The sequence below is a fragment of the Dama dama genome, chromosome 10 (genome assembly GCF_033118175.1).
Source record: "Dama dama isolate Ldn47 chromosome 10, ASM3311817v1, whole genome shotgun sequence".
NCBI lineage: Eukaryota > Metazoa > Chordata > Mammalia > Artiodactyla > Cervidae > Dama > Dama dama.
Window position 1 is genome coordinate 5,105,928 of NC_083690.1, and position 69,916 is coordinate 5,175,843.

At 52.8% G+C, this 69,916-nt stretch overlaps 3 protein-coding genes across 5 annotated transcripts in view; all 3 read right to left on the reverse strand.

Moving 5' to 3' along the window:
• Positions 1-19,076: 19,076 nt before the first annotated feature.
• Positions 19,077-54,115, reverse strand: LOC133064003 (sarcalumenin). The gene is made up of 6 exons (XM_061153946.1): positions 54,068-54,115; positions 28,380-28,481; positions 27,162-27,257; positions 23,409-23,525; positions 21,532-21,765; positions 19,077-20,020 (listed from the first exon to the last, which is right to left on the reverse strand). Exons 2-6 carry the CDS (start codon positions 28,414-28,416, stop codon positions 19,209-19,211), a joined length of 1,296 nt encoding a protein of 431 aa, XP_061009929.1. The 5' UTR covers positions 28,417-28,481; positions 54,068-54,115; the 3' UTR covers positions 19,077-19,208.
• SRL (sarcalumenin) lies at positions 28,464-38,452 on the reverse strand. The gene is made up of 5 exons (XM_061153887.1): positions 38,446-38,452; positions 31,885-31,966; positions 31,497-31,617; positions 30,168-31,340; positions 28,464-28,481 (listed from the first exon to the last, which is right to left on the reverse strand). The coding sequence occupies exons 1-5, from the start codon at positions 38,450-38,452 to the stop codon at positions 28,464-28,466; spliced, it is 1,401 nt and encodes a 466-aa protein (XP_061009870.1).
• Positions 54,116-64,816: 10,701 nt separating the features above from the next.
• TFAP4 (transcription factor AP-4) overlaps positions 64,817-69,916 on the reverse strand; it is an 11,963-nt gene continuing 6,863 nt past the window's right edge. For 2 of the 3 annotated variants that reach the window (XM_061152734.1, XM_061152736.1), the window contains exons 2-7: positions 68,847-69,012; positions 68,643-68,741; positions 68,065-68,235; positions 67,434-67,574; positions 66,636-66,791; positions 64,817-65,809 (exon numbers count right to left, since the gene is read on the reverse strand). In XM_061152734.1, coding sequence (XP_061008717.1) covers positions 65,624-65,809; positions 66,636-66,791; positions 67,434-67,574; positions 68,065-68,235; positions 68,643-68,741; positions 68,847-69,012 — 919 coding nt within the window. In that variant the 3' untranslated portion in view covers positions 64,817-65,623. The remainder of the gene's footprint in view (positions 65,810-66,635; positions 66,792-67,433; positions 67,575-68,064; positions 68,236-68,642; positions 68,742-68,846; positions 69,013-69,916) is intronic. The other variant, XM_061152735.1, reaches the window with a different exon arrangement.

A 69,916-nucleotide genomic window follows, 5' to 3' on the forward strand; every position in this document is an offset into this window, starting at 1 on the left:
CCATATTCCCCAAAGCACCCGGGACAGGGCCAAGCACACAATGCTGCTGCTGCTGCTAAGTCGTATCAGTCGTGTCTGACTCTGTGCGACCCCAGAGATGGCAGCCCACCAGGCTCCCCCATCCCTGGGATTCTCCAGGCAAGAACACTGGAGTGGGTTGCCATTTCCTTCTCCAAAGCACACAATGGTGCTGCTAAGTCACTTCAGTCGTGTCCGACTCTGTGCGACCCCACAGACGGCAGCCCACCAGGCTCCCCAGTCCCTGGGATTCTCCAGGCAAGAACACTGGAGTGGGTTGCCATTTCCTTCTCCAATGCATGAAAGTGAAAAGTGAAAGTGAAGTCGCTCAGTTGTGTCCGACTCTTCTCGACCCCATGGACTGCAGCCCACCAGGCTCCTCTGTCCATGGGATTTTCCAGGCAAGAGTACTGGAGTGGGGGTGGGGTGCCATCGCCTTCTCCAAAAGCACAGAATAAACACTCACAAATATTTTTGGCTTAAGACATTTTCTTTCAGCTCCAGTGACCAGCAGGGCCAATGAAGGAAACTGAAACCCAGCCGGCCACAGGCACCCAGAGAGCCCCTCCCAGGAGACTCCGGTCTCACAGCCTCCTGGGGTTAACGAAATGCCAGGAGACACAGGAGAAGCGAGTTTGATCCCTAGGTCGGGAAGATCCCATGGAGGAGAAAATGGCAACCTGCTCCAGGATGCTTGCCTGGGAAATCCCGTGAACAGAGGATCCTGGCAGGCTGCAGTCCATGGGGTTGCAAAGATTCCACATGCAAGATGGGGATACCCATTTCTGCAGCCTGACCTTTCACTAACACTGGCCAGTCGCATTTTCAAGCACGAGTGGACTACCACTGCTCTCAATCACAATCAGTTGTGTTTTTTTATTTGAATGTTTACTTATACCTGGAATGTGCAAACAAAGGAAGTGAGACTAAAGAGGATGAGAGAGCTCACACAACATACTACCTGTATTTCGTTCAACAGCAGATTTATTCCGGATACCCACCATGTCCAAAAACTGATCTAAGACCCTGGAGACAGAGAATCAGATCAGAGTGGCTCCAACCCTTGAACTTGAATCCAGGTCTCCCCTGAGCACAGAGGTTGTGGCAGTCTTTGACAGTTTGGAGACCAGGAGACTGAATTTTTTCAGGTTGTTAAAATGAGTGGGGGCAAACCCAGGTCTGCTCTGGGGAGGCAGTGGGTGGGGTCCCTTCTGCACTCGACCCACCCCTGGGATTCTGGCCCGCCTTCTGTACCTCACCCTCAACCCCCATTATGGGCAGTGATGTCACTGTCTAAATAATCACTGTGCAACAATCTTGGCAAATTTCATCCAGAGCCCTCAAGCACAAATTAAAAAGTAAATCCATAGCATTTGAACAGAACTTTGGGATTCCTGGTGGGAATCCTGGTGGGATTCCCTGGTGGGAATTCCCTGGTGACTCAGATAGTAAAGAGTCTGCCTGCAGTGTGGGACACCTGAGTTCGATCCTTGGGTCAGGAAGATCCCCTGTAGAAGAAAATGGCAACCCACTCCAGTATTCTTGCCTGGAAAATCCCATGGACGGAGGAGGAACCTGGCGGGCTATAGTCCATACTGTGGCGGGCTATAGTCCATAGTGTCGCAAAAGAGTCAGACACAACTGACCGACTTCACTTTTACTTTCACTTACAGTTTACAAGGCACTGTCCTGTTCATTGTCCCATCTGACCCTCCCAGGAGCCCTAGGAAGTGGGTGGGGTAAAGATTATTATCTCTACCTTTTTTTTTTTTTTTAGTCACTAAGTCCTGTCCCACTCTTTTTCAACCCCATCAACTGTAGCCCACCAGACTCCTCTGTTCATGGGATTTTTCAGGCAAGAATACTGCAGTGGGTTGCCATTTCTTTCTCCAGGGGATCTTCCCAACCCAGGGATTGAACCTGCGTCTCCTGCATTGCAGGCGGATTCTTTACCAATGAGCCACCATCTCCACTTCACAGATGAGGAAACTGAGGCTCCGAGAGTTGAGGTGATTCACCCAAGGTCAACTAGTTTAGAAGCCAAAAATCTATGTTTCTTCCCTTTCTACCATCTTGTCTCTAGTCTTTGGGCCTAAATGGGAACTCAGAGGGAGACTAGCTGAGCTCTTCCCAGCTGGCCTTAGTGGCTGCTCTTTTGAGAATTTTGTTATTGAAAGAATGAAAGAAAAGTAAGGATCAGGAGTAAGAGGAAGATACAAGGATGACTGATAGTCCAGTAACTATCAAAACTCTCCAAACTTGAGAGTTTTCAAGGAACTCACATATCTCATTTGGTTCAAAGAACAATCCCATAAGGTTAATAAAGCAAATATAGTGGTGGCTCAGACAGTAAAGAATCCTCAGACACGAATGAGCGGCGAACACACTGATTGATTCTAAGAAGGCTGGCTCCGAATCAACCCCTAACTCTTCTGATTCCCAAACACTTTTAATAACCTAAGCAAGGGGCATTCTTAGCACACATACCCTACTTCTGTCCCTTTAGTCCTGAGGGTCAGGACCAAGAGACAATTGAACACCCTTTTCTTGTGTGTCCATACAAGTCCAACTTATAGTGACCTTTCTTTTTTTTTTTTTAACCTTTCTTTTTTATTTGTATTTTTGGCTATGCCACATGGTTTGCAAGATCTTAGTTCCAAATCCAGGACTAAGTGGAAGCATCACGTCCTAATCACTGGGACACCTTTCAGTTCTTCTGCTGGAAGTTGCCCCAGAAGCAGGCACCTCCCGCTTCTGGTTTTAGGATTGTTGCTAATGTTCAGCCACTAAGTCATGTCTGACTCTGTGACCCCGTGGACTGCAGCATGCCAGGCTTCCCTGTCCTTCACTTATCTCCTTTTGTTTTAGGATTACTTTTACACAACTGATTTTACATAACTAATAAACCAGGGAGAATGTTATCTGTCAAGCTGTTATTTGTCCATTTAACAGCTGTTTCTGAGTAGGGCATCACTCTAGACTACTCCCTGATGTTAGAGAAATGAACCAGACATAGTCCCTGCTAACGAGATGCTCACAGTCTAGCGGAACTGAAGAGAACACAAATACCTGACGAGACACATGACATTCGTGAATGCGTAACAAGACGGAATAAATGTCACAACAGAGTCATAAACAAAGGGCTGTGGAGAATCAGGGATGGTTCCGACTAGTGGAAGAAAAGTGTACTCCTAAAAAGAAAGCAGCCTTTGGGCTGGACCTTGACGGGTGAGTGGAGAATCTGGACTCACAGTGGAGAAGCAGGTGGGTGTGGGTCACTGACTGGTGATGGAGTGCTACTCCACTGTGTTTATCGACAGACATCCCAACCAGCAGCATGGTGTAGCTACTAGTAACCAAGGTGGGATGTTGAGTATCTGGGATGTTAGACACGTGCAATGTCTGTGTCTCTACTGAAGGCTCATGAAGCTTGAGATGTGGGAAGTCCATCTTCACCCATCCAACTCAGATTATCTATTTACTCGGCCTGAAGATGGATCCCTCTGGCACTGGAATGATTCCACAGACCTACCTGAGAAATCATCAAGCCTTTCACTGCAGAAGAAATAGCACTTTTCTGCTTGCAGCATTAGTAAGCAAGCTGATGTTCACCAATCTCTTGTAAGCTCCTGGCTCAGCTCTGATCCTACAAAAGATGGTACTTCAATCGTAATCTTGCTTTAAAACAGGACTTTGTGAACAGTCTGGATGCTTTAGGTCCTTGTTTTGTTTGTGAAACTGATGCAGAAGCAATTTATGTTACTAGACAACTTTTTTTTTAAGGTTTTTTTTCTTTTTTTTTTTTTGGCTGCACTGGGTCTTTGTTGCTGCACTAGAGCTTTCTCTAGTTGCGGCAAGAGGGGGTTACTCTGTTGTGGGGCTCGGGCCCTAGGTGTGCGGGCTTCAGTAGTTGTGACGCAGGAGGCTTAATTACTCTGCAGTGTGTGCAGTCGGGATCGAACTGGTGTCCTTTGCATTGCAAGACGGATTCTTAACCACTGGACCACCAGGGAAGCCCACCAGGCAACTTTTTCCTATGAAGATACTAAAAGATTTCCTGTAAGACATACAGTTAAAGCAGAAAGAGCATGAACATTTGGGCAACAGGGACGGAGCCCCGAGTGAGAACAGTGTGAAGTCTGCTCAGCCCCCACGTCACCCTGAGGCTAGGGGCCGTCCAGCTCAGTCAGGCCTCCAGCTAGATCTGGGCTGGATCTTGCCCCAGCTTGAGGGAAGCCAAGAGACCCAGGCCACCTGCTCCTTCTTTTCTCAGGTCCCAAGGTGCCTGTGTCATGTCCCACCTGATCTTAACTGCCCTTAACCACTCAACTTTTCTGTTCTCTATGTCTGGTTTGCTTTCCCAACTAGATTAAAACACCAGTCTCCTGATTCCTTGTGAACACAGCCATGGGGTGTCTGTATCCCACCCCTGCCATCGTGAAGCTGGCACAGAGCAGGCAGGTACTCAAAACCTCTGTGTGGAAATCTTGTTGTTAGTTGCTCAATCATGTCCTCTTTTGTGGCCACACAGACTGTGGCCCACCAGGCTCCTCTGTCCATGGGATTTCCCAGGCAAGAATACTGGACGGGTTACCATTTCCTTCTCCAGGGGCTCTTCCTGACCCAGGGATCAAACCTGTGTTTCCTGCATTGGCAGGTGACTTCTTTATGATCTGAGCCAACAGGGAAGACCCTGCTGAAGTCTACAGGCCCAAGAATCACAGGATGACAGTTTCAAAGATGAGGAGAGCAAGAAAGGGTACATATGTAACCCTCATCTAATATAACAGAGAAGGGACTAAGAGTAGACACGTACTTCTGGTTTTAGGACTGCCTTTTATAGAACTGAGATATATTAAAATCAAGGGGCTTGGATCATTCTGTGGGACAGCCCTGCATTTCCAGTATTGCACCTTCTGCTCTCTCAGACCAAGGTCCCAAGATTCCCCTAATCTGTTTTCCTAGTTCCTACTTGTCAACATCTTCCAAGGAGATGTGGGGTCTCCTCCTTCCTTTTGGGAAGAGTAATGGGAAGGATGGTAGGGTTGCCACTGCCAGATTGGGAGGCCCGGGATCCGAGTCCAGAGGGGAGAGCGGAATCCGGGCCCAGTGGGGGTGGGGGTGGAAAGGACCCCAAAGCAGAATACAGCTTTCTACGAGGTGGTCTCCTCTGAAGTGCTGGGTGGACAAGAATGACAAACAGGGACAACAGATAGGGTCAAAATTCAAACAAGTCCCCCTGGCAGGGAGATGGATCATGAGCTACTCCATCTCCCCAGGGAGATGGTCCATTCAAGGAGACCAAATAGGAACAGGGTGGGGCACAAAATGGGCAAAAGAGACCAGAGGCCTAGGTGGTTTAGGGATTATCTAGTCCGACCCTCTTCTCTGAGCCCACAGTTGAGGTCCTCAAACATTCCTTCCTGTCACAGTAGAAGCCACTTCCACCCAGCGTCAGTCTTCATCTTTGATGCTTCCAATCCATCTTCCAAGTTGTGGACTTTCTGCAATAGTCCATTCAAATTGCTCCTCAACCTTCAGGTTAAAGTCCAAAGTCCATATGGCCTAAAGAGGCCTCTCTCTGTTAAACACAGGTAGTGCTAAGTCGCTTCAGTTGTGTTCAACTCTTTGCAACCCTGTGAACTGTAGCCCACCAGGTTCCTCTGTCCATGGGGATTCTCCAGGCAAGAATACTGGAGTGGGTTGCCACGCCCTCCTCCAGCGGATGTTCCAGACCCACATAGACCTTCACATACAATATTCCGTCTTTACCCTATGCCTTTCCACATCCCACTGACCTCATTCCACTGACAAAACACTGCACAACATTCTCCAAAGATGCAATAAATTTACTGCCATCTGCCAGGAGAATTGAAATGTCGAGGTCCAGCCCAGGTGCCACCTCCTCAGTTAAATCCCCCCCTCACTTTCCCAAGAAGGATGAGTTAGTTGCTCTTCTATGTTCCAAAGATACCTCTGCAGACTTCCCTGGTGGTCCAATAGTTAAGAATCCATCTGCCAATGCAGGGGACGTGGATTTGATCCCTGGTCTGGGAAGATCCCACATGCAGCGGGGCAGCTAAGCCTGTGTACCACAAATACTGAGCCTGTGCTCTAGAGCCCTGGAGCCACAACTACTGAAGCCCACGTACTCTGGAACCCACGCCCCAGAGTAAGAGAGGCCACCACAATAAGAACCTCTCATACCACAACTAGAGAAAGCCTGCATGCAACAGTGAAGACCCAGTGCAGCCAAAACGAATTAATTTTAAAAAATAAAGCTGGGGGGAAAACCTCTATATATACGCTTCTGCATAGCATTTATGACCCTGATTTGTACTGATTTATGGAGACTCTGAGACCACAGGGGTGCAGATGGGTTTTGACTTCTCACAGCCCTGCTTGCTAGCACACCAGTTGCTAGTTAGTGTCCTACTAACATTGCTGTTTTTTGCCCTAGTTCCTTCATCCTACTGAGTTTTGCGTGGTTCTAGATATTCTTTTCTACCGATCAGGTACTCCTGTCTGGTCTCAGCTGGTGTTCTGCATGCACTTCTGTGTCTGAAGGTGTATTCCTGATGTATCTGTAGTAAGTGGTCAAAAAAAATGTTCATTTATAAAGAATGAACCCTTCCCTCTATAAACACAAGGTGAGCTCCTGGCAGAGCCCAGTTAAAAATCTAGGTTGTCTGATGTCTAGATCAGGGGTCTCCTCCTAGGCTGCCTCTTCCATTTTCCGGGCCCATCCAGTTGGATGCTCCTCACTGATCTGGACTTAGAAACCCTGGGGCAGCGACAGACATTGGCAGAAGCTGGAGCCCAAGCTGCCATCTGTAAGGAGAGCCTCCGTGCCCATCCTGGGGAACTGTCGTGTTGCCGAGGGGCTCTGAATCGAGCTGGAGGCGGTGGCAGAGCAGGCAAGTCATCGCAGCCCACGCTCATTCTCCGCTCAAGGGCCCCAGCATCTGCCTGTCTTTGGTGATACAGGAAATGGGTGCTCTGAGCCAACTCTGATCCAAGGAGGGAGGGCTGCCATTGTGGCCAAGGTCCCACCACCCCTGGTGATGAAAGCGGGAGTGATGGCCTCTACCCAAAGGAGCCAACCTATAGGGACTCAGGGATGCAGGGAATGGGCTCAGAAAAGCTGCAGCCCCTGATAAAGGTCAACGGACTCAGGTCACCACCCATCTGGAGAGACTAAGCAGCCTATTCTCCACTGCCTGACCTCATTGGTGTGTCTTCATTTTCTCAAATTAATTCAAAGCTTCCCTAAGGGACTTCCCTGGCAGTCCAGTGGTTAAGAATCTGCATTTATAGTGCTTCCCTTGTGGCTCAGCTGGTAAAGAATCCGCCTGCAATGTGGGAGACCTGGATTCAATCCCCGGGTTGGGCAGATCCTCTGAAGAAGGGAAAAGACTACCCACTCCAGTATTCTGGCCTGCAGAATTCTATGGACTGTATAGTCCCTGAGGTCGCAGAGTCGGACATGACTGAGTGACTTTCACCTTGGGTAATCTATACTGCACAGGGCATGGGTTTGATCCCTGGTTGGAGAATTAAAATCCTTGAGGAACACATCCTCCACTACCCATCCCTCAAATGCAACCATGACGTTTGTTTTACAGCTGAATCTTTTTTTTTTTTTTTCATTTATTTTTATTAGTTGGAGGCTAATTACTTTATTATAGCTGAATCTTGTTTCAAGCAAAGTGAGCATGTAAAGTTGAGGGATGAAGTTTCACTTAACTCTTTTCACCACAAAAAGCTCCCCAGATGTGAACTTCTCTGGCAGTCCAGTGGTTAAGACTCTGTGCTTCCAATGCAGGGGGCTTGGGTTTAGGAACTAAGATTTCACATGCTGCATGGCATGGGCAAAATTTAAAAAAAAAAAATTTTTTTTAAGGAGGAAAAAGAGCTCCCCAGATGCACTCATTCATTGCTGGCTTACCGTGTATAAGGTCCTCTGTTAGGAAATGAAAATTCAAATCCTACTGCAATATAATCCCTGTCCCCAGCAAAGAAAGTAAGTTGCATCTTCACTTTCATGCAGACAGGAGTAATGTGATAAGTCTTCCAGGGGAGGCTCACCAAGGTGTGTTTGGGGATCTACAGGTGAGTTTGAAGGGAATGGCGCCTGAGCTGGGCTCTAGAGAACAGGGAACTTGCCATTCAGAAGTGGCAGTGCCCTCCACATGGAGACGTCAGCAGCACAGAACTAGGGGAGGATCCATGGACCCTGCATACGTGCGTGTGTGTTAAGTCGCTTCAGTTGTGTCCGACTCTGCGACTCTGTGGACTGTAGCCTACCAGGTTCCCCTGCCTTAAGAGCTGTATGGTCCTACTATGTACGTGCGTAATCAGCCACTTCAGTTGTGTCTTTTTGCGACCCCATGGACTGTAGCCTGCCAGGCTCCTCTGTCCATGCGGAATTCTCCAGGCAAGCATACTGGAGTGGGTTGCTGTGCCCTCCTCCAGGGCATCTTCCCCACCTAAAGATCAAACCAGCAACTATGTTCCTGCATTGGCAGGTGAGTTCTTAACCACTAGCGCCACCTGGGAAAGCCCCTCCTATGTATCATTGTTCAGTCCCTAAGTCGTGTCTGACTCTTTGCAACCTCATGGACTGCAACACGCCAGGCTTCCCTGTCCTTCACTATCTCCCAGAGCTTGCTCAAATTCGTGTCCACTGAGTCAGTGATGTCATCCAATCATCTCATCCTCTATCACCCCCTTCTCTTGACCTCAATCTTTTCCAGCATCAGGGTCTTTCGTATAACAGATAACTAATGAGAACCTATTGTATAGCACACAGGGGAAAAAAAGAAGGTATAACCTGCTTGTAGAACATACTAAGTTAACCTTAAAAATGTATTCCAATATACAGTAGATGCATACAACTACTGTTTATTTCACGTGTATGAGATACATAGAATAGTCAGAAAGTACACTGGTAAATGCCGTGCCCGGGGACAGCAGAGGGGGATGAGGAGTTAGTGTTTAATGGGGACAGTTTCAGTTTAGGAAGGCGAAAACTTTGGGAGAGGGCTGATGGTGAGAGCTGCACAACAATGTGAATGTACTTATGCCACTGAATTGTACAGTTAAATATGGTTAAAACAGTATGTTTTATGTGACTTTTACCACAATAAAAATACATTAAAAAAAAAAAAGAGCTGTGTGATCTTGAACATGTTACCTAACCAGAGTCTTGCTTTTCTTCAAGGTCCCTCCCTGATACTTTCTACTGAGTAGATCACTAAGAAATGAAGTGAGATCATGGCTAGGAGCATCTGGCAGCATCAGGCACATGGTGGGTGATCACTGAATATCAGGTTCTGTCTCCATGTCTGAGGTGCTGGGACGATGAACAACAAATGAAAGACTTCCTTGAGAAAGGAAGAGGCCAATAAAAGAGGATTCTGAAGTGGGGGGGGCGGGTGGTGACGGAAGAGGTGCCTGCAAGAAAGAACCCAGAACCTCTGAGCTGAGGTTCTGCTCCATGGCAGGCCACTTTAGGGGTGCTGGTAAAATACTCCCCATTGGTTTTTGGTTTGCTCCCCAACAACACTGTGTTCCAGGAGCAGCACAGCGATGCAATTAGCAGACTTGAGCTTGTGGGCGGAGCGTAGGAGTTAAGCAGGGATGAGAGGCAGCACCTGGGCTCCTGCCCAGACTGTGGGGGAACCAGAAATCAGGGGGCGGGGAAAGATGGCTGCAGAAAGAGAAATGCTTTTAACTCCAACACTATCCTCTATGGAAAAGGCAAAATGTCCAAGGTTTTTTTGTTTTTTCAGATCTATATACCTACTCTTTTAACCTGAATAACCTGGCTTATCACAAAGTGGAAGGAGAGACACTGACAGCCATGCCCCTATCCTGCAGAGAAGAGGCACAGCTATGGAGCTTCAGGGCAAGTCTCCATCGAATCTGGCCTCTTATGTGTTCCTCTTTCATTCTTTCACCCCACAAACATCCACAGAGGAACCATCAAACACAAGATCCTAGAGAGGCAAATGTCAGCTCAGTTGTCTATACCTCCATTCCTCTTGCTGATTCACTAGTCAGTTTCCTTATCTGTCAAATGGAGAAAATGGGCTCACAGGATGATGCAATGAGATAGTGAACATACTTGGCATAGAATTAAGTGCTCCAGAAATGCAAACTATTGTTTTACTGGTAGAAGCAAGATTGCGTGTTATGCTGGCTATCTTTCATTTGCCCCTCCCACCTCCCAGATACACTCTACACCCTTTTCCACCCTGTGCAATGCCCTAGAATGGACTAGTCAAGACTCTCTTGCCCCTTGACTTCTCACTGGGTTTGGTCCATGGGGAGCGAGATTAAGGGAGGGAGAAATTGAAGACAAGGCTTTTATTTCCCCAGCTCCCTTCCTGAGCCCCTTGACACAAAGTCTCAGCTCTAGGAAAATGACTTTCCAAACAGCTTCCTTACCTCTGGGCGCAGAGGTGGTTATGATCCCACTGTGACTAGCCCCAGAATATTTCACACTCCATAGCTGTTTCCCTATACCTTGTGTCAAATTGCCCAGCTGATATGTGCCATCTGTTTTCCGGGACCGCTGACATCCAAGGTGCAGGAGAACACAGGAACAGGCCTGGGGATTAAGAGACCTGGATTTAAGTCTCATGTCTCCTCCTCACTGGCTCTGTGACCCTGAGCCAGGATCTCCTTTCCAAGGCCTTAGCTTCCACATCTGTAAAAAGAACAGCTCTTTTGTTCTACAACCCCGGCCCCCCACATACATACAAACACACACAGGGGGTTCTGTGAACTTAAGCCCAGGACAGGGATGCATACAAAGGAGAGCTGCCTCGGTCAGAGGGCAGGTGAGGTTGCCAGGCCTACACCATCGCATCCTTCCCTAAGAATCGCCTCACTCCTTCTAAGGACGTTCCATGTCCTTGTTCTCTCGGGCCACCAGATCACCAGATGCCCAGAGGATCTCCCCCACCCCCAAAGCAATTGCCAAGAAAACTCAGGGAATTAAAATAAATTCCCTTATCTTTGAATAGCCAGCCGCCAACCCTGCTTTAGCCACCAAGGCCCCTTCCCAAGTTCTAATGGCCCAGAGGTCCAAGCAGGAAAGCCTGGTCAGTTAATGCCCCACTCCCCCAGGCTGCAGCAGGGAAGGGGGAGGGGGGGGGCGCATCTCACAGTTGGCATCTAAGACAGAGGAACCTAAACCATCACCCTGTTGGGAGACCCCTGTGGCCGGACATGTTCCAAGTAGAAGCTGAGGACCACTTAGGTGCTTATTACAGACTCTCTGAAGTCCTTTTAGCTCCTAAAATTAGTGACCCAGAGGAATCCAGGAGCCACAAGAAATATGTTCTAATATCACTCTCCATGCCCACCCCGCCCGCCGCCCCGAATCTGAAGTTTCATTTGTTCTAAGTGCTTTCCCGCCCACGGTCATCCAGAAGGAGGGTAAAGTGAGCCAGATAAGCCTGGTTTCTGTCCTAAAGACAAGAGGAGAGGGCAGCGTGGACTCCAGCTTTTCTGAGTTTTTGGAGGGGTGAGGGAGGTGCGATAAACTCCTAAAATTATCAGTTCCTGTTTTACCTGAGGGCTGACCGCAGGTGAAAAACCACAACACAGTAACTGCCAGCACCAATTTGTCTCTGACGTTCTTCACGTTCCCCAAAAGCCTCCAGAAAGCTGTGGCTTCACCCCCACAACTCTGAGCAAGTTCAAGACCTTTCCCCGCCCCAAATGAAAAACTTCAGAGCTCCTCAGGGCTTCCAAGGGTCGGAGAGCGCACGGAGCCGGCTGAGGCGGCGAGCTTGCACCGTAGCCCGGCCCCGGGGCGGTCTCAACTTTGGGGGCGGCGAGGGCCGAGAAGGTGAAGCTCTTCGGCCTCGCGGGGAGGGGACCTCGCTGCCCTCCTCGCCTCAGGCGCTGAGTCACCGCCGCCCGGGCTCCGCCGAGCCCGCGTTCCCAGGAAGAGCCTCCCGCCTGCGCATGCGCGGTCCTGGGCGCGTGTCTCGGGAGCGCGCGGCCCCGGAGGAGGCGGGGCAGGGCCGCGGGCACGAGCGGAGGCTCTTGCGCGGGGCGGGATCCCACAGACGAGGCTCCGACGGCTCCCGGTGCTGCGGCCACGCGCCGTACCCCTCAGAGTCGGGGTGACGAGCCTCTGGGGTTAGCCATTTACGCGTTAGGAGCCGGGCTTGAGGGACCAGGCCAAGTTCCACCAGGCTCCCGTTCCCCTACCCTCATGACCCCGGTCCAGAATTGCTCTGCCCGGGCCCTAGTTTCACCTGAAAGGTGGCGGGGAGCGGGGGAGGCTGGGGGGAGAGAATGGGGAAATGAACCGGCCAAGGCTGAGGCCCTCCAGTCGTGACGCTGACCTCGGACCGCACCTGACCGGTGTGAGGATTCGAGCCGCAAACCCTGAGGTCCCCAGACGCGGAGGTCGCTGGTCCGGGAGACCTGTCCCCGCACCAGAAGTGGCCCCCGACCCCACCAGGAGCCCACCTCACTGGATGATCTGAGACCCCGGGGCCAGGAGCACCCCATGTCCTCGTCCTGCCCAGTCATGCAGGCCTTCCTGTCCTCTTGTCCGCTGGCCCTGGTCAACTGGGCTGGAGTGACCAAAACGTCACAGGGGGCCAGAGAAGGGATACAGATTTGGGTGTAGCCGTCCAGGGCCCCACGGGGGGTTCCTGAGTAGGGCAGGACTGATGGGGTGGGCCTCTTCCTGTGGCCTCCTTACCAGGCTCCAGCACCTGGCTTTCAGCTCCTAGGAGTGGGGGAGAGGCAGGGAGGACAGAGACCCAGTATCACCCACCCATCAGGCCATGAATCACTGGGGGAAGGGGGCATTGCCCAAGGGATACGGGTAGCCAGCCAAAGAAGGCTCCTGGATGCTAAACGCTCACCTCTCTAGGCAGTGCCCGTTTGCTGCCTGCAGGAACTTCCTTCTTCTTCATGGTCTTCAATATTCAAAAATGGAGTGACCTCAAACCCTGGTTCCTTGGGCTTCCATTTAATTGCTTTGTTGTTGTTGATAAGTGAAGTCCAACTCTGCGACCCCATGGGTGGCAGCACACCAGGTTCCTCTGTCCTTCACAATCTCCCGGAGTTTGCTCAAACTCGTGTTCATAGAGTCGGTGATGCCATCCAGCCATGTCATCTCTGTCGCCCCCGTTCTCGTCCTGCCCTTCATCTTTCCCAGCATCGTGGTCTTTTCCAATGAGTCAGCTCTTCACATCAGGTGGCCAAAGTATTGGAGCTTCAGCTTCCGCATCAGTCCTTTCAATGAATATTCAGGGTTGCTTTCCTTTAGGATTGACTGTTTTGATCTCCTTGCTGTCCAAGGGACTCCCAAGAATCTTCTCCAGCCCCAGAATTTGAAACCATCAATTCTTCGGCACTCAGCCAACTCTCATATCCGCACATGAGTACTGAAAAACCATAACTTGGACTGTATGGACCTTTGTCAGCAAAGTGCTGGTTTCCCCTAAATCACCTCATCTCACCTTGATTCCTCACTGGACACACAGATGTCTTCCTTTCTGAGTCTGGGCCTTTGATCTCCCCCCAGGATCCATCCCCCTGGTCTCTGACCCTCCAATCCCACCCATCCCTCATCGTTTATCTAGAATTCCCTTCCCAAGCTTGATAACCCCCTGGCTGTCTCAATATTCTCAGGAGAGTCCTGATATGATATAAACAAATTCTCAACAAAGGGAATCTATTAAATGCTAAAATAAATTACACAGTCAATATGCATTGGTCAGACTTTTCAAATAATTACATTTTCAAATGAGGAAAAAAAAAAATCCTCTGCCAGACCATGTGTCCCCATGAATGATTTAGAAAATGTGGTCACTTCATCCCAGAGGACTTCTGTGGTCACTCCGGTTCCATGACTCTTTCCCTAATTAGACTGTTGGCTCCCCCAGGGCAGAGAATATGCCTAAATAAATATGTGAGAATTCCAAGGCTTTTGAAGTTGTGGTGGGAGAAAAATCCAGAAGTTTGGAGAAAATGGAAATAGAACCAACAAATTTTTTTTTTGCAGTCTTCACAAATACAAAATCACTCTTCAGTGTATCAGAAAAATGTACTATCACAATTTGGCCTAGGCTCCAGATTAACACAAGTCAGTATGATAGAATATAGTTGAAAGAACAGCAAGATGGATAGAAAATTGGCCTTTTAGTTTGGTTTGTCAGCTTTTAACGGGGTGAACTTGGACCTAACTTCTCTGGATATGCAGTTTCCCCAGGCTGTATTTGAATTTAAGGTTAGTAAATATACCTGCCCAATCTATTAATACTTTACAAGATGATCATGGTAGAAATCAAACTGAAATGGAATTAAGGGTGTGATTTTTTTTCTTTTAATGTTTTGTTGTTGTTCAGGAAATAATCCTCAATAATCTTTCTAATGATAGATTTTATTACTTACAAGCTTCAAGGTACTGACCAAACATTTTAGACAGTTTATGAAGAGGGAAAGGGATCAGAAAGAACAGTGTCACCAGATGTGACCCTGGGCAAGTAACCTAGCATGACCTGTATGGTGAATCAGACTTCAGATAGAATTCCAGCCCCCCAAATACACATGCCATCGTCCCAATCATTCTGACCATCAGTCTCCTCTTCAGTAAAGTATGATTAATAATAGTAATAACATGTACTGAATACTTTCTGTGGGCTCTGTACTATTTCAAGTATGTTGCATTAAGTCATTTAATCCTCTCAACAACCCCATGAGAGAAGAACTATTAACATCTCCATTTTATGGGTAAGGAAACTGAAGCACAAAGTTAAGACATTTGCCCACGGTTGCCCAGTTAGTATGTGGTGGAGCCCAGGATGGATCCCAAGCACTGACTCCAGAGCCTGTTCTCTTGTCCGCGCTGGATGGCTTCTTCCCCATGGGGTTATTTGGAAGATTACATGAAATGAAGCAGGGATTTCCCTGGCGGTCCAGTGCTTAGGACTCAGCGCTTTCACTGCCGTGGCTTGGGTTAGGGAACCAAGATCCCACAAGCCACACAATGCAGTGCCCCCCCCCCAAAAAAAAAGAAAAGGGGAAAAAAGGAAAAGAAATAAAGCACATAAAGCACTCAATGTGGCATGGCACACAGCTGTTAAAATTAAGGCATTATCTTAAGGTAACCTTAAGAGTGGTAATGTCTGTAGGTCTATAGCCCGGTTCCTGGCACAATGAGGGCTCTAGAAGTTGTTTCCCTTCCCCACTGACATTACGGTAAACCAGAGAAAGGTTCCACAGTGTAGGCAGACACAGAATATTTTCATTTATGTGTGTCATTTTTGTATCCTTCAGATAAGAAGTTGGTGCAAGGGATTCCTTCAGAACCTGTTCAATCCTCCTTTGCTGCATTGCTCTACTCTCGTTTTTCTGTTTCTCTTAGGTTTCTTTTTTATTGCCTTTATGGTCTTCTAAAGAAAAATTCAAGTTTCTCTGGGCTAGAAAAGCTTGAGCTTATGTCATGGAAAGAGGAATTGGCTTTTAAAAAGAGAGAGAGAGAGAAAGAGAAGTTGGCTTGAAATGTCTTAAGGCTCAGACTTTGGGATACACATGTAAAGCTTGGGGACAGTTGCAATGTCCTCCTTGGGCCAGATCTTCCTGGTTCTCCACCCTGGGTTGGGCACCCAGTTCACCCCCCACACACATCTGCCTGCACACATGCTCCTGTGATCTGAAATCCTCACACTGTTCATACAATTACTTCACCACCCCAGATCCACATGTGCATCTGCTGAGTCGCTACACCCACACATAGACTTTACACACAAGTGTTTGTGTGTCCCTTATCCATACAGCTACCTGTAACCCCCAAATATTCAGGGGAGGCATACACGCAGGTGTAGACACCCCCTCTACTCACAGCGTCCCTCATGTCATCAGGCTGTGTTTAGAATGATCCTTGATTTTGCTTTCTGTATTTCACCCTTCTGATTTTCCTATCATCCTGACTGCAGACTTAATTTAAAGGTGGTCTCAGCTCCACCGTGGATATCAGTACAGTCCCATGGTTACCCCAAATTTATTCAGTACTTTTTCCTAAACGTGACCATGAAGTTGCTCTGGCTGATCCTTATAAAAGGGACTTCAGTGCCCATTTGCTTGCCCCATAAGCAGATTCAGAGCTGGGTGACTATGATGTGTCAATGAGGATCATCAGTTGTAACATATGTACTGTTGAGGGGGGCGTAGATAATGGGCAAGCCTTGTGGCGGGGGTTGGGGGGGCATGTGGGAAACCTCTGCCTTCCTCTCAGTTTTTCTATAAACCGAAAAATGCTCTTAAAAAAGATTTGTCTTCCTTAAAATCAGTACGTGCATGCGTGCTTGCTAAGTTGTTTCAGTCGTGTCCCACTCTGCAACCCCATGGACTGTAGCCCACCAGACTCCTCTGTCCATGGGGATTCTCCAGGCAAGAATACTGGAGTGGATTGCCATGCCCTTCTCCAAGGGATCTTCCGGACCCAGAGATCTAACCCAGTTCTCTTATGTCTCCTGCATTGGCAGGCAGGTTCTTTACCACTAGACCACCTGGGAAGCCCTTCTACTCGATAAAAGGAAGAAAGAGTTTACACTGGGGACGGACCAGTGGTTAAGACTCTGCCTTCCAATGCAGAGGGTATGCGTTTGATCCCTGGTCAGGGAACTAATAACTCACATGCCACAGGGTACAGCCAAAATTCTTTAAAATTTTTAAAAAAGAGAGAGAGAGATTACACAGGTTGGAGGCACCGAGACAGTACGAGGTGTTAAAGAGAGATGGGAACTTTATTGAGAGTTTCTCCCTGATGAACTCAGAACGGAAAGAGCACTGGAAAGATTCCGCTTTGGAGAGAAACAGCAACTGTTCAGGCACAAACGTTCACAGATACTCCTCCTAGGGGATTCCTGACTCCCCACCCGGTTCCCCACGATCCCCCACCCCCACCAAAAGAGTCAGAATTCTGCTCGAAATCCACCTCCACAGAGCAGGGCACCAAATAGTGCTCAAAGCCCTGGCTGGTAGATAAGCCTGCAGGAAGTTAGAGAGAAGGGAAGTCAAGGGGTGAACAGCAGAAGAAAAGGAGTGAGAAAAAGAAGCTGAATGGAGAAAAGAAAAGGGGGGAAAGATCACTGATGATGTCACATGCACCCCCAGAAATATAAATACCGTATGAATGTGTTCATCTCATTCCAGCTGCTGCTCCCAAAGCAGTGCTGACCTCGGCAGCTACGACGATGCCCAGTTCTGCACTTTTTCTTCCCCTTCTGCGCTGGGAAAACAGAAATGCCCAAAGTAGCCGAGGGGGCGGAGGGGTATTAAGGAGCAAAGTGGGAGGGTAGCCCCTTGAGAGCGTAAAGGATGGCGAGATGAGGCCAGGGCTGGTTTTGAATGAGAAGGAAGCAGCTCCCCGGGTGTGGTCACCAGGTTCCTCAGATGCCCCTGCAGACTTGTCTTCTCTGGTCGACTCTGTCCTTAGAAACATGTCCCGGAGGCGGTGGGGCCTCTGGTCTTCTTGTGGGAGGTTCTAGATCCTCTAAAGGAGCCAGAAGAAGCAGCCTCTGAGGCAGCACGTGCCAGAGTGCTGATAATTCCAAGAAACTCAAGAAATTCCAGACTGCAGATCTCTATGTGAGTCTAACGTGGTCATCAATGTGCCAGTTTGTTTCCTCTGCCTGACCCTCAAGGCACTTCTCCCTCTGCCTTTGTCTTGGCTTTCCCTTGGGTCTGGGGGACTCTCTGGTGCCGGTGGGGCCTCTTGGGGAAGTCCCCCAAGACAGCTCACTCCCAGGACAGACAGAAGGAGGCCCTGGGCTGGGGGGGAAGGGGCAGCCAGGCCGGGTCCCCCAGACTTAGATTCGTCACCCACCCATCTTCTATCAAAAGGCTTGTCCCCTCCATGTTCTCCCCTCCATGCCCCATCCCTCCGTCCCCTCCTGCCCTCTGAGGGGGCATACCAGGCAGGCAGGACTCTCACCGCTTGCTCCTCCCCTGTGCCCTCGGGCATCTGTCATCTCCCTAATCTCTCTTGGACAACGTAACACACACACATTCACACTCATTGGTACTGGAAGGCCAGGCGCCCCTGCTATGCGCTCGGTGGGCATCAGCATCAAGTTCAGGTGGGAAACTGACAGTCAGGCCTGGGTTGCCAGCGGCACTGAGTGGCTGGTGCTGCTTCTGACTCCCCAGAAATTACGCCGAGTTTCGAGCATTGATGCATCAGGGAATGGAGAAGCGAAAGGAAAAGCCGTGTGATGAAAACCAGGAAGAAACGACTCCTGTGCCGAGTATCTCCATGGAGAAGCTGTGGCAACAGCAGGAGCAAGCTCTCCACTGTCCCCTCTGAAACCCAAAGCCTTTGGGGTCTGAGTTTTCCAAGACATGCAATAGACAAAGACACACTGCAAACCGATTAACCCTCTGAGCCCTGTCGGGACTCTCACTGAAGTCACTTTCAACAAGGAAATGACCTGAACACATGGAACATTCACCCTCCTCCTGGGGCCAAGAAAGGGACTGAGCTTCCGGCTGGCTTAGAAGGTGCCAGAGAACTGGCCTGGGGAGCGCTTGTTCTCTCTCAGCGTCCTGGTATCCCAAACCGTTCCCTGCCCCTTGCAGAAACAGGGGAGAGGGCCTGGGGCTAGGCGCAACACCCAGGTTGATTGAGACCCAAGAGATCGTCTCCTGTGAAGCCAACCCAAGCTCAGGAAGCAGACGAGGGCTGGGAACAGACAGAAGACTGTGTGGAAGGCAGCCGCGTGCACGGAGCAGACAGCCCTGCAGAACTCAAGTCTTCTCTAGCCTCTCAGCTGATCAGGGAAAAAGGAACTTCAGCTGCTTTTAGCCTGTGTGATGCTCGTTAATTCAGTTTACACTAGAGTTTAGCTGCTCTCTGTCCCCCCACCCACCGAAGAGAGGGGACCCTGGAAAAGCAGGTGTGGCCTGACATGCCTCAATCAGGCCCCTACTTGAAGCAACAAGACAAGCCGGCCCTAATTCACAGTTTCCACTCCCCACCTCGACCCACCCCTTCCCCCACCACTGGCCTCAATTAACTCCCGTCTCCAATGCGCAACAGTTCCTGCCAGTGTGGCTCAAAGGGTTAATAAACCAGGACTTCTCGGACAGTCAGGACACAAGCTCATTCACCAAAGACGACGGGAGCCCGAGAACGGCAACGCGGCCACCTAGGGTTTCTTATAACGGTTCTTTGGTGTCTCGCCACACCCTGTCTTGTCACAGTTGAGAGCACCTGGGTTCTTCCCCAGCCCAAGGCTGCCCAGGAGGCTGGGGAGCTCCTGGGTGATGGCCCGCTCAATCTTATCCAGAAAGCAGCCTCCCATGTAGGAGCACTGCTGGGACAGGAGCTTGAAACTGGAGATGGGGTTGATGCCAAAGAAGTCCTTGTAGGCCTCACGGTGGGGAAGGTCAAACTTGCTGACGTTGGTCTTGGCCAGGATGGTCTTGAAGATGTAGAATTTATCAGGGTCTTCCACGATGTCCTTAAAGACCAGCTCCCCGTCACTGAAAAAGGTCATCTTCTCCTTGTACGTCTGCAGGTAGCGGTCCACCAGGAGGGCGTGAATGCGGACCCGGATGGCGTGCTGGCGGATGAAGGCGATCTTGTTCTCCAGCCTGTTCTCAATCACCTGGTTCAGGTCCTCCAGGAGGGAGATCTCTTCCCTGAGAAACAGGTCCCGGTGGGTGTCGGGCTTGTAGTCGTAGGGCCAGAAGGAGCTGACGTATACCCGTGGAGGCTCTGTGACGTTGATGAGCGGGGCCAGGCTCCAGAAGAGGGCCCCGTACACCCTCATGAGCATCTGCGTGGCGAGGTTGTCAGCCTTGTTCAGGATGATCCTTATCTGGGACTCGCGCCCCTTCAGCTGGCGGAAGAGCATCTCCAGCTCCAGACCCACGTCCAGCTTGGTGGGGTCGAAGACGACGAAGATGAGGTCCGCTCTGTCGATGAACCACTGGCACACGTCGTTGAAGGGGTAGCCTTGGGGAGAGGGAGCGAGAAGTCAGGCTGGGCAGACCCCACCCACCCCCAGGTCCCCCGCCCCTCCTTCCGGAACCAGACCATTCTGTGGCTTTGAAGGGACTAAGAACGTCAGGGATTTTCTGGGTTTCTGAAGACTTTTAAAGAATTCATTACACATCTCCTGATCCTTGTCAACCCTCAAACAAGAACAGCCTGGGGAAATGTCCTGGCGGTCCAGTGGTTAGGACTCCACACTTTCACTGCTGAGGTCTCAGGTTCAATCCCTGGCTGGGGAACTAAGATCCTGCAAACTGCGTGGTACAGCCAAAAAAAAAACCCAAAAATGGCCTGATTCTTGTTTTAATCCACAGTGGAATTCAAGGCTCCAGGAAAACAAAACATTTCTGCCAAATGGAGATTTTCCCGCTGCTTGAAAAGATCCGGGGCAGTGGCAAAGATGTTAAAGGAAATAAGTCAGGGAATTAGAAGGAATAAAAGAGAGGGTGCATCACTTAGGGGAAATAAATGTGGACCTGCCATCGAGACCTGGACTAGAATTTGGGCTCCATCACTAACCAACTGAAAATTAAATGCTTCCAAGCCTTACCATTTTAGTTGAAAAATGACAAAAAGAACAATACCACCTAAGGTGATAAAAAGATTACGATGTTGCTAGAAACACAGGCAAGCACTGAACTAAAACTGCCATCCAGTCACAGGGTAGGTGCTCAATACATCCTAATTCCTTTAATTTATTTCCAAAATGGGAGGAGTAGGGATACCTGTCTCGAAATGTTTCCACAATGATCAACCAATAACACATGGAAATTATCCAGTACGTTAGAAGAGTGCAATAAAGGTTAATTTACTACTATAATTATTAGCAATAATATTATTATTAGCTATAAAACAGGATCTGGTTATAACAAAATGAGAGTTATAACCATAAACTGAGATCCACCATCTGTTCATCTATTCTGACAAATGGCCCGTTATGACTCATCTCTGCAGATGACGCTGCGTCACGGTGACATTCAGTGGCACTCCCCTGCCACCTGAAGGCAAGCGGGGCTTTGGAAAGTCTGAGACAGGATTGTGTTGAAGCAGGTCTGGCAAAGCAGATATTGGGACCAGGACGAGTTGAAGGTCAGGTTTAACCCAGACCCACGTTAGCCAGAGGTCAAGTGCACCTGGACAGGGATCCAATCAGTCCAGGCCCTTGATTACCTGGACAGCTTGTGCATCCCAAAGACACAGCAGGGACCTCGAGGAGCTCCTGGCAAGAAGCCCAGCCCTCCCCCCGGCAAGATGCTGACAGCCTCCAAACCAGACCATTCCTCAAGGAAGTAAAAGGATGAGGTACCCACACCTAGGAGGCCCCACAATGATGACAAAGAAAAGGCAGGAAGCAAAGAATGCATCCCCGAGTCTTGGCCAATGCTGGTCTCCCCCGGTCTGCCTACCACCCTCTGCCTTGAACAGTTTCCTAAGACAGAGCTCAGGCTGTTCAGAAATGAGTGTTAAATTACCTCTTTCTTGCTGCTTGCGGTTCTCAATGATGCCTGGTGTATCCACAAATGTGACCCGCTCCAGGAGCTTGTGGGGAACCTCAATGCCGATCAGCTTCTCCAGGAAATTCTGGCCAAACTTCTCAAGGGGTGAGAAGGACCGGGCACTGTCAGCAGCCATGACGATGCCCTCGATGGTCTTCAGCTTGGGCCCGTGCATGAGGACTGTGAACTCCGAGGTGGTGGGCTCGGCGCCTGCACACACGGGTTAGAAGGGACACAGGCATCTCACATCACAGCAACACAAAAGGAGCCACAGGAGAGACTACTGGGGGTGGGGGGTGGAGGAATGGAAGTTAGTGTTTATTTATTTTGATTTTTTGGCCCTGGCGCCTGGCTTGCGGGATCTTAGTTCCCCAGCAGGAAAAGTGTCGAGTCCTAACCATTGACAACCAGGGAATTCCCTCTCCTGCACTTTCTGTCTCTATGAATTTGATGACTCTAGGGACCTCATATAAGTGAAATCATATGATATCTGCCGTTTTATGTCTAGCTTATTTCACTTAGCATGTCTTCAAGATTCAGCCATGTTGTGGCATGTATCAGAAACTAATTCCTTTTCAAGGCTGAATAATATTCCCTTGTACAGATGGAATGAACACATGTTTTTTACCCATCATCAGTTGATGGATATTTGGGTTGTTTCTATCTCTTAGCCATAGCAGATAACGCTGCTGTGAACATGGGTATAACTGCCGGTTTCTCGCACATGATTTTCATTACTATATTGAAGATGTATATGAATATTTTTGTTTTTCTTTTTTTAATCTGCCAGATCCTATTTTTTTAGTTGAAATGTAACTGACTCACGATATCGTGTTAGATTCAGGTGTACAACAGTGTGATCCATTATTTTCATACATTAAGAAATGATCTCTACAGTAATTCCGTTACCGTCTGTCACCATATGAAGTTACTAGTGTTATTTTCTATGTTCCCTGTGCCATACACTGGGCTTCTCTGATAGCTCAGTTGGTAAAGAATCTGCCTGCAATGCAGGAGACCCCAGTTCGATTCCTGGGTCGGGAATATCCGCTGGAGAAGAAATAGGCTACCCACTCCAGTATTCTTGGGTTTCCCTTGTGGCTCAGCTGGTAAAGAATCTGCCCACAATGCGGGAGACCTGGGTTCGATTCGTGGGTTGGGAAGATCCCCTGGAGAAGGGAGGGGCTACCTACTCCAGTATTCTAGCCTAGAGAATTCCATGGACTGTATGGTCCATGGGGTCACAAAGAGTCAGACACAACTGAGCGACTTTCACTTTCACTTATGCCATACATTTGTTGCTGTTCAGTCACTAATTCATGTCCAACTCTGCAACCCCATGGACTGTAGCTGACCAGGATCCTCTGTCCATGGGGTTCTCCAGGCAAGAAAACTGGAGGGGCTTGCCATTTCCTTCTCCAAAGGCTTTTTCTGGACCAGGGATCAAACCTGAATCTCCTGCATTGGCAGGAGGATTCTTTACCACTGAGCCACCAGGGAAACCCTATATTAATGCTATACCGTAATTTAAAAAAATAAAATTTCCTGTGTAGTCAAATACTTTCAACTCATTTCTGATTTTACATATATATATATATATATATATATATATATATATATATCTTTTTAAACTAATGTAACCCCTTTAAATCTTTGTATATTGAATCACAGATACCTCACTGATCTCCAGGTTTTTCCCCATGGCATTACAGCTTAAGTTTAGTGGGTACAGGATCTCTTCCCTGGTACTTTGTGCCATACACTACAGCCCCTAAATGTTTCATTTTTTTCACAATGCTTTTTACATGTGACATTGAAATGCCAACAGGCACACAAGGAAGTCACGCTGTTACCTGTGTAGAGCTGGTAGCGAGTGTTTTCCAAGCCAAGGAGGTAGTTGATCATGGTGGATTTGCCAACACTCCATGGCCCCAGGAACAAGACCATCGGCTTGGATGTGATCTCCCCATCTGTGGGCAGCAGGGACAAGACATGGACATGAACTCAAAGCTCTTCACTGTGGAGAGACAGGATTCTTCACTTTGTGCCCCAGACAGTCCATCAGGAGCTGTGGGTTTCTACCCTGGACCGTAGAACATGGCATGGTCAGGAGCACGTCTTGTTCTATGTTAGTGTGATGACCCAGTTAGCACCCAAGAGAATACAGCATTTGGACTGTGGCACATCAGCATTTGGACCACGCACAGACCCACAGTACACCAGCCCCCGAGAGGGAGGGATCCACTAAGGTCAACAAACACTGACTCAGACCTCACACTGGGGGAGACCTCCAGGCTCAGATCTGGGAGGCGCACCATTCATAGGAGGGGCAGGAAAGAGCAGCCACCAAGGAGAGGCTAAAACGCCGCTACCTGGATTGGTTACAGAAGAAGTCATGGAAGAGGTTTATACACTCTGGGATGGTCTGGACCCGGGCGCTACCTGCCCCCTGCCTCCCTCTGCTTAGCTGCACCTCCCAACACCCCTCCTCAGGCTCAGCCCAAGCCGGGCAACAGGGCCGGTCTCAAATGTCAGCCTCCAAAGTCCATGACGCGTTTGCCAGTGTCCAAGACCAAGCACTGACTCGGCAATTCTCGGGTTCTTGTCCCATGTTGGGGAGAACACCCTGCCTGGGCCTCTCCAGTGCGGGTCCTTGAGAAGAAAAAGCAGAATTTTCCAGTGCTTTCAAAACCCAGGGATGGGGAGGGGACAGTGAGAGGCTTTCCACATGGGAGATTCACAATCTCCTGTTGCAGACTTCCAGCCCTTAGGACACGTAGAGTCGGCCATGCACAGCTTTTTTTTTATTGGCCCTGCAGCAAGGCATGTGGGATCTTAGTTTCCAGATCAGGGCTCAAACCCGCACCTGCTGCATTGGAATCATGGAGTCTTAACCACTGGACCACCAGCTTAGTACCTAAAGTTCTCCAGACATCTTAGCCCTGCTGAGCCTGGCAGGCAAGGCCTCAACACAGGAGGCACTGTGGTGGGTTTTTTTTCTTTTTTCTTTCTTTCAGTTATTTTTTAAAATGTTAATTGATTTCATTTCTTGATTCAAAAATCAGAAGTATAAAAAGGTATACAGAGAAGAGTCTCCCCTCCATGTCCTCAAGCTGCTTAGGCTGTGTGTCCTCCCAGATATTTGAATGCGTGTGTGAGACCACATCTGGTATTCCCATCTCTTTAAGAACTTCCCAAAGTTCACTGTGAGATCAAACCAGTCAATCCTAAAGGAAATCAATGACGAATATTCATTGGAAGAACTGATGTTGAAGCTGAAGCTCCAGTACTCTGGCCACCTGATGCAAACAGCCGACACACTGGAAAAGACCCTGATGCTGGGAAAGATTGAGGGCAGGAGGAGAAGGGATGGGTGAGGATGAGACGGTTGGGTGGCATCACCAACTCAATGGACATGAGTTTGAGCAAACTCCGGGAGATGGTGAAGGACAAGGAAGCCTGGCATGCTGCAGTCCATGGAGTCAAAAAGAGTCAGACATGACTTAATGACTGAAGAACAACCCCTGGCTGGGGTGCAGGAAGGAACAGGAGGGAGGGGGGTGGGGGTGGCAGGAATCCCCAGTCACAGCCACAGAGATCCTACAAGGAGCATCTTTTTCCCCGGCCCAGGCCCCACTAAAGAGAACCTGGCCTTCCAGCTCCCCTGCAAGACCACCTCGCCGGTATTCCCAGCTGCTGTTCCTGCTCCCTGCAGCAGGGGGCGGCACTGGCACATGCAGGAGGCTACAGGTGCTGCACCCAGGAGGGAGGTCACAGGAGGATGACCCTGGGCTCGGAAGAGCCTGGACACTGGCAAGAGAAGAGGGGAGAGGAGGGGCGCCTGGACAGAGAGATCAGGCCCCGGGGACGCCCTCTCTGCAGAGTGCCATCCCCACGGGCCGCCTGCCTGCCATCTCTGGCCTGCACATTCTGAGAAGCCTGCAAAGGAATGGTGAAACAAGGAGACGGAGGAAGTTACAGCTCCTAATTCCAGCCTGTGTGGCCTGGGCAGCCCAGCGTCTCTCTGGGCCTCTGGTCTGCCTTCTGTAAAGCAGGGATGAGGAAGGCCCTACAACACCCCCCTCCCTGCACAGCGTCACAGGAGACGATGCAGAAACAGCCAACTAACACAGGAAGGGACGTGCGATTTCACTCCCTGCTCAAAAGCAAATTAGATTCCCGTCTCAGGCTGGGTCGTATTGTGAGACTGGGATTGGCATATATACACTAGTGCAGTGTGCATGTGTGCATGGTCAGTTCCTCAGTCCTGTCCAACTCTTTGTGACCCCGTGGACTGTAGCCCACCAGGCTCCTCTGTCCATGGAATTCTCCAGGCCAGACTACTGGAATGGGCTACCATTTTCTCCTCCAGGGCACCTTTCTGACACAGGAAACAAACCCATGTCTCCTGCGTCCCCTACATAGGCAGGCGGATTCTTTACCACTGCGCCACCTGGGAAGCCTATAAACTATGTTAAAATAGATAACTAACGAGAACCTACTGTATAGTATAGAGACGTCTACTCAGTGCTCTGTGGAGACCTAAATGGGCAGGAAATCCAAAAAAAGGAGGGAATCTATGTGTACGTACGGCTGATTCACTTTGCTGATTCACTTATACAGTAAAAACTAACACAGCATTGTAAAGCAACTATATTCCAGTATAACATTTTTAATTAAATTAAATGTTTAAAAAAAGAAAGGTGATCAAAGGTGAAACAGGCATTTTTCTGCCGCCCCTTTAAAAAACAACAACTAGAACAATAATAGCAATTAGATGTCATTGTCAACAGGTTTCCAAGACAAGAGACACCTTAAAGTTGCCTTGCTGGGAGGCAACGAGAACTCTGTCCTGTTGCTGCGGTACACAGAGGACAACCTAAGGCAACTGGGCAACAACTATCAGAATGCTGAATTCCAGCATTATTTAAAAAAAAAAAAATATCCTACAAATAAACTTGTGTGAAATATGGAACAACTGTAGCAGTGTCTGTAACACTCTGAAGAGGGAACGAGGCAAACGCCCAGTGGTTCATCAACAGGGTATGCTATCTAAGGTGGTGGGCTCCCAAAGACCAGAAAGAGCAATTGTGTACTGTGATCCCATTTTTGTACAACAGAGGAAAAGACACCCGTGGGCATGAAAGCAGAGTGCTGTGTGGAAGCCCTGATGAGAAACCGTAGCCGCATGTGTCTCTGAGAGTGGAATCAGAGAGACTGGAAATCAAGACAGGGGTTTTTAAAATTTTTTCAACTTATACTATTTTGCACAGAAATATTTTTGGTTGCCAGTTTATCTTATTTTTTTTTAATGATTTTGAAAATCAATTTTTAAAAGAATCCAGACCCATGGGAAGTGGACAGGGGAGAGAAAAATCAATCTGTAAGTGAATGAGGAGCCCCATGGGGGATTGGAGCACAGCAGTCAGGGAAGTTGGCATCTTTTGGAAACCCAAAGTGTACTCAAGAATCTCACAGAGGAAACGTAAATCCCTGCGTAGATCAAGGGCACACCTGCTGGGAAAGGCTGGCCCTTGTCACTGAGGTCTCCGCCCCACCCCCACCCCCCACCTCGAGGGCTCAGTGGAGAAACGGGCAGGCGGTACCTGTGATCTCGTGCTGCCGAAGCTCATTGTATTTGTAAGACTGCTCCAGGGGCTTGATGGACGAGTGGTAGATCTTTCGAAGCCGCTGCAGCACCACTGGGGGCAGAGAAGGGTGAAGGGTTAAGGTCTGGCAGGGGCTTCGCAGCTGTGGCCCCATCTAGAAGGCACTCCCCCTACACACACCCCTGAAAGTCACCACAGCACTTCTGTTTTTCCATTTAGCCCTCTGGTCCTTCCCCTCAACAGTTCACAGCACCACCTCGGCCTGCGGCTACCTTGAGGTGCTGGGAACTCCAGCTCTTTCTCTCTGCCCCCTACCGCTACCTGCCTTAGGATAAGAGGCAAGCAGGCATGACCACCCCAGTCCTGCACCCTTCACCGCATCCCTGGTACCCTGGGAGGATTCAGACATCCCAAGTGTCTTCTTGGGAAAATGTGGCTCCAGGGAGAAAGGGCTTGTGGGGTGAGGTGCAGGGAGGGATGAACTCGGAGCCGTGAGGGTCAGGCTCCCCAGCTGCCCGTCAGCGGCCCGTCTCCTGCTTTGGCCAGAACAGACCCCGGCCTCACCCTGAGCTCTCACTGGCTCCTCGATTAGGAGACAGAAAGCCCTGCTGACAGCCTTGGGTTACTATGAGGGTGAAATGGAATACCAGACATGAAAGGGCTTTATAAACTGTAAAAATTGAAGCCAGTGTGATGAACAACCTTCCCCCGGCCACGACTCGGACACTGGCACCGTCAAAATGACCCTGATGCTGGGAAAGATTGAGGGCAGGAGGAGAAGGGGGTGACAGAGGGTGAGACGGTTGGATGGCATCGCCGACTCAATCAACACAAGCTTGAGCAAACTCCAGGAGACAGTGAGGGACAGGGGACCCTGGCGTGCTGCAGTTCATGGGGTCCCCAAGAGTGGGACACAACTGAGCAACTGAACAACAACCGTCCCCAGGTCGCAGCTCTGAAATGTGCATCCCCAACTGGTCCCTTTGTTTGGATCGCCTTTCCTCCTTCCTGCCAACCCAGAGCCCTCCAGCTTGTACGCTGCTCACAGAGCCTCCTCCACAAAGAGAAGCGCTCCCCTCCCTTCAATTCCAGGGCTCTCCTCCTCCCCTGGGGTGTCTGCCGGCCTCAGCCACAGACTCAGAGGTTCTGCCTGGCCACTGGCCCCGGGGATCTCCCCTCTCCACCCGGCCCCACCCAGCTCCTGCCTCTGGTTACCAGAGAAGTCATCAGCTGGCTTGTCCTCATTCAGCATCAGAGTTTTCTCGATGTGGGAGCGGTCCCTCAGCGGGGCTTCCTCACTCACATCCTCCGCCTCTTCTGGGGAAAGAAGCAGAGATGGAGGTTAGGGCAGAGTGAGGAGCCATTGGCTCTGGGGCTCCCTTCAGTCAGGCAAGCTGGGGAGTGGGCAGGGTGGGGCAGGATCGCAAGCAAGTGCTGACCGGAGCCAGTCCAGGTTCAACTGCACGGAGCTCTGTCTCTAGGAGGGACTTTGAAAATCCAAACTCAACATCTGTGAAGCTCCACGATCCATTTTAGGTATTCAGCAAATGTTGACTGAGCACCTACTATACACGCGCCAAGCACGGAGCATTGTGCTGTGAATGCCGCGGTGCCCCAAACCGACCCAGCTCTGCCCACGTGGAGTTTTCCACAGTCTGCGGGGAGACAGGGAGAAGTAACCTGGAAAGTAATACAATTACAGGCATCGATGATGATGTGGCTTTGGGAGGAAAGAGTCCGGAAGCTGGGAGGGCCTAAGACGTGTGCCTATGACATTTTAGCTGGGGAAGTTGGAAAATTTTCTGAGGGTTGCCTGTGAGCTGAAATCCAGGACAGGAGAAGGAGTGGTTTACAGGAGACTGACTTTCAGGTTCTACGTGGACCACTGGCTTGGTCAAGTGAGCATTTCATCAGGAAGAGCTGCTACAGGGAGTCTTGGGGAGCGGAGGGGGAGTAGGGAGCGGGGGGAGGGAGTGGGGGTACACTGTTGCTTCTGACCCAGCAAGAGGTGCCCGTGACCACCTGAGGCTCCTAGGGAGGGGTGCTCATATTCCCAGGCCTCTTAACATCACAGCCATTTTTTTTTATCCTGGGCTAATTGCGCAAAGAATTTTAGGTGATGGAAGGAGGATGGACCTGACCTGTGGGAACAAGGGGAGACCAGTTCCAGGAGGGATGGGAGCAGAGAATAATCAATGTATCTCGACAGGGTGATCTTTTCTGCGATCAGACCCAGATCTGGGAGGCCAGGGGAAGGGTCCCCCATTGCAAGTACCCGACCAGTGTGGAAATGAAGTTCTTGCAAGGAAACCTACCAGTGTGGAAATGAAGTTCTTGCAAGGAAACCTGCATTGGAAACTGAAGACTGACTCCAGTGCCTCCGTCCTACAAGCCAATTCCTGGTCCAGGTCAGTGTACTCAGTGGGTGAGGCCATGGCCAGTGCTGGACACACCTCTAATGCTGCCCAATAACTTAGGTCCTGCCCACTTCCATCCCCCCACCCTGTCCCCTACCCCTGAGGGTGGCCGCTCCAGCCACTCATCTGCAGGACAGACATCTGTGGGACAGACACCTGCTGAACGTACAGCCAGCCCAGTGTTTCTTATCAGGATCCTGACATGACCTAGTCTTCAAGGGGAGGTCCCAGGAGCTAGCCGACCATCGTGGTCCCCCATTGCCCCTCACACCCACCAGCCTGCCTCCCGGCCTCAAATCCTGCCCCTGTGTCCCTTGTCCTTGGGGTTTAGGCACTGGTCTGTGTTAAAGGAGGGACTCTAACGGATAAGTTTCTGATGGCCTAACTCAGATGTAACCAGGTTCCTCTGGGCCCTCCAGGGTGCAGGCTCTCAGTGCGTCTCTCTGAACTGGGGATAAGTGATTAAGGAACAGCCCGGAGGCACCCAGAGGGCCGGAAACCCCCATGAGGCCTCTGCCCCACGACCCCCGCGGTTGCCTGGAGGCTCTCCCGCCCGCCCTGCGGGTCCCTGTCTGCCCCTACATACAAGACCTCCGGGAAGACTGCAGCCGCCAGAATGCCCGAAGCAGCCCCCTCCGTCGAGGTGCCCGGCGGGCGGGGGGAGGTGGGCAGCCCTGGGACGCCCCCTACCCTGTGGCCCCTCCTCCTTGGGCTCCTGCGCGTCGGCACCCTCGGGCGATTCCTCCGGGGACCCCTCCTCCCCGGGGCTCGCGCTTCCCGCCGCCGCGTGGGCTCCTTCCCCAGCTTCTTTCTCGGCTTCCTCCTCCTCCGAGGCGCCCCCGGCTTCTTCCGAACTAGCCCCGTCGCCGCTCTCCTCTTCGTCGCCGCTCTCCTCTTCGGATTCTTCACCCCCCTCTTCTTCAGAGGAGGCCTCGTCCGGGTGCTCCGCGGGTATCCCCTCCGCGGGGCGGTGCTCCCGGGAGCCCCCCTCCTCTTCGCGCGCGGCAGCGTCTTCCGCGGCCGCGGCCGAGCTGAAGCTGGGTTCCGCCTGGTCCTCCGTCCTCTGCGCGGCTTCTGCGTCCACATCCGCGGCTCCATCAGGCACTTCTGGCTCCTGACCGGGCCCTGGGCTGCCCTCCCCTCCTGTCTCGACCTCCGGGCTGGGAGAGTCCCCTGCGTCCTCAGTCTCTGGGGACCCCGCCGCTGCTCCCTGCGCGGGGTCTTCCCCTAGCGCGTCTGCAGCTTCCTCGGGGACCTCGCCGCTCCCAGCCGGCCCCTCCGCCTCCTGTCCTGGGCCCTCTCCGGAGCTGAGCTCCCGCGCCCCTGCCTCCTCCCCGGGCTCCCCCTCCCCTCCTGGGGGAAGGGCGCTCGCTGCTCCCGGCGGGCCCGCATCTTCCGCCACGGGCCCCACATGTTCCCCCGGGGCAGCAGACTCGGAGGCCGAGGCGTTGGAGAGGCTGGCTTCGGGATCGGGATCGGGATCGGGACCCGAGCCCAGACCGTCGGCGGCTGTCTTCTCCGAGCTCCCATCCTCCCCGCCTTCTGTGGGATGAAGGAGCGGGCGCGTCTCTCCAGGGGCCGCCTCTGACCGAAGCGCCCTTTCTTTCTCCTCTAGACTTGCGTCTCCGGCAGAGAAATGATTCTCCAACAAATTGCCAACATCTTCCGTGCCACCCGAAGCGGAAACTTGCAGTTCTAGATGATCAGAACACGAGGGGTCAGTGTCAAGGGGTTGGCACGCGCTTTGCTTCTCACAACTCTAAAAACTCAGCCTGTCTGCCGGAGGGAGAGCGGTGCGGACCTGCGGGGACGGTGGGGCTCCTCCCTCCCTGGTCTTCGGAACCGCCCCGCGTGGCCGGCAGAGCGGGCGTGCCCCTCTCCTGACCCGAGCCTGGGCTCTGAGCGAGCAGCTGACCCGCTCCAGCCCCGCCCCGGCCTTGCCAGCCTCCCCCGGGGGGATGGAAGCTGGGCGCCGCCCTTCCAGTCCTTCCTCAACCGCGCGGGCGGGCACGTGCAGCCTGGCTCGCCCGGCAGATCTTTCCAAGACAGGGCCGATGGGAACTGCCACCCCTGGTCAGTTCCTAGAGTCATTAAGCAGCGTGCTTTTTATATTGATATCAGCAAAGGAGTGAAAACAGGTGCGTGCGGGCCAGGTCCTCTTAGGTTACGGGGCACAGCACTCGGGGGATTACTTACGGCTCTCAACCTTATTAAGTCACACATCCAACTCTGTCCTCTTAAGGGCAAGCATCTGCTGGCCTCTCTACCTTAGATTAGAGGGGACGTGTGGCAGGAGGAGATACCCTCGCGGGTAGGCCTTCGCCAGCTCCTTCCGAGGGGATCCCCTTCTAAGGGCCAAGGGCTTTAAGGGGAGAGCCAGGGGCACTGGGAGGGCAAAGCAGAGGGCAGGTAGGGGCCCAGAATGTGCCTCTGTCAAGGGACGAGTGTGATGCATCTGGACAGTGGGGTCAGAAGAGAGGGTGGGGTCTAGTCCTTCTGAGCCTTCCTGCCCAGGTGGGGACATGTTTAAGGAGGAGCCCTGCAGAGTGGGTCATCGCAGGCACATGGGGATGAGGGCAAAGTGGGGGCCCTGCCTCAGGGTTGTTGAGACGCTCCTGGGTCTCCCTGGGTTCACAGGACTCTTTCTGAGGAAGGAGCATCCTGCCTCAGTGCTGGCCCAGCTCTGCCTCCCACAAAGAAAAGCCACTTCTTGGGGGGTACCCACCCCCTTGTTCCCTGAAAGTTGGGGGAGCCTCTTAAGGGCCAGGCACAAATATTTTCTCATTAATCCCCACAGACACAATCTGCTATCAAATTCAGAAAGATGGGAAGTTTGGGTGCCTTTTGTTATAAAGGAGCCCGTATATTGATGTAACACTCCCCCCACTCACATTTGTGACCCCATTCACCTCCCTTATTACTATCAGCCAGATTTCAGAGCTGAAGGTCTAGAGAAAGTGTTTGATTTGCCCAAGACACCAGATGGCTAGTGGGCAAGCGGAACCCAGAACTGCCCACTCCTTGTCCAGGCCTTCCATGCCATGCTATGTTGAGGGGAGCACATGGGAGCCCCTTCCTACTGGTACCTCTGCCCTCCCTGGATGCACCCACTCTGGCTCCTGGATTGCAGGCTGGGACCCTGCCTGACCACCCCACCCCACCCCCAGAAAGTGCTGTTAAGAGGTCCATGGGGAGATTTGGGTACATTCAGAATTCCTGGTCCCTTAGTTGGGGAGCTGGAGGTAACTCATTAAAATTTTCTTTCATTACCACCTGAATACCTGTAAGTCCTCATTCCTCTTCCTGAATCTCTATCTGCCCTGCCCCCAGCCTCTGGGGAAAATAAAAATCTACGGCAGGAATTTGGTTTAACCCAAGAGATTGACAGGCCTTTGAGCAGCAAGATAGATATATAGATATCATATGAGATACATTTGGACAATTAGTGTGCCAGGCAAATGCTTGAGCCCTGGATGCATAAAACATGAACTTGATCTTACTCTATTTGCTTGCTTCTGTGAAACAAGTCTTACTCACCCCCATTTTACAGATGAGAGGACTGGAATCAGAGGCACTGAATGTCTTGCCCCCAACATCACACAGCTAGCAACCCGCTGAGGCCATTTAACTTTGGAACTGCAAAGGAGATCGTCTGATCCTGCAGCGGGGTTCTCCCCAGCCCCCCACCCCAGCCCGCACCCCTGCCAACACTCCTCAGCCTGTGGTCCAGGCACCTGCAGCGTCAGCATCACCTGGGAGAGATGCCAACTCTTAGGCCCCAGCCCAGCACCACTGACTCAGGATCTGCATTTGAGCCACTCACTGGTTGCACATTACAGTTCGAGAAGCACTAGTCAACCTGAGCCTATAAAACTGCCTCTAAACCAGTGGTTCTCGCCACTGTGTGTACATGGAAACACCTTTTCTTGATCCCACTCCTCTCCCCCTCCTTGAAGGTTCTCATTGAATTAATTAGTCCAGGGTGTAGCCCCAGCATCAGGACTGTTCAGTTCAGTTCAGTCGCTCAGTCGTGTCCAACTCTTTGCGACCCCAAGAACCACAGCACGCCAGGCCTCCCTGTCCATCACCAACTCCCGGAGTCCACCCAAACCCACATCCATTGAGTCAGTGATGCCATCCAACCATCTCATCCTCTGTCATCCCCTTCTCCTCCTGCCCTCAATCTTTCCCAGCATCAGGACTGTAACCCCCTCCAAAAAATTAGGTGGGGGGTGATTCTACTCAGGGGTTTGCCTGATAGCTGAGTTGGTAAAGAATCCGCCTGCAATGCAGGAGACCCCGGTTCAATTCCTGGGTCGGGAAGATCTGCTGGAGAAGGGATAGGCTACCCACTCCAGTATTCTTGGGCTACCCTTGTGGCTCAGCTGGTAAAGAATCTGCCCACAACGCGGGAGACCTGGGTTCGATTCGTGGGTTGGGAAGATCCCCTGGAGAAGGGAAAGGCTACCCAGCCAAATAACCCTGACCCTAAGGCTTCTGCTCCTGGCCTCTCTCCACGCATGTGCCCATTGGAGGCGTCCAAATTAGATGGGTCACCAGGGCTTGGCATGTGACCTTGGAATAACAGTGGTCAGGGCTTCTCCTCTGGGGAGTCCAGCCCCTTTCAACAGGCCCTGACACCCTCTACTGTTAAAGTTGGTGGTGATGCTGGTGGTGATGATAATGAAGATGGTGATAATGGTGATGATGGCGATGATGCTGGTGGTGGTGATGCTGGTCATGATGATGGTGGTACTGAGGATGATGATGGTGACTGTTGTCGTTCAGTCGCTAAGTCGTGTCTGACTCTTTGAGACCCTATGGACTGCAGCACGCCAGGCTTCCCTGTCCTTCACTATCTCCCAGAGTTTGCTCGCACTCATGTCCATTGAGTCGGTGACGGCATCCAACCATCTCACCCTCTGTCACCCCCTTCTCCTCCATCTTTCCCAGCATCAGGGTCTTTTCCAATGAGTCTCCTCTTCTCATCAAGTGGCCAAAGTAATGGTGACAGTGATAGTGATGGTGATGTGATAGTGTTGATGGTGGTGATGATTCCAGGCTGAACAGACTCTGGGTCTGACTACCTGCAGCATTTCTGCTATTCTCAGAACACCCTCTGGCCCAGTGGAGGTGGGAGGTCTGCATCATCTGAAGGGAGATAAGGCCCTTTGCACTGCTGTGTGTTTCCGCACCTGGGCCCTAGACAGGAACTCAGGCGTGTGCGTGTGTGTTGACTTATATACATCCATACTCTCCCTGGTTTTTATGACTTGGTGCCAAGCTTCCCCTGCCCTTCCAGTGACAAACAACGAGGGTGATGACTTCATGCCCCATGATCTTCCTTCCCAGGCTAAAAATAACTTCTCTGAGAGAAAGCCTTTCAATGAAACAAGCTGTGCCATTGGGTCTCCAGAGCTCAAAGCCCAGGAAGCAGCTGTGCCATTGGGTCCAATCTCTCCTCCTGGAAACAGTTCAGAGGCTTAAAAAGCCTCTGGTTAAACTTAATTCAATTCTGTGAAATCAAACCAGGGTGGTCTTATCACCCACCCTGACTTCCTTAACTTCTTGCAGAAGCCCCCCAGCGGCCCCAGAGGAGGGGTGGGGGGCACAGAGGACCCAGGACACCCTGACCAGGTTGAGAGCCTGGTGAGATGGGTCTCAATCTCTCCCAGGACATGCAGTACCACACTGTATGTGCTGCTGCCAAGGCAGCCGCCCAAGCCCTGGGCAAGCCTGGGTGCTAACGTCAGCGTATGCAAATAGCAAGCCCCCGGCTCAACCCTGGAGATCAAGGAAGGCCCCTGAGCTTGACAGGTGCCCCGGAGCAGAGCACAGCATAAACTGGCTCTGTTTTCTCTCCTGACACCCTCTCTGTCATCAGCCTTTCTCTGCGGGGGTCAGCTTCTCAGCTGCTACCCTGCCCATAGCCTCAGTGGGGGCCCCAGGCTCAGCTCCTCTCTCCACTCTCCACTGCCAAACACCAGATTTTTTTCCTAGCTCCTAACTCTTCCCAAATGCTTTCACAGGGACTTAGATTACTGTGGAGTTGCCCGGGGCCTTGGTGAGTCCAATACAGAGGAGGAAGCTCTGGCCGGGGAGCTTTAGAGACTTGCTCAAGGTGAGGGGTAGGGTTGGGACAGAGCATGGCCAAAGGTCATGGCCCTTAGTCTAGAGTTCTTTCTGCTCCCACAGACCATGTCCCATGAGGTGCTAGGGTTCCATGGAAGGGTCTAGGGGGTGAGGGGAGATGAAGGAGCTAGGGTTCAGCCACCCCCTTGGTACTTCCTGCCCAGCCAGCTCTCCTTGGGTCTGTCTGCCCTACTGCCTAAGGCGGGGAGAGGTGTGACAACCACTATTCTGCCTCCCCTGCCTTTTCCCTGAGAATTCCTCCTCTTGCTCATTTCCTCCAACAGCCCAAGAAGCCTCCCCAACAGCATCTTTTCACTTTGCTGATGAACATGCACCCGGCAGGGAGCTAGAGGCCATCTGACCTTCACGTTGAATTTCATGCTTCCCCTCAAATAGCTCTGTGTTCTCTACTCCCCAGCCATCCTCTGAAGCAGGGAAAGCAAGGATTATTCACTGATTATTCACTTCTCTGGAAAGGAGGAAGCAGACACAGGAAAGTCCAGTGTGGGCTTGACAGGCCACCCAGGGATGGACTAGCATTCTCACCAAGAAACAACACCCGAGATCTCTTGCCTGTGACAAGCGGTATCCAAGCCCTGCAGGGCTTTCCCGACATAGATGCCCCGTCTCCAGGGTTGGGTCAGTGTGAATCCGGGTGTTTCACAAGGTGATTCTAATGAACACACGAGTGTGAGAAGGCCTGCTCCGGGCCACCCCCAAGTGTCAGGGAATCTGAGGTTGGGACTGGGCCTCAGGAGAAAAGAGATCAGCACCCAAGATCTTTTGTTTGATCGACCTGCTCTGGCTGACCCCTTCATGGACCAGAATGTAAACTCAGATCCAAGCTCCCGAGTCTCATAGCACGTATTTCAAAGCATCTGCCGATGTGACTTATCTGTCTGATCTGAAGCCACTGAGTCCAAAGTCACACGCAGGTAAGATATACTATTATTCATACACGAGGATGCACATGCGTTAAAAAAAAAAAGCCCCTGGGGGCACAATCCCTTTCCACTTCTACCTCCAGACACGTCTGCCCCCGGGAGCCAGGAATACTAGTCAGGTGCCCAGGGAGCCCCCCATCTTTCACCAGGCTGCCCTCTGCCCAGACACTTGGACATCTCACCGGCGGCGCCTCAAGTACAGCAGAGAGGACTTCGGAGTCCGCGTTTGCGTGGCTGGGGCGGCAGGCTGACCCCTCTGCATCCCTGCACACTCCTGGACTGTGCGGATGGCAGCGGCCCCTCTGGCATCACATTTTTTCTCAACCTTATTTTACGGAGTGAATATTCGCCACTCAAGGCCCCTTGTTCCTTCGCTTCACAAGTGAGACTTCAGATGGTTTACAGATGCTGATGCTGGAAAGGAACCTAGGAGGGAAGTGCCCACCTCCCCCTGGGGACCCTAAGGCCCTCCCCCTTGCTGTTCTGTGGACCCCTCCCTCAAGGGGCCCCATCAGGCAGCCATTCTCAGAAGGTTCTTTGGCTTCCTGGCCAAGCTCCTAAAGTCAAGGCTAATCCCACCAGGACAGTTTGTCCCAGGCTGGACTCTAGCCCCAAAATGATTCACCCAGGGCATGGGGCAGGATGACAAGGGCAGCGGCCAGTGGGAACCATGGGATAGGAGGTTAAAGGGGACCTCCTCACAGACCAACTGGTTTGATTTCACTGGTCAGGATCCTAGAACTCTGATAAATGATTATCCCAAGACCATAGGGCTAGTTAGGCTAGTCAGCAGTGGGCTGGTTGAAGGACCCAGCTCTCTACCAACTCCAAGTCACATGCGCTGCCCCAGTGCCTGGTCGCTACCCCCGACCTCGGAATGAGAGGGGGTGAGTCAACCTCAGAAGGACAGTGCTTTCTCAGCCTACCCTCTTCTTCCTTGCTCTGAAAACCATGCTCAAGACTTCAACACAATTGTTCTTAATCCATAAAGTCCAGAGACTGACAGAATAACTCCATCCCCATTCCCCACCCCTAATTCCCAGGAATTCTTAGTTCAGGAGGTACACTGGGAAATTCGTCCAGGATTCCACAGTCGTGGTGTATACACTGATGCCCAGAGGATTCATGGACAAGGGTAAGCACTCACTCTCAAAAGGCAAATACCTTTGGAAGAAGTAGGACATTAAGCCTTAAGCCCTGGGGGGGGGGGCGACTGGACACTCTATGAAGCACACGGCTTTCCCTGTCTCAAGGGAGCACAGATCCTCACAGGAGTCATTGGCAATACTTCCTCTGTTCAGAGGGTCCTAGCTGGGTGGGAGGGAAAGGCAGGGGGTGGGGACACAGGCTGGATTCTGAGACAGGCTGAGGTAGGCAGGTAGCTTCCCCCACCTCCACCTCCCCACCCAAAGAAACAACCTTCCTGGGAGCACAAGGACCACCTCTGGAAGGACTGACTGATAGTCTAACTCTGGGGCACTGGACAAGAAGCGACCCACTGAGGGCCAGAGGAGAGTGGCTCCCGGAGGCCCCTGTCAGATGGACGCCTTGGGTTCAGCTCAAAGCCGTCGTCATGGGCTTGGCAGGTGGGGGAACAAGGGCACACCACCTCCCAAGGCGGGGGAAGTCAGCGTGGTTCTTGAGCTAAGGAACTTGATCTGACACCTTCCTGGGCCAGGCCCTCATCTCAGGGTTTTCCTTTGCCGCGAGACCCAGAGCCAGACTGATCCTTCTGGACTCAGTCAGAAGCCAGGAGAGCTGGGCTCTGTTCCTTGACGTCTTCCTCACCGCCCATGCGGTTAGTATATAGGCTGCCCCTCACTGACTTGCACCCAGCTCCTTCCCCCCATAAAATGCAGCAGGGAACGATACCTGCTCTGCCAACCTCTTCGGAGTATTTTAAACTTCAGGTGATGTTTAAAACACTCTACGGGGAATTCTTCAGCAGCCCAGCGGTTAGGACTTGGCACTTTCACTGCCGTGGGCCCAGGTTCAGGGAATTAAAAGCCCGAAAGTTGGTACAGAGCCAAAAAAAAAAAAAGCATTCTACAAATGTCAAGTATAATAATAATAATTTCCTAGAAGTGCAAAGATGCCAGGTTGAATCCCAAGTTCACTGGGTAGGGCAAAACAGAACTGGCTTCTGCCAGGAGCCACCCTGGCTCACTTGCACTCTCCTCCTCTCAACCTTGTTTCTAAGGGGTCCGTCCGTGGGCCAGGTGAGGTCTTTCTGCCCCGGGTCCTTCTCCCCCTTTTCCAGCCGGAAGCAGCTCAGAGAGAAGCTGGGAGTGTCCCTGCTCTCTCCGGTTCCCGCTGGCCTGGGACAGGAACGAGGCTGAGCTGCCGGCACTCCTGTGCTCGGACTTTCTCCTGCCGAGCCCCAGGCTAACTCCTGCGGTCACTGACTCCCACTTCCACGCAGCCCCAACTCACTCAGAAACTTTCACAACCATGCACGGCTCCCTCTCTGTCCTCTGCCTCCCGGGCTCCTCCCGTCACTCCGAGGTGACCCTGCATTTCACCCCAATGCAAAGACATGTGGGGGGCCATGTCAGCATGAGGATGGGCGAAGGTCTCTCCCCGCTCTGGGAAATGGCAGCACAGTGGGAGAACGGCCAGCCCGGGGGCCCGAGGAGCCTCGCCACCATCCCTGTGACCCGTGAGCACAGAGAGCATCAAGCCCTTCAGGAGCAACTTGGGCCTGAAGACACAGCTCTGGCTGCACCTGAGCCAATTGAGGGCGGCCCCAGCTCCCGCTCAGCGGCACTTGGCTCGTCCTGCAATCAGAGCTCGGGTTGGGGGAGACACCACTCTGCACGGCCCAACTACCCGTCCCTTGGCTTGGCCGGCGCCAGCAGCCCCGCCCCCTCAGCAGCCTCAGAACCCCTCCCGCCTGCCTGCTCGGGAGTGAGGCGTCATCCTTAGCAGATCCCACCCCCAGGGCCCCCCCCCCAGCCCTAGGTCCGCTCAGAGGAGACTGCAGAGGAAGGTCAAGCCAACAGGAGAAGCTGGGGCAGCAGCAACACAGGGGATACTCCACCCCGTGGACCCTTCCAGAGCAACCGCTGCTCACAGCCACGATGCCAGACCCTCTGCCTTCTCTCCCAAAGGGCTTCCCCACGTTCGAGACTGACAGGTTCTACCTCTGAGTCCTTAGGTTCATGGCCCCCGAGCTCGTCTCATTGTTCAACCTTAGGATGGTTTTCCTATTACAGCCTTGTTGAACTAAAAGGAAACTTAGGAATTCACTAACCCAGCTCTTTCATTTCACAGATGAGGAGACCAAGGCCCAGAGACCGAAAAGAACCTGCCCTTATGTTGCCAAGCCCCTTGGGGCAAAGCCAGATGTAAATGGATGGCTCCTAGGCTTCTAGCTCTGGCCTTTCAGGAAGGCTCCAAACGGCAATGGTGTCCTTGTCAACCTGATATTTCCAACCCCTTACACCCAAGTCTCACCCCATCCCTGGGGCCCGGTGTTCCTGGGATCACCCATCCGCTCCCCTAAAAAGTGCAGCCTCCCAGGAAGGGCCAGGGGAGGGCGCTGATATCAGGCTGGGCCCCTGAGCACAAATCCGGACGGATACTTGGAGAAGGCCTGGCGTCACAGAGGAAGGGCAGAACACCACCTCCCACCCACTGCTCCGTGAACTGCACCAACCCCCAAAGCCTCCAGAGCATTGATCATCTGGTAATGGATGGTTACCAGAGCAGGTAACCACCCGTTACCCTCAGTCATAGCTCCAGAGCTTGGACTCCATAGACAAAGATGTCTGGAACACTCAGGCTGCTCTCTGGTGGGACGTTCTGGAAATCCACATCTCCTCTGGAAGCAGACTTGTTTCCTGTTTGTAGCCTCAGACACGTGGGCCACACTTTCCCAGGAAGTTTAGGGTCTGGCTCCCTCTCAGGACCTCCCCACTCCCGGGAGGAATCATGAAGGCAGTTAAACCCGAGAGCAGCTTCCTTCTTGCGTGAACCCAATGTCACCAAGGACCCGGGTACCCCTCGTCTCTTCAAACACTAAAACCCCAGACGGCGCTCTGACCATGCGGGAGCCTCTTCTTCCTCTGGTACCTGGTGGTCATACAGAGGGCCAGGGCCAGTCACCGACTCCTCAGTTCTTGGGTCTCCGCTGGGGAGGGGAAGGTCAAGGCCAAGGGCAGGACAGAGGGCGGGGCAAGAGCGAGTGAACATTCCGCACACACTGTCCCCAGGGTGACCCTTCCTGGTCATCGCTGCCAGCCAGACTCCACCAGTCTGCACTTGAGGATCCAGCAGGCCGCCTGCCCAGGGGGCCGCCCACCCCCGCCGGACAAGACTCCCAAGTCCCTGCACAAAACCTGAACCTGGTCTTGTATTCCTTTCCTGAAGCTACTGTAACAAAGTCCTGCAACCTGGTGGCTTAAAGCAACGGAAACGTATTCCCTCGTGGTTCTGGGGCCAGAAGTCCAATATCAAGGGGCCCTGTTTCCCCAAGGTTCTGGGAGTGGTGCCTTTCTGTCTCCTCCAGCTCGGACGGCTCTCAACAGCCCTTGGCTCGTCAATGGGCATCTCCAGTCTCGCCCAGTCTCACCCTGTGTCAATCGTGGCCTGTTCCCTATGCCTCCATTCTTTGTCTCTCCTCCTCTTCCTCTCAGGACACAGTCACACGAGCTAACTACATCTGCAACAAGCCTATTTCCAAAAGTGGCCGCCTTCTGAGATGCTGAGGTTAGGATTTTGGCATATCTTTTTGGGAGACACGACCTAACCTGTGATGGGTCTGCCGACAGCCAGGCCACCATGCGCCCAGGACGCTTTCTGCTTCCCGCAGATCTGGCTGCAGGATTTTGGGTCAACCTCCCCAGCACCAGCCGGTTCCTCTCTCCCCGCTCCCCAGTGCTGCCTGGCTAATTCCAGCTCCCACTTCAGACCTCAGCTTCGAGGCCGAACCCCTGGGGTGCATCCCTGGACTTGGTACTGAGGAGCTTCTGCTCTGCTTCCCCACAGCGCCTGTCAGCCAATGTGACAGCCCTTTTTTTTTTTTTTGACTACACCAGGTGTTAACTGCAGCATAAGGGATCTTTTGTTGCAGCATGTGAATCCTTAGTTGTGGCTTGTGGGATCTAGTTCCCTGACCAGGGATCAAACCAACACACCCTGCATAGGAAGAGTGAAGTCTCAACCACTGGACTAGCAGTGAAGTCCAGAGTTTGTTTTTTTTAATGAGCACCCAGGTGATTCTCACACATGCTAGAATCTGAGAACCACTGTCCTTGGGCTTTGAACTTGGCAGTCAACCTATACCCATCTTCCGAGGAACCTACTGGGTGCAAAGTGTGGACCAGGCCTGCCCCTTGTTCTGCATCCCAGCCAACAGCCCTTCTAAAATGACGCTGATGGTTGCCCATTTCTGTGAATACACTAAAAACTATTGAATTGTGCACTTTAAATGGGCAAATTGTATTACACGTGAATTATTATATCTCAAGAAAGCTGTTTAAAAAATAAAGCATCTGCAATTCTTTTCTTTCTCCAAAACTTTAGTTGAACCTTTGGTCTACCTTCAAAATCTCTCCTCAATCTAATCCTCAATCTTACTGTTTCCCCCACCCCTCCAGCAGCGCCGCCAGCCCAGGACCCAGGTAGGCAGGCACTGTCATCTCTCACCTGGATTATGGAACAGCCCCTCCCTGAGCCCCATGCCCTCCTCTGCACACACCCTCTGAGCCCTGTTCCCCATCACCCACTTCTATCTGCTTTGCTCTTCTGGGAGCACCAGGCCCCCCCCGGGCCTCCCTGTGCTGCGCTTTCAGCTGGGGGTGCTCCCCCGCACTGCCTGGCTATCTCCCATCCTCCCCTGAGTCCTGGCTCCTTATCACCTTCTCTCTGAGGTCTCCCTGGCCACCCTGCTGAGGCTGCCTCCCAACCCTCTGTCCCCTCTTTCCACCCTAGTCTCTCTTTCTTCACTGCACCTATAAAAGTCTAAGAGACCAGATAACTTACTTATCTGACTGCCTGGCTATCAGAGATTGTATGTCCTGGCATCTAGAACAGCCATTGGATGGAAGGATGTATGGATGGGTGGACAGATGAATGGATGGATGGATGGATGGATGGATGGATGGGAGGAGAGGATAGGTGAATGGTGGCAAAATGTAAGGCCTGCCCACAAATCATAAAGTTCAAAGTTCCAGAAGAGAGGAGTTCAGAACCAGGATTCAGAACCAGAGAAGCACCCATGGTGGAGGCACTTAACTGGCCTATTACTTTGTGATCAAATGGTCCTAGGAGTAGCTGCCAATGTGGATTCCTGAATATAAAGACCCTCCCCTCAAAGACAGAGCAGGTAATTGAAGGGAGTGGCAGGCAGGGAGAGAGAACTTTCGTCCTGGCAGCAGAGGCTCAGCGCCAGACAGGGATGTGGACCCCAGGAGTTCGTTGCAAGAGCTCCTGGGGTAGGGGTAAGGCATTTGGGTGTAAACTGGATTCACTGGTGAGCATTTCTGGAAAGGGGAGGGGACCCTGGAGACTTGCCCCCCACCTCTTCATCCCTCCAGAGCCAGGACAAACCACAGAGCTACAACCACCAGCTTCCAGAGTTGGCTGACAACCCACTCTCTGGGTTGGGGACCCCTAACTCCACCCCGAGGAGACCCAGATACATTGCAGATGGGGGCTCCTTCCAGTGAGGGGAGCATAGGAGGCTGAGAAGTGAACCCCTCATGGATGGCGGTGAGGGTACCCAGACGTTCCTTCTGCATGTGACGTCTGCTGAGTATTAGGCGGGCCCCCCATCCTGCTCCTCTCTGGCCACCCCCACCTCAGGAGACAGTGCAGAGCTGGGATGCAGGCACTCCTGAGGGAGTTTGCTGGTTCTCAGTTCTCTCTGCCTCTCTCCATCACACAACAGGCCACCAGGAACCAGACCCCTGCCCTCTAGATGTGCCAATTCCAACTCACTCTGTACCTGGGCATACATGACTAACCACAGGGAGCTGGAAAATCCTCCCCACGATCCTCCCCAGGACCACCACCAGGCGAGACACTGCTCCTGAAATCCCCTATCGCCGGCCAGCTGTCCATCTATTCATTCAACACACTCACCCTGGGAGTGTCCACAGAGCTCCATATTAGCCTTTGGGGACAACTGTGTGGGCCGTGGGGCTGGAGAGGGGACCAAGGAAACAGGTGTGACAACCTGGGAGACAGACGAGAACTGCCCAGAGCCAGCAACAAGGGAACTTCTGGTGGTCCAGTGGGTAAGACTCTGTGCTCCCAATGCACGGGGGCCTGGGTTCGATCCCCGGTCAGGAAACAAGAAGATCCTAAATGCCGCAACTAAGAGTTCCCATGCCACAATCAAAGATCCTGTGTGTTGCAGTGAAGACTGAAGACCCTGTGTGACCCAGCTAAGACCTGGTGCAGCTATTAATAAACAAATAAATAAATAAGTATTAAAAAGAGAGAGTGTTCTGTCTAGAATCTCAGGATGTGACATTATTTGGACATAAGGTCTGTGCAGAGGTGATTAGTCAAGGTGAGTTCATATGGGATTACAGTGGACCCTGAGTCCAAGACTGGTGACCTTATAAGAGGGGGAGGAGACACACAAAGGAGAGGCCGTGTGAGGACACAGGCAAAGATCAGGGAGACGCACCCAGTAGCCAGGAAAGGCCTAGGCCTGCTGGACCCGCCAGAAGCTGAAGAGGCAGGAAGGAATCTCACCTAGAGCCTCAGAGGGAGCGCGCCCTGCTCGCCCCTCGACTTCGGACTTCCAGCCTGCCGACTGGGAGAAAATGAATTCCTGTTTTTTGATGTATACTACCATGTGTGGAGGGGCCTCCCCAGTGGCTCAGCAGTAAAGAATCCACCTGCAATGCAGGAGATGCAAGAGACATGGATTCGATCCCTGGGTTGGGATGATCCCCTGGAGGAGGGCATGCCAACCCATTCCAGTATTCGTGCCTGGAGACTCCCAGAGACAGAGGAGCCTGGCCGGCTACAGTCCATAGGGTCTGCAAAGAGTCAGACGTGATCAAAGCAACTTAGCGCACACATGCACCACGTGTGAAATGGAGAGCCGGTAGGAATTTGTGGTATGACTCAGGAAACTCAAACCAGGACTCTGTCGCAACCTGGAGGGCTGGGATGAGGTGGGAGGAGGGAGGGAGGCTTAGGAGGGAGGGGACATATGTATACCTGTGGCTGATTCATGTTGATGTATGGTAGAAACCAGCACGATACTGCAAAGCAATTATCCTTCAATTAAAACAAATTCTCTCTTGTTTGAAGTCACTTAGTTTGAGGTCATTTGTCACAGCAGCCCAGGAAATTAATACAGGAACCAACACCCGAGCCGGCCCTACGAAAGCCTCCCAGCCCCTCTGAGGCTACACTGGTCATGCTCCCTAGCCCCAGGGCCCCGTCCCTGCTCCCACTTACTCTGCAAGCTCTGGCCACTTATTTTTAGCCCCGATTACACCTGCCTTATATGGCTCCCTGCTCCTATCACCAACAGGGACGGCCTGCCCTCCCAGTCTGTAAGCTCCCTGAGGACAGAATCCGAGGATATCCACAGCACTGAGAAGGGGCGGGTGTGCTGCTGATGAGATCCTCTGAGTTGCTCACGTTTCATGATATTCGAGGAAACCAGAGGCAGGTGTCAAACTACAGGAATACTGTCCGCAGTGAGGGCCTGTAATCGCTGTCACAGCCCTTCTAACCTTAAAAAGTATCTGAGATTGAAAAACATCCTAAGCATCCGATAGCCGCTTTCTTATTTTAGTCATGTAACAACCCCATGCTGTAAATAGGGCGAGTATTATTCCACTCTACAGGCAGAGCCAACAGGTGCCGAGATGGTAGGGGGCTCGCTGGTGAACTGTGACGATGCCAGGGCTTGCTCTGTCCTCAAATCTCAGAGTGCATGCCGCCCCCGCCCCCAGGCACCCTCGTGGGCAGCCTCAGGGGAGGGAGGTCTGGGTGGAGAGGACACCGGCCTAACTACCCACTCCAAAATGAAACTCAGGCAGGAAGAGACAGGAGAAAGAGGCGGATTCGCCGCTAGACTTCTGTTCCTGGGACCCCTGGGACCCAGGTTTCATCTTCTGGGAGCTGAGGCCAGGATGGGCTCCCCCAGGTCACTGCGAGAGCTGTGACCCCTCCCGATGTTTCCAGACCCCTTCCTGGGTCCCAGGGAGTGTTCCTGGTGTCTTCAACCTCCTGGTGATAAGCTAGAGAAATAAATGGTCTTCTATTGCCTGACCCTTGATTAATAAAGCGTAGGAGGAAGTTCGGGGAAAAGCAAGTAACCAACAATGGCTGGAAGTGTCTCTGGCGGGGGCAGTGTGGATTTACAGGGCAGGCACCCATGGAATGAGAGGTGTTTGGGGGACCTAGAGATCAAGGCAATGGCTTTGTGTTAACCTATTGCCATCTAGGGAAAACTCTATGGGAGGCAACTGCACTGGACAAGGTCCTAACTGAATGGCCACTTGGAGGAGAACCAGGGGAGGCAGGTTTGGCAGCGGCCTGGGTGGGGGGGAGGGAGGGCGGGGCCCCCACACCCCAGGGCTCCCCCCTGGCCTGGTTCTGGGCGGGGCTCCCAGTGCAACCCTCTTCCCGCGGACCCCAAACTCCAGGCCAGACTTTGCCTGCACCTGTTTGAGCTCAGAATGCAGTCCCTGCTCTAGAAGGATCCAAAAATATCTGAGAGGGAAGGGAAGGGGAGGAGCTTACTGGAAGGGGAGGGGCTAGAGCATGCTGAGGGCTTAGGGAGACAGCGGCTTGGCTCAGCATTCAAGGCCCTTTCCAGCGGGCTCCAGCCCATCAGGGTGGTCTGGTCTCCCTGAACGGGAGCCCCATGTTCTAGCCAGAGCTGCCCTCATTCTGTTCCTGCCAGCACCACGGTCCGAGCTTCCCCGCTCCTGGCTCTGATTCCCCAGCTCCAGATGGCCCCCCGCCCTACCCCCTCTCTGCCTGCTCGAGTCATCTTCTCGTTCATCAGACATTGCTAACTGCCTCCAGTGAGCCAAGCGCTGTGCTGAGGGTCGGCGATGGAGCGGTGAGCAAGTTAAACAAACGCACAACCCCAGCCTCTTGGAGCTGACAGCCGAGCAATCGTCGCCTTCTTTCCAGTGTAGCTGAAACCCTGCCCTTCCGTGAGGCCAGACCTCCAGCCCTCCTCTGAACTCCAAACAGAGCTGCCCGGAGTGTTAGTTACATCTTTTTTTCAGTGCGTGTCATCTCCCCAAATAGAAGGCAGCGCCTCAGGGCAGGGGCATAACCTGTTCCTGCCAGCACAGCGTGGCCAGCCTGGATGTCACAATGGGCACGGCCTGGCTTCTGGGCTAGAGAGCTGGGCCTTTCCAAGAGGGACCCCCTGCCTGCCTAATCGTTCCTGCCTCGCTCCTCCAGCCCCCACCCTGTGCGATTATCCAGACCTGCCCTTCCTCCCCTCTTCCTGCCGTGTCTGAATCCATGTTGCAGCCTCATGCCTCTTGCTGATCACATACTGCCCATCACCCCGAATCATGTGTCCAGCCTGATTCCCGACCCAGGGCCGCATTGCCTGTTTCTTCAGGGGGCTGTGCTGAACCCTCCTCCCCAGGGTTGGCCACACAGTCTGCATCGTCCTGTGCCCTTGAGCACTCTGAGCTGACAGAGGACTCAAGGTCAAGGGCCCTCAAGGTTGCGGAAGACAAGGACCCCAAGGGCCAGAGGAGAAAAGCCTCTTCTTATCACTTAACAGCCTTGCCATGAACATGGGGAGCCTGCCCGCCCTGGGCCAATGTCCCACCTGAAATCCTTCTGGGTCCTGGCTTGGGAGCTGGACAGAGCAACAGCGACTGTGCCTTCCTATGGTCCCAACGACGTGGTCCCAGGAAGGACAGGCTCCTGGGATGGCACCAGGCAGGAGCTGCCCGCCAGCCCCGTGGTCTCGTGGGCTTCAGAACTGGGCACACCCACCACCAGCCTCGGACTTCCCAGGCAGCTCAGCAGCAAAGAATCTGCCGGCCAGTGCAGGAGACCCAGGAGACACGGGTTCAACCCCTGAGTCGGGAAGATCTCCTAGAGGAGGAAATGGCAACCCACTCCAGTACACTTGCCTGGGAGATCCACGGACAGAGGAACCGGACAGAGGAGACTGGTGGGCTACAGTCCCTGGGGTTGCAAAGAGTCGGACATGACTCAGCGACTGAACGACAACGACGACACCAGTCTTCCCTCCACTCCAGCCGGGGAAGAGCCGGAGGGCGCCAGAGGCAGATGCTGTAGGCCCTGCCAGGGGTGTGAATGGCAGACCTAACAGCTCAAGCATTTTAAGAGCAGACTCCACCACCCCAGCCCCTCACCCTGAGGACGGGCAGCTCAGGAAAGGCTGAGCTGGAGGTCTCTAAGGGGACAAGGAAGTGACAGGCAGGCATGAGCCCACGCTGGAGGGTGCCTGGGACCTTGACTCTAAATAAATCCGTCTTCACGGCTGGAGAGCGATGAGGCTGAAACCAAATGGGACGGGATGTCCCTGAGGCCCTGAGAAAGATACATCCCAGGTGACACAGACCAGGAAACGGATGTCTCCAGAAACTCAGCGCAAACGAAAACTGACCCATCCCATTGCCGAATTATGCTACCCTCTTTACCTCCTGCTGAAGACAGCAAGGCTGGGGGTGAGCAGCGGGTGGGTCCTCTAACCAGGGAGCAAGTCCTACAGCTGTGGCCACCGTAGCCCCGGTCCACTCCCTGTCTCCCTCCTTCGGGGTCAGGTAGAGGAAGCCCTGCTCTACAGCTCAGGATTGGGAACTATCTATTGCCTCAACGCCGTGACTAGGGACTAGGGTAAGACCTTGCCCACCAAAGCAATGAGAATTTCCGCGTTAGAGATGCATTCCTTGAGCTAAAATCTTCTCACTCCTTTCAAACAAAAAGTGACTTGGGAAAGTGAAAGTTTAAGTGTTGAGCCATTAGCCCTTGCTGGAATGAGTTTCAGGGCACGTCTCATGGGGACAAAGCAGGGCCAGTGTCCGGGGAAAGAAGGGAACCTCCAGGGAGAGAAGGGAAACTCCAAGAAGGAAACGGGCAGGGCAGAGGCAGGCGTCTGAAGCCATGTGTCTGAGTCCAGAAGGCTCCTGAGAAGGCAGGTGAGGAAGGTGGGAGGGTCTCTGAGGGCCCTGGCCGCCCAGAGCAGATCCTGAATTCTCTCAGCCCAAAATGAGTCTTGCCAATGGGCCAGGGAGCCGCAGAGGGAGGCCTTGCAGCCACCTGGAAAACACCCAGAGGAAACCTGAGCCCAGCTGCCTCTGGGCCCCGTGCCCTGCACCGTGCCCTGTGCCAGCTTCCCCCAAAGTAACGGGTCCTGCAGAACCGAACACTGCGCTTCCCGGGAGCAGGTCAGTGCGCGTCTGTGGAATGAACACCTTGGGACAGAGCTTGGCGTCGGGTTTTGCCCCCTTCTCTGCAGCATCTGAAGGCTCGAGAGGGCTGGTTCACCAACAGCGCGAGACCAACGTTTGCTGTGATGAAAATGCTGATTCACTGGCCACCTCCTGGCCTCATCTCAGCTGGACTGGACAGCAGGCTCTGGTCCGGGCCCTGCTGTTCGATCCCATACATCTCAGGACCACTGGCCTCCTTTTCTACCTCAAGGGGTTCTTGGTCAGCTCTGACTGGTTCTTCCCCTCCACGGCCCTCACCCCGCTCTATAGCAATCCCCTGTTGTAGACCAGGATCCTCACTTCCTCATTGAGCTCTCTGGTGGGCACAGGCACTACTGAGTGAACCTCGAGTGCGCAGGGGGGTCCCTCTGTGGTCCCCCCTCAAACCCCCTCGGACCTGTCCACCTCACTCTCAAACTCTGACGTCCACCCCACCCCCCAGTTCATCAACCCTTCCCGCGCCTCTGCATCCTCCCCGTCGGCCCAGGAACATACCGCCTCCTCTGCAGACTCAGCCACCCCACCTCTCTCACGGTTCTCTAGCTCTTGTAGACTTAATATTGAAAGTCTCTCCCAGTGAACATGCCTCCACATCCTCACTGAGGGACCAGTCCGCAGCCTCCTGGTGTCCAAGCCAACGCCTCACCTTTCCCGGCCTCTCCGCGGGACTCACAGCCTCTGCAGGAAGCACCCTGTCCTCTGCTGCCAGGTCACGCCTCTGCCTGGATCTCATCCCGTCTTCCTGAAATCCATTTATCTTCTTCCTCTTCCTACTCCCCGGGGACTGGTCCTGGACTCTCTTCTTTTTCTCTCTCTGCAGCAGCATCCTTGGTGATCTCACAGCCTTGCCCTCATCTTTTCCCAAACTAGCCTCATTTCTGGATTCCCCAGACCCGACCTTCCTCCTAAGCTAACCATCTGCATCCAGGCATTCCCCCAGGACCCAGAATTCATAATGATTTCAGGTGACCTTTTAAATTGGTTCTTTTACAATCCTGGTCTCTTCTCATTTTTCTGGCATGGTTCTGCCTGCAGCGGCCTACACAAAACCCTCGGGGGCTCCTTCCCGCTCAGCTCACCAGGCTGAGGGGTCCAGCAGATTGTTCCGCAGCATCAGTCTGGGGGTGCTGCAGTGAGGCCTGCCCTCCAGTCCATCCCTCTCCCTCACCAAAGTACACATCATCCCAGCTTGGTCTACTCCCTACAAACAACTGCCAGACACACTTTTCCAACCCCCCCCCGACCCCATGATTACCTGCCACCCACAGAGCAAAGCCCCCTCCTCAGCCCAGCTCCCCTCACACTCTGGCCCCAATTCAGCCTCCCGGATTCTCCACAAGCCCCACCAGACCTTTCCTCCCCGTGACCCTCCTGGGTCTCGCCTGAGCCCCACCTTCCCTGATACATGAATGTGCTCATCCCTGCTTTTCCTCGGCATTCTTTTCTGAACCCTATGCTTCTTAAGGCCCATCTCAGACAGTCCCTCACCTGGAAGATGTTTCCTGTCCACTCAGACCCACTTCCATCCACCCCACCCCATTTACCTGGACCTCCCTAAGTACTGCATGTGTCTTCTTTGTGTGTGCATAGCCACAAGGGGGAGGATGCCCTATCTCCCCCAACCCTGGACTGTAAGCGTGCCAGGCACAAAATGCCTATCTGCATTCCCTCGGCACCATACCTGCGAACCAGCTGGTACACACTAGATCCGGGATGATTTAAGGGAGGTGTTTGAATGAAAGTGTTTTGCATCCTTGAGCAGTATTTAAATGGAAGGGATGGTGAGTCTGGCTTTAGATTGGATTTGGAGTAGAGGGGTGCACCCCATAGTGGCAGACCCCATTCACCCCCCGCTTCCAGCCACACCCCTCCTTCCAGATCAGAAGGCATCGTATTTATGCCCTGTCCTGATCCCCCAGCCCAGGTCAACAGAGGAACGGTCCACAGGGATCAGGCTCCCTCCTGGCCACCACACCTGAGTGAGCGCCCCAAGGCCAGGTGGATGCAGCCAGCCTCGCCGGACCCCACTCGGGTCCAGGATTCCAGCTCTGGCCCTTGAGCAGCGTGAGCTCCACTGCCACACCCACGTGGGAGGCAAAGCCCGCATTTCCCAAACTGCGGTCCCACAGGCCACCAGGCTCGGTGCCCACATCGGGGGGCTGCATCCACTGAGCAGATCCAGACTAGCGCCTCATGCACCCGATGTGGGAACTGGTGGACCACCTGCTCCCCACGGCTCGTCCAGCGGCACCGAGCCAGGAGCTGGAGACCTCACTGGGGACACAGCTTGTAGCAGGGGGAGATGCTGGAGAGGCTTCTGGAGCCTACTCCCTCCCCAGGACCCCCCAACTCATGACCTTCTCTCCGAGCCCTCCCCACAGTTGCATCATGGCACCTGGGGTACCCTCCTGAGGGGCTGTGAAAACCAACTTCCTTCTGGATGGGACAGGAAATGTCACGAAGGGGTTCCTGAGAGACACCCATTGCTCTTGGAGGGCCTTGGGAGCCCCAGCATGCACCAACCTCTCACCATTGGGATGGCAGGGTGGGGCCAGAGCAGACGGGGTGAGTGTGCAAACCAGGAGGCTGGAGGAAGTAGAGGAGCAGACTCAGACCCCCTGTCGTCCCTCAATCTCTGCCTCCAGCAGGTAACAGGAAGCAAGGCTGTCCTGAATTCAGCCTAACAAACACCAGCAGTTTAAGCCCAAAGAAATGTGTTCCCAGCACCCCCATTCCCACATGCTCTCTGGGAAGTCAAAGTTCAAAGGCATTGGTCTTGCCCTGTACCCCAAGGCAGCCACGCGTGGCCCCACACCCACAGGCAGAGGAACTGGGGTGTCCAAGGAGGACTGCAGAGAGAGGGGCCAAAGGAGGCCAGGAAATCCTGGGTGGGCTGAGACCGGCCCTGGCCTGGTGTTTCTGACCTGACTCACTGTCTGACCTTGACCACGGTTCTTTCCTCTGGCTTTTGCTCGCTCACCTGGACCATGAGCAGACTGAGTAAACCCTCTCGGGGCTGTTTTCCTCTGTCCTCAAGCAGGCTTGACCCCAGGCCAGGTCCCCAAGACAAAGAGGAGGACGCTGGCGGTTCCACAGAACTGGGGCGGATTGGGGGTCGGGGAGGTGGTGGAGCCCATCACCCTGGTGCAGAGGACAACGGGAGCAAGGAGGGCAAACAAGAAGGAAGGGCGGCTCTGCAGGGTCCCCCCAGGAAGCAGGAAGCGGGCTTAGAAAGAAGGCTGTGCCTGCCACCAGGGAAGGGTGAGCGACTCGGGGCTGGAAATGAGGATTCAGCACGGGGGTGGGAAGTTCAGGAGCAAAGCTGTGCCTGTGGGCATGGTGGCATTTACAGGTAGCATACTCTACAGGCAAGCCAACCAGTAGAAAGGATTGTCACTATGGGGTGGGGGAAGCCACTCATGGAATCCCCTACGCCGGATCGCAGGAGGAAGCCATCTGGGGTTTACAATCTGCAACTGGGGGTTAGGAAGCCCACCACTGTGAAGAATGCACAGCATAAGCCATGAGCAGCGGGGAGGAGGGCGGGGACCCCGCACACGAGTGGCCAGGCTGGGGCCGAGGGGGCGCACACCGCAGAGTCCAGGAAGGAAAGGACTGCAAAGAGAGAATCTTTACAGAAAGCACCTGCCTGCCTCCTTTCCCAGTGGCGAGGTCCCCCAACAGGACCTGTGGGACATTCCAGATGTCCAGTTTCCTTGGTGGGAGGAAAGATAAAGGATGTCCCTAAAAGGCTAAAAGTTCCTGGGGCGGCAGCGTGGAAGCCACGGAGCTGGCAGCTGGGGCTGGGCGGCGCAGGGGAGAGGGCGGCAGTGGCTCCCGGGCTCGGGCTCCGATTACACGGCTGTTTCCATACTTAGCCGCCTGACAGCCGCTTGGAATCCTTGCCACCCCGGCCACTGCAGCCCCACGGAGCCCAAATTAAACTCAAGGGCAGACAAGGGCAGGGCCCAGCCGCACATGCGAGGCCAGAGCCCCCCGCCTCGGTCTCCAGCCCCCGAGGGACTGGCTTCTGCTCCTGCCTGCCACGGGCTCCCCTGTCTGCTTCTAAGACCTCAAGAAAGAGAACCCCCAAGGCCCCACAGTCCCCAGTGCAGATGAAGCCTACCGTTGTCATGAAAAGGCAAAGCAGGACTCTTGGACTTTTGCGGGGTCCCCAGGGCACCCCTGAAGCATCTTGGAGGGGCACTCAGCCCCAGGAATCTCGGAACAGAGGTGGCAACATGCTCCAGTGCCCCCTCCACACCTATAAATAGCCCCCAAGCTGTAACCAGAGCCACCGCCTCCGCCACACGAAGTGCTGAGATGTCACAGGAAAACCATGGCACGCAGGCCCCAGCCCCCTTCCAGTGAAGCCCCCGGCCCAGCCCAGCTCCACTCCAGACTGGGTCCCGGTCCTCCTCTGAAGCGAGCCCAATTTGGTTTCCAGCTCTCCCCTCCAATCCCGCCCCAAACTGAGCCCCTCTCTGTCCCATTGTTCCTAAGCCATGCCTCCTGCCACCCGCCCTCACTCATGCAAAGCCAGGCACCCCTCCATCTCCACCAGGTGGGAGGGTCAACTCAGTGACCTCCTGGGGTTCCCTCCACCTCCAAGAGCAGGGTCTTCTGTCCGCCTAGGAGGTTCCAGTCTGAACTCTTGGGGTCTTCTTCCCCTACCATCTACCGGCCGGCCGTTCTCCCCGGCCCCCTGCTCGGGCGTGCACCTGCCTGCACCTCTCAGGTCACGGCTTCCGCTCCCTCTGGCCTCCTCCTCATGGGCCTCCTCCCCACGGGCCCCCTGACTGCCCTCAGGTCTCCGCACCCAGTGCCTTCTCAGTGAGACCAGCCGGGAGGCAAAGGGCTGCCATCAGCTCCAGGAGCCACGGAAGCCTCATCCTCCGTCCACCGCCCGAGCCCCCCCACCCCACAGGAAACAGAAAACCTCGGGGGCACGTGGGGTCACAGGCTGGCCCGGCCAACTGGCTGGGGGGTCGTACCTGCTTGTCCTGGGAGCAGGAGCGAGGCCACGAAGCAGCAGAGCAGGACCAGCGCCCTCATGGTGACTGCCAAGAGAGCCCAGCTGCTCCGGGCCTCTATTTATAGGGCAGGTGGCGGCGGGGGCGGGCGGCAGGGTCACACAGTCACCAGGGCAACTGGGCAGACGTGATGGGCCAGCGGCGCGGACCCCGGAGGCCGCGGAGGCTGCTCTGCGCCTGCAGCACCAGCTGCCACAGGGAAGGCAGGGCCCGGCTGACTCCTCTCCCGCGGCAGCGCCAGGGTCACGTGACAGGGGTCGCAGGGTTGGGGGGGCAGTGTATAGCAGAGAAAAAGTGGGGCGTCCTTTTGGGTCAGGTCTGGGAGTCAGGGCTTGAGTCTTCTCAGCATCTGCAATCACAGGAGCTGAAGTCCGTGTGAGCAGTGACTTGCACACGCCTCGGCTTTGTGGACCAAGGGCCTATTAGACAACAGCCACTGACACACATCTGAGCCCCTCTCGAAGGTCAGGAGGGCAGAGCTTTGATGGTCAGTTGAGGAAAGCCCCCGACATCTGACCTTTGAGGTCGATGGCGAGGAGCCTCGGCTTCCCCGGCCCCTGGAAGAGGCAGAATGCTGACGGGAGGGAAAAGGTATGTTGGATGCTGTGTGGTTGGGCAGAGCCTGGACAGACCGGTCCCTGTCCAGCAGCGCTTCTGCAACAGGCTACTTGATGCACTTTTCCTGGGGGCACGTGACGGCCCCCTGAAAGCCAGCTCTAGAAGGGGTGGCATCAGCTGGTCCTGCTGGGGATGGCGTCCCTGTGGGAGTGACCATTGGCTGTGGGGGAAAGGACGAAAGTCTGGGTGGCATCTTTCACGCACTTCCATTTAAAACAGTTTTATCAGACACAATGGCCACACAGCAAACAATGTATTCAAAGTGTACAATTCGATATATCTTCACACATGTACAGAACCACAATCAAAATGACAAACAGATTTCCCACTCTCGAATTGTCCTCACGTTCATTACAGTCCCTCCCTCTTACCCCCTCCTACCTGCCCCCCAGGGCTTCCCAGGTGACGCTACTGGTAAAGAACACGCCTGCCAGTGCAGGAGACGTAAGAGACACAGGTTCCATCCCTGGGTTGGGAAGATCCCTTGAAGGAGGGCATGGCAACCCACTCCAGTATTCTTGCCTAAAGAATCCTACAGGACAGAGGATTCTAGCGGGCTACAGTCCACTGGGTCACAAAGAGTCGGACATGACTGAAGCGACTTAGCGTGCATGCATGCCTACCCCTTCCCAGGCAACCACTGATCTGATTCCTGCCACTATACATTAGTTTGCATTTCCTAGATTTTGATATAAATGGAATCATCCCATCTGCGTTCTTTTTTATCTGGCTTCTTTCACATAGTATAATGATACTGAGACATTTTCACGTTGTAGCCCGTATGAATAGTTGACTCCTTTTGATTCTGAGTTGTATTTCATGGCCTGGATGGACCCTGATTTGTTATCCATCACCTCTTGAGAGACTTTCGGTTTTCAAAGCTTCTATAAACATCTATATACAATTCATTACGACACACACTTTCATTTCGCTTGGGTAAATACCTAGGAGTTGGGCTTTGCTGGCAGTCCAGTGGTTAAGACTCTAGGCTTCTACCTCAGGGGTCACAGATTTGATCCCTGGTCAGAGAACTAAGATCCCACATGCTGCACAGCACGGCAAAAAAAAAATTTTTTTTATTCTTTTCCATTATATGTTATTGCAAGATATTGAGCACAGTTCCCTGTGCTATACAGTAGGTCCTTGGTGGTTGCCTATTTTATATATAGTAGTGCATATATGTTCATCTCAAACTCTTAATTCACTCCTCTTCACCTTAACTTTTTTCTAAGATGATCATACCGTTTTATAATCCCACCACCAGTTACTCCACATCCTTACCAACATTTGGTATGGTCTGTTTTTCAAATTTTAGTGATTCTTATAGGTGTGTAGTGATATCACATTGTAGTTTTAATTTGCACCTTCCTAACAACTAATGATATTAAGCATGTTCCCGTGTATCTGTATCTGTCATCCACTTCTTTGGTGCATCTTTGATGAAGTGCCTATTCAAATATTTTCCCATTTTTTATGTCTTCTGGAGACAATCCTTTATCAGATACATCATTAGTAAATATTCCCTATCTAAGTCTGCAACTTATCTTTTCATTTATATGTGTATTTTAAAGAGCAGAAATGCTTAATTTTTATAAAGTCCAATTGATCAATGTATTACTTTACACCTTTGGTGTCATACTTAACTCTTTGCCTAAACCAAGGTCATAAAGATTTTTTCCTGTTTTCTCCAGAAGTACAGTAGTTTCAGGTTTTACATTTCTAGCTATAATCCATTTTCTGCTTTTCTTTTAATATGTTGTAAGACTGGACCAAACTTTAGATTTTAACAAATGGATATCCAGTTGTTCCAGCACTGTTTGTGAAAACGACTTTCCTGAAGTGTGAAAGTGTTAGTTGCTCAGTCGTGTCCAGCTCTTTGCAGCCTCATGGACTGTAGCCCCCAGGCTCCTCTGTCCATGGGGTTCTCCAGGCAAGAATACTGGAGTGGGTTGGCATTCACTTCTCCAGGGGATCTTCCCGACCCAGGGATCAAACTCAGGTCTCCCACACTGCAGGCAGATTCTTTACCGTCTTATCAACCATGAATTGCCTTTGCATCTTTTTTTTAAAAAATCAACTGACTATATATGTGGACACCTTGGTGGTCCAGTAGTTAGAACTCCACACTTCCATTTCTTTTTCTTTTTTTCCACTTTTCCATTTCAAGGGGCACAAGTTCCATCGCTGGTAAGGAAACTAGGATCTCACATGCCAAACAACTTGGACAAAAAAAAAAAAGGTTTTTTATTTTTAAAATTGACCATATATGTAAGAATCTAGTTCTGGACTATATCCTGTTCCATTGAGCTATGTGTCTGTCCCTTCACTAATACCTCACTATCTTGATCACTGTGGCTTCCTAATAAATCTTGAAAATAAGTAGTATGAATTTTCCAACTTTGATATTCTTTTTTAAAGTCATTTTGACCATTCTACATGAATTTGGGGATCAGCCTGTCAGCTGTTTTTTTAAAGTCTTCTTGGAGTTTAACTGAATTATGATCAATCTGTAGATTGGTTTGAAGAGAACTGATGAGGTATCAATTGCAACGGGTTGTATGTCAACCTGACTAGGTCATGACACCACGTTGCTGGTCAAACAACAGTGTAGATATTGCTGTGCAAGTGCTTTTCAGACGTGCTTAACATTTAAATCTGCAGCCTTGGACTTCCCACTTCCCTGGTGGTCCAATGGTTAAGAATCCGCCTGACAAGGCAGGGGACATGGGTTCGATCCCCGGTCTGGGGAACATTCCACATGCACAGGGGCAACTAAGCCCATGCCCCACAACTACTGAGCCCGCAAGCCCTAGAGCCTGTGCTCCGCAACTAGAGAATCCACCTCAATGAGAAGCCCACTCAATGCAACTAGAGAGTTTCCCCCACTTGCGGCAAGTAGAGAAAGCCTTCACACAGCAATGAACACCCAACACCGCCAAACATAAATAAATTAATAATTTAAAAATAATTAAATCCCTGGCCTGAGTCAAGCAGATCACCCTCTCTAATGTGAGTGGGTCTAATCCAATCAGTTGACGGCTTTAAACAGCAAGACTGAGGTCCCGCGATGGGGAGGGAGTTCTGCCTTCAGACTGCGATGTCCACGCACCTGACTTCCAGCTGCTGCCCTTCCCAGGGATTTCTAACTTTCTGACCCCCTCTGTAAACACGGATCCCATTGGCTGTTTCTCAGGAGACCCCGACTGACTGACACACCAACATTAAGTCTTCCAACCCATGTTCATGGCTGGGGAGCTGGGAGGGGGGAGCCTCCTTGTGAGGGAGGGGGCCTCGTTTGGTCATGGGAGAGAAAAGGACATCTGAACCAAGGAGGCGCCCGCTCCACCGGGGGCTTTGAGGGATGGGAGGTGGATGTCACCACCTCACAGAGGAGCCCGAGGCTCTGGGCTAAAGGGACTTCTTCAGGGTCACCAGCTAGGAACAGAGCTGCTGGGCTTGAGCCCAGATCTGCCCACCTCACAAACCCAGTGCTTCTCCCATCAACCAAGTGAGCGGCATCCATGGTGGGGGAAAGGAGTTAGCACATCAGGGAAGGGGTGGAAGGCAGGGGTGGGGATGGCACGTGGGGAACAGAGAGAGGGTCAGAGAAACCAGAGGAACCCCAGTCAAGCAGACAGGGAGGGTGAGCCCAGCTCTGGTTAAAGGGTTGACTGCATCTGATTTAAAGATGCCCTGTTTGTGCTCAAACAGGTCCTTGTACACCTAGCCAACGACTCACCACAGCCGGAAGGTGAAAAAAGCCCAAGTATCCATCAGCAGACGAATGAATAAACCGAATGTGGTCCATCCACACAATGGGATATTATTCAGTCATTTAAAAAAAAGAAGAAATACTAAGGTATGCTACAACGTGTGGCTAAACCTTGAAAATGCTATGCAAAGTGAAACAAAAGTCACAAAAGGATGGCGCGTTACTTTGCTAGGATTGCCATAACAAAATACCACAGACTGGGGGCTTAAACAACAGTTTATTTTCTCACTGCTCTGGGGGCGGGAAGTCCAAGATCAAGGGGTCAGCAGATTTCATTTCTTCTAGAGTAGCCCTCATCAAGAGGACCTTCCCATTTACCTCAGAAGTTAGAGACTGTCTTCCTTGGAAGGACCCAAATTCCCACCATCCTCCCTACAATAACCCTCACAGAGATCTCTGCTTGAATACCTCCAGTGACAGAGAGTACTCCCAACAGTACTAACTCTGCCGTTCCGCGTGCAAGGTGAGGTCCACAGCCAGCCGCAGTGCTCCAGAACCCCTCCCCACTGCCACCCCACCTTCTCGCAGGGAGCCAGGGACCCGCACCATGAGGGCCCCCGGAGAATGGAGACCGCCCCTCCCCTGATCTCAAACAAACAGACCCCACTACTCCTCAGAGCCTGACCACCCCAGACAATTCCTTCTCCCCACAAGGGAACAGGCTGCCGTCGATTCTCTTTCCGTTTTCAGAGCATCCTCCCTATCTGCCTCAGATAGGGGACGACTAATCTCTGGAATGCGTGCAGCACGCAGGCTTCTCCAATCGCTGTGCGGTTTCCTCTTGAACTTGATCCTGAGGCTGCCATGGAGACAGGCCGCACCCGCGAGAACCTGTGACCTAGGCCCCCTAATTCAGGAAACCCTGCAGCTGTCACTCCTAGCTCCTTTTCAACACCAGGGGTGTGGTGGGGGGGGACAGCCGGCTCGGGGAGCTCATTCCTTCCTACGGCTGCCGGATTCAGGGCCCATCCTGCCCCCCGGCCCCCAGTCCTACCCCCCTCCTCTCGGCCAGCACACGCTCACGTCAATCAACACCAAAACCTGCAACTCAGCAGGGCAAGAGGAGAGAGGGGACCAAGGCAGGGGATGGCACTGACCCCACGCCTCAGCCCAGGACTTGCAGGGCAAGGGAGGGCATGCAGAACTCCAGACAGAGGGGGAAAGACAAAGGCCACAAGGATGGCAGCCTGCAGGAGAGCACAGAGAGGCAGCTGGATGAAGACGGGATTGTGGAATGGGTCCAGGAGGGTCAGGGGCAGGCAGGGGAGAGCCAGAGACAAAATCTGAAGCTAAGGACAACTTGGCCGGCCAGCCCCAAGAGGTGGCTGGAGGATTTGCATGAGCTTTATGTACTGGTCTGAGGCCAGTTAACCAACCACTAAGGAGGCCAAGGTCACAAGGAGTCCCCTCCCTCTTTCTGCTAGATAGCCCTCTTTCTGCTAGATAGCCCTTCAACATCTCACAGAACTAGGGGGGCAAATGTTCTGCTGCCAGACAGCCCCAAATCAGGGCACAAGCAGTGTTTATCATAACCCACCCTGTGCCAGAAAAGCATACAAATGGCTCCCAAATATCCATAAAGTACACCAAGAAAACAAGAATGGGAAGTAACAGGAGATGAAAACCACACAAAGACAGGCACACGAAATGGAGCCATGCGTAAGGCTGATAGAAAAGCAAATGGCAGTGCGTACGTAAACCCTCACGTGTGTGTAACTTGATCTCTTGCCAATTCAGTGTCCTTAAAATAAGAACAAACCAACTGTTCCAGAGAAGTGAAATTATTTCTGCTGCTGAGACTCGACAGGAATTTCTTCTGAGGATCTTCACAAAGAGGACATGGTGCAATGTCACGATCCTTGAGATCAGAGCAGACATACATTTCCCATAAGATTTAATCCCTAACGAAGACCTTAAAATAGGGTGGGTGAGGCCACTAGGAAACCAAGAATGCCTAGTCCCCTCCCAAAGAAACCACCACAAAAGAGGGCCCATGGCACAGGCTTACGATGCCCCTTCACCGTCACACTGGTGACAGAATCCATAGGCTGGCACAATCTATTTGGGGGACAGTCTCTACTAGAATGTATTCACAATGGTCATAAATTGGAAACACCCTAAGTGTCCATTGTTAAATGACTGGCTAAACAATTTGTGGTATATTCATACAATGCAGTATTCTTAGAAACAAAAAAGAACAAACTGCTAATATACACAAAATCAAACATGAATCTCAAAGAATTATATTGAGAAGCCAGACAAAAAGAGAATATATATTGTATGACAATATAAAATAAGCAAAACTAGGGACTTCCCTGGTGGTCTAGTGATTAAGAATCCATGCTTCCCCTGGAAGGGGCAAGGGTTCGATCCCTGGTCAGGGAGCTAAGATGCCGCATGCCCCAAGCTGTGGCCAAAAAATATATAAGTAGAACTGCGGTGAGATTCTACTCTACACCTACCAAATTGGTTGGGAAAAAAACCTGAAAAATATAGTGATCTGACAATATAATATCAAGTACTGGTGAGGATGCAGAGCAACTCCAGTTCTCAAAATCGCTGTTGCAAAATAGTACAGAGCAACTGTACACACATGTACGTAAGTGAACCCATGCAAAACTGTAAACTCTGAATAAGTCCTGTGGCCTGCAACAACAACAGTTACCCGGTTTCCATGGGGTACAGTAGGTAGGCAAGATGTTAGCACTGGGGGAGGCAGGGTAAAGGCTGCAGGTGGACTCCTGAACACTTCTGTAACTACTTCCAACAATTTTTTGTTTGTTTAAGAAACAAACCACTTGAAGGCTTGGTAGGATGCTGGCTATATGGGTGTACATTCAGTCTGTGAAAATTCACGGAGCTAAACGCTTCATTACGAGCCCTCTAAGTGTACGTAATACAGTACTTCAATACACAAGTTTATAAGAAAGGTTTTGTTGAACTTTGCATTGGTCATGTCTCTCCTACACTCTTTCCCTTCACAAAAAATACAGTCCAAGTTTTGTAGCGTGACCTGAAAGTCCTCTACAATCCGGTTCCCACATTATCTCTACTTCTTCCTCCTCCCAGGCCAGTGTCTGCTGTGCCATTGGACACCGTGCCCTTTCTGAACCCCAGGCCTGTATCCACAGCCTTCCCCACAGAGGGGTGGCCAGAGCAAGATGCACACAGTTCAGTTCAGTCGTTCAGTCGTGTCTGACTCTTCGCGACCCCATGGACTGCAGCACGCCAGGCCTCCCTGTCCATCACCAACTCCCAGAATTTACTCAAACTCATGTCCATTGAGTCGGTGATGCCATCCAACCATCTCATCCTCTGTCATCCCCTTCAATCTTTCCAAGCATCAGGGTCTTTTCAAATGAGTCAGTTCTCTCCATCAGGTGCCCAAAGTATTGCACACAGGGCTCCCAGATTCAGCAGGAAAAATGAGCTATTTCATGTGTAGTTTGTAAACAAGAGGGAAGGGGGTAGGGAATAACCTTTGAAAGAATGATGAAGCCCAAGGACACGGGGTACACTGATTAGAACCAAATGGTTCCAAGATGGCAGACAAGTCAACTTCAACTAGACTTTCATCCTCAGTAACAGCTCAGCAAGCTAAATGACTCACCAGAGGCGCCATGACAGTTTCAAGAACATCAAAGACCAAAAAGTGGGTGGTGGTCCAATTCCTGGAAATCACCACCTCTTCCCCAAAATTGTTGGAATAACCATCTTGCTCATTAACTTATTAATTACCCAGTCCTACACCACATTTCCAGGCTGCACTTGCGTTCTTCGATGGTCCACTCTGTGGCACGAGTTTCTCCTGAAACCGTGCTTTCCTTATGAAATGGCCCACATACTGTGGAGTGTTTCTCTCTAAATAAATCTACTTCTTACCTACCACTTTATCTCTCGCTGACTTCTTTCTGCGATGAGACATCAAGAGCTTGGGCTTCATTAGGTCCTGAAACCAGATGTATGATCTCACAAGACAGTGCGTTTTGGCCACCTTCGAGTCCCAGCCATTTGGGTTTAAGTTCCAAGCTGGGCTTGGCAGGGTCCAAGTTCCCGCACATGGGTTCAAGTCCCAATTTGAGGTGAATGGTTTCAGTTTCTTACATTCACTACCTGTGAGGAAATAACATCTCAAACATTGTGGGTTAAAAGGAAACAAGTTATTAACACGAAGGTCACTTGTTCCCTTCTGACTGCGACATCAAGTCACTGGAACGGCGGGGGCTCCAAACTTCTGCAGCGAACGAGCCACCACACGCCCCATCCGGCACAGCGGAAAGCCTGCGAGCGCCTCCGTGCGGAGGACACGCGGGAAACGCACGTTTGCCGCGTCTGCGTGCGGAGCGTGCGTGGGAGGGCGCGGGGCGGGGTCGGGCCGGGGCCAGAGAAGCGTGCTATCGGGAGCGCGCGAGATGGCCTGAGGCACCAAGGAGCCTGCGCACCGAGGGGCGGGGCGGGGCGGGGCGAGTCCGGGAAGGGGCGGGGCCGCAGCCGCGCCCCCGATTCCCGCCGCCTGCTGGTGAGACCGCCTACGGTCGCTGGGCTCCCAAGGACAGGTCTTGGGTATTCCCTTGACCCCGCCCCCGAGCCCCGCCTCTGGCCTATTGGAACTGAGTAGTCCCGCAGACACCAGAAGGAGGCGGAGCCTCTGCCCTTGCTGGCCAGACATCCTGGTTCCACAGCACCCTCTATTGACACTTTTAGGAGCTGCCTGCAATCCGTAGGACGCGTCTTGCACTGGCGAAAAGGGGTCGCTCTACTGGTCTTGGGAAGTGGTCTTCCCGCCCAGATCCTAGCTAAGCCCCTTCCCTCAAACACACGTTTAATTTATGTAAATATACCTATATACACCCCCAAAAGAGAGAAACCTACAGTGATAATGCTAAGTGAAAGAATCCAGATTCAAAAAGCTAAATTTGTATTTGTCATATACTATAAATAAATATATTTATAGTATGACATTTTAGATAAGACAAAACTACATAGGAATCACAGGAATAGAGCCTAGGTTGCCAGGAACTGGGTGGATCACAATAGGGCAGGGGGGAACACGGGGATGAAGAAACTAATTTCTATTTTGATTATGGTGATGGTAACACAACTATATACATTTGTCAAAACTCCCACAACCAAAATCTAAAAAGTGAATTTTTACTTAAGATAAATTACACTTTAATTTCTTTAAATACTAGAAAACAAAAAGCAGATTGGTGGTTGTCAGGGGATCAGAGAAAAGGAATGGGGAGATTGATTAATGGATCATTTTAAAATGAGAAATGTAAATGTTTTGAAACTAGATAGAGGTGATGGGTGCACAGAATAGTAATGTAGTAAATGCTGACTCATTGAAAAGACCCTAATGCTAGGAAAGATTGAGGGCAGGAGAAGAGGGTAACAGAGGATGGGATGATTGGAAGGCCTCACTGACTCAATGGACATGAGTTGAAGCAAACTCCAGGAGATAGTGAAGGACAGCAAGGCCTGGTATGCTGCAGTTCATGGGATCGCAAGGAGGCAGACATGATTTAGTGACTGAACAACAAAATGCCATTGAACTGTTCACTTTTAAATGCTTGATTTTAAGTTCTGTTAATTTCACTTAAAAAAAGTATTAAAAGTTAAAAAAAATACAGGCCCCTGCCTTCCTTTCTATCCAACAAATTCATGTCTAGAAGCATTCAGTGTGGGGTGAGGTGTGAATCCGCTATTCTGCTCTGACCTCAGTCCCCTCGTACCTGTCACATACCTGAGGAAAAGCAGGTCAAGAGCGAGATGTTATTAAGCCATCTCTGGTCATACAGGATTAAGAAATTTAACCTTAAGCCCTTATGATTCCCAGCTTTCAGGAGAGAAAACTTAGTCTCAAAGATCAAGAGATCTGCCCGAGGTGAAACTGATCAACAGCAGACCGACTCCAGGACCTGAGCTCTTAAACAGCGCAGTTTAATGCAGTGCTCCCTTCCCTTCTGTAGAGGAGGATCTTGTGGTTCAGAGGGGTTACACAAGCCGGGGAAGTGGCCATCAATCGGGAACCCTGAACATCCTGTGTCCTTTATCTAGTTGTTTATTCTCTGTCTCCCACCCGGGAGAAATTGGGAGCCGCTCCCCTCAATCCCAACACCATCTCCCCTCTTTGCAGAATCCCCAGAGTAAACCCAGGGAATCTCAGGACCCTGATTTCTCATCACAACACCACACGTAAGTTGGGGGAGTCATCACGCTCACCCACATCCAGTCCCCTTCTGGCAGGCCCAAACAGTACCCCCCAGGGAGCTTTCGCCAGCCCCTCAGGACAGCACACACCCAGGAGATACAGAATCTAAAAAACAAAGTACAAACTTTATTTTGTTTCTTTATAAAGGCACAGTGGCCTCTTGGTTTCCGCCCCCCCCCACTTTTTTAACAAAATATAATAGTTTCTCCTTGAACATAAAGACCTCAAAATTGTAAAAAAACAAAAACAAAAAAAACCAAAACCAAAAAAGAACCAACAACAAACACAACAAAGAGAGAGACAAAGACTTTTTTGGGATGCAAGATGGGAAACCCGGAGGGAGAGGTGGGGGGCTGGGTGGTGAGGGAGGGGAGGGGAGAAGGGCAGCAGCAAACCCCAACCGAGAAGCAATGGAGACCCCCGGACCCCCAGAGCCCCGACCCAGCCAGACCCCCAACCCATGTAAGTGCTTAAAGGAGAAAGAACACCAAAAGAGAGGAGGGAAGGGGGAATTAAAAACTGACGGTCGGCAGGCTGGCTCTGGAGAGGGCAAAAATACCTTGGGGTTTTGTTTGATTTTTTTCCCTGTTCTTAAAAACATGTTTCATTGAAAAAATGCTTTTTTGGTGGAGAGGCCAGGCACCTCCACGTCTGCTTCCCCAGCCTCCGGGGCCGAGGCCCAGCCCCAGGTGCCCAGGTGCTGCCAGGCGCTCCTGCCGCCCCAGCCCCGACCTCGGGTAGGGCGGCTTCACTCAAAGGACGATTTACAGTATTGAAAAAAGAGGTCATAAAAGAGACCCAAATGATGCCGTAAATTTTGTAAAAATTTCTCACTCGTTCACCCTCGTCTCTCTCCCAGTTGCTGCCCCGCCCCCTCCAGCCCCCAGAAGGGAGAGGAGGGCTGGGGGGCTGGTCAGGGAAGCCCCCCGTTCCCTGCTGGCTCCTCCCGGCCCTGGTCCATGGCGTCACTGTCTGAGGCCTCCGAATCAGAGGCGGTGTCGGAGGCATGGGCCTCGGGGCAGCCGCGGACGGGCTTCACGATGACGGCTCGCCGCTGCTCCTCCTCCTGGCCCTGGGTGCCCTCAATGTGCTGGATCGCCTGGGATTGAGCGGGAAGGAGGCTGCCGTGAGGATGCAGGGGCCATGTGGACCACCAGCATCTCCAGCAATGTCTCCCTCACCAGCTCCCCCACCACCCACACACCCCCCAGAAAGGTCCAGAAGGAAGCCTGGCAAAAGGGGCAGCCGGTTCAGAGTCAGGGGGAAAACAAACTTTAGAAGCTCTCTCCTGAGCTGAATCTGGCTTGGAAGAAGGACAGTGCAGGCCTGCCTGAAGTCATAAGCCTCTCTCCCTCATTTATGTATTTCAAAAGCCTGCCTGTTGGCTTTATGGAAGGTCTCTGTTATTAATTTTATTATTCAGTTCGCCGGGTGCAACTCAAGTTCCCGGGACTTCAATGGACGTTTTTTTTCCATTTGGGCCTTTGGGTTGTTTCTTTCTTTGTAATGTTGTTGGGCCTCCCAAAAGGGTCTCTCTGCACCAGGCTGGGCATAGCAGGGACTTCAGGGCTCAGCCTTCAAAGTCTAGCATCTCGTTTCTTCCTCCTCCACCTCCACCCCCATCCCAAAACCCAAGAGACAGATGCAAGAACTCTGAAAGCAGGGGGCTCCGGGAACAAAGGACACCCCCAGCAAACCCCCAGGAGGGAAGGAATGGGGTCTTCCTGGCCATCCGGTCCCTCCCTCTCTGCCCCTAACCTAGGATGCAGAGATGGAACCATCTGGCTTCCAGACCTCCTCCCCCAACTCAACGCTCAATATCCCTGCCTCTATCCCCTCCACTCCCCCACTCTCTAATCTCTCCCCAAAGGGCCTGTTCCCAAGGGGCAGCCCCCAAGCACTGCCCTCTCCCCAGGCCCAGGTACCTGCACGATGGTGTCCAGATTTTGCCGGGACGTTGAAACAGAGTTGATGACCGAGGAGGGGCCCATGGTGACGACGTTGATGTGGTGAGAGGGAGGGGGTGCCGGCGCCGGCACTATCACCGTGGGGTGGTGGGTGGGGGCCGGAGTGGGCAGGAGCTGCAAGACAGGGGCCCTCAGTCTCTCTGCAGTTTCTAGGAGCAGCCCCTTCCCTTCCATCCGTCACAGAGGCTGCGGGACAGCCCTCCAAACCATCTCCCTCTGCCCACCACCTGGAGAGCCTCCACCAGTCACCCCAGCAGCCCGTCAACCTCCTTCACTCACAGTTTGGGGCCGCCCAAATCGTGACCCCTCCCACCCCTCTTATTTTAAGAAATGAAGGCAAGGTGGCCTGGGGAGGGACTTCTGACCATCTGAGACTGCACGGGCCTTCCCTCTCCGGAGCCATGCCAGCATTTCACATCTAATAAATACAGTGGTGGTCGGGAGTTCAGACTGAATCTAGATGGCCAGGGTTCAAATCCCTGCCCCACATCACTGAGAAATCTTGGGCGTGTTAGTGAACCTTTCTGTGCCTCCAATTCCTCATCAGTAAAACAGGAGTAGGAACAGCTCAGGCCTCAAAGGGCTGCTCTAAGGATTCAACGTAATCATGTATGCAAGACACCTGGGAGCCAGAAACATCTACACTACTGTGACCGAGGCCCTGGGCCCGCCCTGCTGGACAGCCGGCGGCACTGACGCTGGGTCTGGGAGCCCCAGGCCAGCTTCGGGCGGCCCCTGCAGGCCCCTCCCGCTCACCTGGGTCCGCAGGTGCTGCTGTTCCCGCTCCAGCTTCTCCTGGTGCAGCAGCCGGACCTGCTCCTGCTGCTGCTGAAGCTGCACCTGTTGTGCGATCACCTTGAGCTTTTCCGGGTACATGTGGGCCTCCAGGGAGCGGACCTGGGGTGAAGCAGTGGGGCTCAGGGGCGGCGCCCTCCGCAACATCGTCAGGGTGGAGACCAAAGTCCTGCACCGTAGCCTGCCGGGCCCACGCTGACTCCTCTCCCTCCCGCAGGCTGTGCTCCCTCCCTGCCTACCTCCAGCCCTAGGCCTTTGCCCATGTGGTTCCCTCTGCCTGGAGCACCCTTCTCCCCTCTCTGCTCCTCCCACCCTCACAAGGAAGCTGTGGGGTGGAACCAGCCCAGACTCCCCCCTCGCTGATTGCCCACCGATCTGGTGTGGCCTTTACCACCGATACGTGTTTACAGTGTGAATGCCTCTGACTCATCTCACCAGTCTCGGACAGTGACCACCCCCTCCCAGGGCAGGAATCTGTCTGGTTTGCTCCCCACTGATCACCCCACTGGACACCCCGACTCCCAGCCCCGGCACAAAGCAGGAGCTCGGAGCCGACAGCATCGCCTCGCCTGCCTCACCGCTCCCGCCTCACCTGCTCCTCCAGCATCATGCGCACCGAGCGCTCCTTGTCCAGTTGCTGCCGCAGCTCGATCATCTCCCGCCGCAGATCCTCCGCCTTCTCGTCCTCCCAGATGTCGGGTGAGCCGATGCCCTCGTCTTTGTCCTCTGCCCGCCGCCGCTTGGGGGACGAGCCGCTCAGCTCCTGGGGAACCCCCAGGGGCTGATGAGTGTGCGATGACACTGCATACACCACCACCACCACCACCACCAGGGCAGTGGGGAGCTCCATCGCAGCCCCCCAAAGCTGTCAAACCCAGGTGCATGTGCACGAGGCAGCCCCCTGTGCAAATCCACCAAACAGCCACGGCCGGAAAGGGAGGCAGAAGGGACCTGCTTTCCCAAAGTCACCCGGTTGCTTCCGGAGCCCACCCCACTGCGCTGCACCCGCCCACGGCTAAGTCAGGACTCCAGGCAGGAAGGCAAGTGCCAGAAGTAGGCAGGTCAGTGGGGAAGAAGGGACCTGCAGCCACATCATAGTCCCAAGCCAGTGGTTGGGCCCAGAGATGCCCACACCAGGGAGAGGGTGCCAGGAAGAGGGCGGAGCGCTACCTGGATAAAGCGCTTGAGCTGCGTGTTCTGCTGCAGGAGCCGGGTCTTCTCCTGCTCCAGGGAGAAGATGTACTCTGCTGTCTGCTGGAGAATGGCTGCCTGAGGGCAGGAGGGACAAGTCAGGGACCCCGACTGTTGGCGTCTCCCGAGTCTCCCCCTCCAGCCCACCTCCTCCTCCAGGAAGTCCTCCTGGCACTTGCCCACCTTGCTGAGCTTCTCTCCATCTGTGTGGGGGATGAGGGTCTTGAGGGACTGGAAGCCCGCGTTGATGCTCTGCATGCGCCTCCGCTCGTTGCTGTTGGCAATCTCCCGCCGAATCCGCCGTTCCTGGTCCCGCTGAGTCTCAGGGGTCAGTGGAATGTTGGCCAAGCTATGGGAGAACAGTGGTGGGCTCTGGCTGGGCGCCCTCGGAGCCCTGCCCCCGGTGGGCCCCTGTCTTCATCTCCAGAGGGCCCAAGTGTAACAGGCAAGCTGCCCCTACAGAATATACCGGCTCTGTCTGATGCCTACACCCCCCAGCAGACCAGGTGGCTGATGGAGTAGCATGTTCTGAGATGCCTGGGTGTCAACATCAGCGTGTGGACCCCAAGTCTTGACCCCAGTGTCTGGCCAGCAGGTCTGAGTGGGACCCAGAAACCCACATGGCTAAGAATCCCTGTGATTCGGATGCGGGTGGCCTCAGGTGATAATCAGAGACACCTGCTCTTGGGACACCTCTGAGCTCCTTGCTGTGCCCCCGGGGCCTCCTCCTTCAGGGTCACAGGCTTGAGGACGGAGGAAGATGTCCCTCCTCCCTTCCCATCTCCACAGCCACATACACTCCTACATAAGCCCCCAGCCCAGCCCGAGAGCCTGTGCTAAGACTGCCAAGACAAGCCGGGTACCAGTCGCTCCAGGGAGAGGACCTGGCCAGCCCCACCTAGGAGCAGTTTGTCCCCAAGCCCACCCACTCTGAAAGGCAGGCCCACCCTGGGCCAGAGAAGCGAGGCTCCCAGCTCGCAGCAGGCGATGTTATTGCATATGTGATCGCATCTCGCAGGAGAGGCAGCCAGTGGAAGGGGACGAGACTGCAGGCTGAGAGGCGTTGGTGGGAGACAGAGCCAGCAGCGGGGCTGTGGGCCCAACGCCACTGCTCCCGAGGGGTGGGCCTGTGTGTGGCCTGGAAGAGGCAGGCTCCCCTCCCCGGCCCTCTCCTGCAACTACCCCCCCCCCCCAGCCTGATGGCTTCCAGATGCCGGGCTCCCAGAAGAGGCCACCGGCCCCACCCAAAGCCA

Excerpts from the sequence above, each read along its gene's own strand:
- LOC133064003 (XM_061153946.1), bottom strand. The coding sequence starts at position 28,416 with ATGCTGAATGAGGACAAGCCAGCTGATGACTTCTCTG. Across the intron at positions 27,258-28,379 it reads GCCAGCTGATGACTTCTCTG|TGGTGCTGCAGCGGCTTCGA; the intron begins GTAACCAGAGGC and ends CTCTGCCCCCAG. Across the intron at positions 21,766-23,408 it reads TCGCTACCAGCTCTACACAG|GCGCCGAGCCCACCACCTCG; the intron begins GTAACAGCGTGA and ends CCGTGTGTGCAG.
- SRL (XM_061153887.1), bottom strand. Across the intron at positions 31,618-31,884 it reads GCGAAGGCCTACCCGCGAGG|ATCTGCCGGGCGAGCCAGGC; the intron begins GTATCTCCTCCT and ends TGTCTTGGAAAG. Across the intron at positions 31,341-31,496 it reads CCGGGGCGGGGCTGGAGCGG|AGTTGTGAGAAGCAAAGCGC; the intron begins GTCAGCTGCTCG and ends CTGAGTTTTTAG.